This window comes from Phaethon aethereus (genome assembly GCF_964289735.1).
Source record: "Phaethon aethereus genome assembly, chromosome: 3".
In the NCBI taxonomy this organism is placed as follows: Eukaryota; Metazoa; Chordata; class Aves; order Phaethontiformes; family Phaethontidae; genus Phaethon; species Phaethon aethereus.
The window spans coordinates 95,164,890-95,218,122 of record NC_138576.1 but is presented as its reverse complement, the minus strand read 5'-3'; the positions used below and the strand labels follow the sequence as shown (position 1 = coordinate 95,218,122).

The 53,233-nt window shown below is 55.1% G+C and overlaps 2 protein-coding genes across 2 annotated transcripts; one reads left to right on the top strand and one right to left on the bottom strand.

Annotated features, from left to right (window-relative positions):
* Positions 1-18,579: 18,579 nt before the first annotated feature.
* DRC5 (dynein regulatory complex subunit 5) lies at positions 18,580-24,611 on the top strand (the record flags this gene model as incomplete). Its single annotated transcript, XM_081997484.1, has 4 exons — positions 18,580-18,760; positions 20,660-21,228; positions 22,033-22,482; positions 24,435-24,611. The coding sequence occupies 4 exons, from the start codon at positions 18,580-18,582 to the stop codon at positions 24,609-24,611; spliced, it is 1,377 nt and encodes a 458-aa protein (XP_081853610.1).
* Positions 24,612-37,314: 12,703 nt separating this feature from the next.
* Positions 37,315-45,770, bottom strand: TMEM151B (transmembrane protein 151B; the record flags this gene model as incomplete). The annotated part of the gene is made up of 2 exons (XM_081998157.1): positions 37,315-38,751; positions 45,678-45,770. The coding sequence occupies 2 exons, from the start codon at positions 45,768-45,770 to the stop codon at positions 37,315-37,317; spliced, it is 1,530 nt and encodes a 509-aa protein (XP_081854283.1).
* Between the last annotated feature and the right edge of the window lie 7,463 nt (positions 45,771-53,233).

The following is a 53,233-nucleotide window of genomic DNA, read 5'->3' as shown; positions in this document are numbered from 1 at the left end:
CCATCCCTGGAAGTGTTCAAAAAACGTGTGGATGTGGCACTTCAGGACATGGTTTAGGGGACATGGTGGTTTTGGATTAATGGTTGGACTTGATGATCTTAAAGGTCCTTTCCAACCTAGTGATTCTGTGATTCTGTGAAATAAGCCCCCACCCCGCAAGCAGGGGCACTAGGGGAAGGCTTAATGACCCTGTAGCTGATTCCAGGCCATTTGGGGGGGAACAAAAAGGTGTTGGTTACATGACAGCAGTTAAAGCTGGTGGAAGGTGGGCAATGGGGAAGGCCCACCCACAGCCTTACACTGCACGCACACCAGCCAGCCAGGATTATAGGGCTCCTAAAGCAAAGTTGGGGTGTCAGTGTAGCCATCCTATGTGGGGTCTGTGGGTGGTCTTGGGTGACCTCTGCAGCCAGGCTTTCCAGAAGGCAGCCCAGAGTGGCAGGCAGCTGCTGAGGACAAAGTCCCACAGCTCATCAAGCAGCTCTGGAGGTGGTGGCAGCACATCTTTGAGCAGGGGCCACTCAACCACCTGCTCAGCCCTCCTCAGCTTCTCCATGCCCATGGCTACCTGCAGGGTCAGCTGAAAGACCTGCTCAGGCTGGGTGGGATTGCTCTGCAACAGCCATGCACCATGTGGCAAGGGCCAATCCTATACCATCTCCACACCAGCTTGGTATCCACGTTCTTCAACTTCTGCACCTCCACCTGGAACTGCAGCCTCTTCTCTGCACCTCCAGCAGCCCAGCTCCCCCTGCACCCAGGGGTGCTGCATCTCTCACACCACCTTCCTCTAAATGTTAAAAACCACCAGGAGAGCGAGCAGGGCTGCAGCCTGCTGCGCTGGCCTTGGCTCTTCTCCTGCCTCAGCCAGGGCAGTTGTGGGGGAACCTTGCAGCTTGGAGCCCATTTTCTTTCTCCTCCTTGGCTGCTCTTGGCCTTTCTGGGCATGAAATTCAGTATTTTCTTTCTTTTTCTGAGCCTGGGAGGGTTTAAGTGGATCATCAGTGAGGTCGCAACATAACCAAGTCATGATATTACTATATCTCATAAGCTCAGTAGTACCAAACCTGCTCTGTAACTGAAAGAGAAAAAGGATCTTGTACCGAAGAGTAGTTTTGTGGAGGCTTTTGTGATGCCCATATCGCCCCAGGCTGGCAAAGTGGGTTGCTGCAGTAGAAATGCTGGTTTTTGAACCGTGGCCATGCCAGGCCATTGCTGGTGCTAGGAGACAGGATTTCCTGCTGTCGTTCTGGCAAGCCCCCAGTGCACAGACTTACGTCCTGTCCTCCCCTTTACCTGCCACGGAAGGACAACTCATTCATGTCCCGTGCTGCAGCTGCCGTAGCTGCCATGTTTCTGCCTGGAACACCCTGCGTTTCAGTGGTGGGTCAAGTGATGCTCAGCTGGGAGGGCTTGGGGGAATGAAACATGAGTTTTAAATGTAGTTCTCTGGCCAGAATAGCAGCCTTACAGTCATCAGGGATCCAAGGTGTGAGCAGTACTCCAGGCACACATTTGCAACTCCAAACATGCGCACACAGAAGGGACGGCAGGAAGCGTGAAACTAATTAAAGAAATGATGTTTTTTTTTGTTGTGAACAGGTGCTGTCAGGTTGGCAACACCGCCATAAGTCCAGATGGACCCCAAGGTCCCTTAAGGGCACGTGCAATGCAAGGGTTTGCCAGTCCCAATCCCAAGCAACTACCTGACTTTGGCAAAAGGGGAGCAGAAGGTACACACTTGTCTCTTCTCTCCCGCTTTGCTTCAGGAGCTTCACTCTCGATCGCCTGGGCTGCAGAGTGGGAGGCTGGCATGCAGCGCCTGCAAGAAGCCCAGCTCTCCTTAGCACCCCTGCCACTCCCAGCCCTGGGGCTGGCTGCCGTAGGGACCCGAGGCTCTGCACCCCAGGTCCCATGGGACTCTCTGCAGGAAGGTGCTTGGGATCATAGCAATGGTAGCGGAGCTGAGGCACACAGAGGATGCCGAACACCTGCTGAGCCACAGGCTCAAAAGCCATGGGCCTTGATCCCTCGTGGCTGAGGCTGAGCATCTCACGAAGACACTGAACATGACACAGCATGTCCAAGCCGAGCTCTGCAGGGAGGAAGAGCAGCTCAGGGGCTGGTGCAGGGAATCGGAGCACAACTCCTCCCCTGCTGGGACACCTCATCCCTGCCACTGGTGCCTGCAGCAGCTGGCCAGTGGGCCACAAGGAGCAGCTGGGCTCTCCCCAGCACCCATTGGCCACCACTACCCTTCCCCTTGCCCCAGGGATAGCGGCAGGAACCGCTCTTGCAGCGAGTGTGGCACTGAGCCCCCTCCGGGTCCGCAGGCTGAGGCGCACCCCCGGGGAGCAGCCCACCAGCAGGTAGAAGCAGCAGATCCCCCGCACGCGCGGGGACACCCTCGCGCACCAGCACGTGCCTCCCGAGCACCCGCCGTAAGGATTCACACCCGCACGTACACAGATCTCCTTTCACACGATCTCAGGTGTGATTTCCCTCATGTCGCCTGGAAACACGGGATCAGGCTCCCCAGAGAGGTGGTAGATGCCCCACCCCTGGAAACATTCACGGTCAGGTGGGACGGGGCTCTGAGCAACCCGATCTAGTTGAAGATGTCCCTGCTCACTTCAGGGGGGTTGGGCTAGATGGCCTTTAAAGGTCCCTTCCAACCCAAACTGTTCTCTGATTCTATGTGCATAGTGATAGTGTGCACCAAGCTAGTCGTGTCACACGTGTACACACATGTAACTCAGAAACCCATGCTCTCGCCATCGCGAGCGGGCTCCCCGCTCCCGCAGCAGCTGGGTGCCCGCGCCGAGCAGCACCCACGCACGGGCAGCTGCTGCACAGCACGCACGAGGCTGCAGTGGTGAACCCACGAACCCAGAACACTCGTGGCAAGGCAGGACACCCCGTCCCTCGGGAGCAGCTCAGAGCCACCTTGAGCTGGTGCTGCCATTCCTCCTCTGCATCCCAGCTGCCTGGGGAAGGGGGGATGGCTGTGTTCGGCCATTAAGGCGTTCGGCTGAGGGACAGGCAGCGTGTAGGGCATGCAGGTAGGGCAGGAGCAGCCCCTGAGCCTGGCGATGAGGGGCAGGGGGTCTCTAGGCCCCCAGCTCCCAGGGAGCGTTGCTGGGGAAAGAGCCGGCCTTACACCGCAGCAGGGCGCCGTCCGCAGCAGCACGCTGAGAGCCCACGGAGGCAGGAGAGGCATTTCACGGGGAATCCCGGCAGCTCACCTTTGCCGCCTGCCTTTCACGACCAGCCGGTTCCCTGCGTGAGAGTGCTGGTGCCTTGAAGTCAGCTCCTCAGCTTGGATGGCAGCTGGCATTTCCCCACCGCTTGCTGATGGAAGCAATTTCCTCAGCTGCAACCCCAGCTCCACTCTCCTCCAGAAAGCGCTGGGAAAACCCACGGGACTGGGAAAAGGACTCTGCTTCCCCTCCGTCCTCCCCACTACCAGTGCCACCACCATCCCAACCTCCATCAGGAGCACCCTGCTACCAAGCCCAGCCTCCTGACTGGGGCACAGCCCGCTGGAGGGAAATTGAGGGATGAATTTTGGTTGATTTATGTTGTAGAGTCATAGAATCATAGAACAGTCTGGGTTGGAAGGGGCCTTTAAAGGTCAGCTAGTCCAACCTGCAATGAACAGGGACATCTTCAACTAGATCAGGTTGCTCAGAGCCCTGTCCAACCTGACCTTGACCCATTGACCCATCGACCCATCGACCTTAACTTATTCTGGGTCTTATTCTACCAGAGGGTAGCTGATGGGGTCCCCGGAAGTCGACACAGAGGGTGTTGCAGTGAGGCTGTTGTGGTGTTACCTGGTCTGCATCCCAATCCACTCGCTATCCAGGAGCGCCACGCACTGCTGCATCAGCCACGCACTGCAGAGCTGCTCGCCCTGATGTCACGCAACCAGAGCAGGGCTCCCAGTGGGAAGACGAGCAAAGCTACAGCCATGACCAGCCCCAGGCACTGGGATGCTGCTGCTCACCACATATAATAAGTCTCCTGAGACTGGCGAGGGGATACAAGGAGACCCTGTCCTGTAGGGTCTGCTGTGGGGGAGACTGGAAGGAGCTCTGTCTCGCCCAGTACTGCACCCAGTGCCTCTGTGTTGCTCTTGCAAGCTGGGGGACTTCAGAGTAAGTTGTGGAGTCCTACCACCCACAATCATTAAAGACTCCTTGTGGGGGCTGTCAACCTCGAAGGCCTGCTGTAATTCCAGTCTAAAACCCTTCCTACATTTTCAGCTGGCTGTGGGATCCCTATCCCAGAGCTATTGCCATCAGATAGTCTGGTCTTTCCCGGACACTGCAGCAGGCGCCTGCTGCGAAAGCCCCTGAGGCTACGCAGACACTGGGTTACTATTCCAGTCCCTGACCAAGATCTCTGCATCTCCTAGACCTCGCCCAGCTTCATTTCACGCACTTCCCTCTTGTTTTGCATCTGAGGTTGCCTGGGCTTGAGCTCCAGGAACAGGAAGATAAATCTGAGCCTACATAGACCTTCTTTTCACATGGTGAGGAATTATTTACACTCGGGTTGGGATTTGCTGCTCTACTAATTTTGTTGTCTCCTCGTTTGCCTGTTGGCCCACATTTCAGACAGCATTCCCTCCCTCTCCCTTCCTTCCCTTGCTGTCCCCACTTGCGGGTGCCTTTCCTCCCTCCTCCTCCTCCTCCACCCAGCTGGCCCAGTTAGGCAGGTGCAAGAAAAAGCAAGGAAGATAATCCATCAACTCAAATATCTCCGAGTTTTACAGAGAAAGGGGGAAAGAGGTGCAAAACTAAATGACCTTTAAAACAAGCAAGCTCTCAGGTTCCCTCCCCCACCCAGAAGCAGCTCCTCTGTTCCGCTGTAACCTTCTCCTCCCTGTCCCAGCATTTATTTATAAGCACCATCAATAATTAAGAACCTGCCTGCCTGCCTGCTTGCCTCGGCTGCTTGACAGAACTCTGTTGACAGAGACATCTTTTCCTGGCTCAGCCTGGCTGCGTTGCTCACTTGGCCTTTTAATTTTCTTCCCTTGCCTTGTTACAAACACAGGAATCACCCACCTGGAATGGACCGGAGGTCCAGAGACCCAGGAGAGCTCCCTGCAGTGGACTGGTCTCCCCGAGAGAGACCCGAGAGCCACCAGCTCTCACAGCCCTGGGCTGGGATGTCTGGGGTGTCCCTTCTATGGGCACCGCCACTCCCTGCCAGAGTCAGGACCTGGGAGAAGTGACCCCCTTGTCCACATCCAAGGGCCGGGGAGCTCCCAGGCCGGTGGCTCCTTGCTGATAAAACCCCAACCGAGGGCTCTGTGGCTGGAGCCCCCAGATCCAGGGCAGCGGCATCGCCCTGGACACCCAGCCAAGGAGGTGGAAGGAGAGACCCACCAAGACTGCAGCCAGAAAGCACGGCCAAGCGGGATGAGTTGGTCCTACCAGGCAGAGCTGGAGGCTTTAGAGGGGTATGGCCCGGCTTAGAAATCTGTGATGGAAGGCTTTACACTGGCCTTGAGGAAGCACCGCAGGTCATAACCCAGGGTCAGGCCGGACACAGAGGCCAGGCTTGGCACATGGCTGGCACTTCAGAAGTCCTTGGGAACACCCCGGGTTGCTCCTCGTGGGTTCAAAGGCACCCTGCAGGCACCAGGCAAGCTCTGGCCCTTGAACAAACCCTCAAGCGTGCGGTTTCCAGGCTGCCCGGCTCAGCAGCTGCGAGCAGAGCCCGCAGCGTGCCAGGGCTGAGCCCAGGTCCCTTTGCCGGTGCCATCCACACGCGGCAACGAGGCGCAAGGGGGAAGCCCTGTGGTTCTCCCTGAGCTGGCCTGCGATGCTGCTGAGCGTGGTAGAGACGGGCAGACAAGCAAGGGCAGAGACCTGCAACCGGCGGCGTTCGGCAGCGTGCGCCCGGCTTCCCCGGCACGCAGCGTGGCGCCGCGGGCTCCCCTGCTCCATCAGCCGAAGGGAACGTGAGGGGGGCCAGGGCTCTGCCGTGGCTCCCCAACACCGCTGCAGGGCTGGGGAGCGCCTGGGTGCCGGGCGCAGCAGCAGTGGGATGCGGATCTGTCACAGAGCGTGGCTCTGGAGGGACGATGATGGCAGTTGGCAGCTCCCCAGCCCTGCCAGTGCCGGTGCCGGGCTCCGCTGGGGTGGGAAGAGGGCACCAAAGGACAGTGTCAACTCAGCAGCCCTTGGCGCGCAAGCTCCCAGGCTGTCCTATCCCATCAGCATCCGACTCCTGCCACGGTGACCGCCCCAGCACTGTTCTTGCTGCAACGGGCCCCCCCTTCTGCTCCCCCAAGTTGCCCCCCAGCAGACTCTGCAACTGCTGATGCACGACGTACAGAGCTGCTGTGGGGGGACACCAAGGGTCTGAGTGATGGAAAAGGCTCCTTCTTCCCCAGGTACCCCCACATCCCCAGCCCATGCAGCCCAGCTGTCCCAGGGGTGCTCACGCCCCTCCCCACTGGTTTCCCTCTTCTGTTGGTCAGGCTCTGAGGAATGTCCCCAGCCTTCAAGGGGAGGGGTGGTCCCCTGCAAGGGATATTGGGTGTCCCTCTGCAAAGGGTATCACAGCCAAGCTGGCCTTGAAGGTAAATAAGGCAAGCTGGGACAATGCCCTCATTTCAAATATAAAGCTCCTGGACCTCTGAGCTGCTTTCTGGTGGCCACATGAAGGAAAGATGCTGCACTGCCTGCCCTGGGCTTTTCAAGATCTCCCTGTGCACTGTCTGTGCTGTAGGACCTGACCCCCCTCTGCGTCCCTCTAGAGCACTTACCCCTGTCAAAAGCACCTTGGGTTTATCAAACCACAGCACAACAGGGGGAGGTGGAAATTAGGGCAGGGAAGGGAATGACACAGAGTCACAAGCTGAAATGCAAAGCATGGACCATCCCGGGGAAAAAAGAGACCACGTGAAGCCAACGGAGTATCTCCATGCAAGTGCTGGAAAACAGCTGCCCACTAACTCTCATCCCCAGCCTGGGAAGGGAAAAGCTTCACACCTGCTCTGAATGTCGTGACGGCTGCCATAAGCCCAGACAGGAATAGAAGTCACTAACTAAATGCCTTCCCTCCTCCAAGTGAAAATGCAGCCTCCTCTCCTTGCCTCGCCTCACCTCGCCTCCCTTGCAGCACCCCAGCAGCCACGGTGCCAGCGCAGCAGCGTGCACCCCGTCCCAGCTTGGCTCGCTGCTGGCTTTGTCGAGCGAGGTGACGCCGTCCGCCTTGGAGAGCCCTGCAGCTGGCGGCCAAACGCGCAGGGCAGGGAGGGACGTGGCCCTCGGCGAGGACACAACAGCACCCCATTTCACAGGAACAGAGGTGTAGAGGAGGAGGGCTATCAAAAGTGTTCAGTGACCACCTTTATTATATTACCTCCTTCATGGCCTGACCTGCTGCAGCTATCCCTGTTTCTGCGCATGTCTCCTCCTAGACCCGACTAAGGGAGACGTCTTCCCCATCCCCTCCAAGGAGACGAGTGGCAGCGAGGAGATGCGTGCTCCAGCGACAGGAGCCATGGGGATTGCTGTGACACAGTAGTGACAGTGCAGACCCCGGAGCTCCGGCAGTGCTAATGGAGATGCCCGTCTCTGGGTATCAGGAAGAGCCAGCAGAAAGTGTCAGTGTCCCTTCAGGAAAGGAGGGATTGCTCAAGGGACCACCCAGTTCTGAGCCGAAAGCAGCAGGCGTTGCGCTAACGCAGCCATCTGAAGTGTTTCTACTTTCGGCTGGCAATATCCGAGCAAATCCCCCCCAAGTCCCATTTGCTGCCTAAGTACAGCCCCATGCTCCCAGCAGGGCTCACAAATAGGACGTTTCTGCTGCCCACAGCCTCCGAGGCACGCTTTCTGGCAGGACGGTTGCTCTGCTTTTCCCTTACTCCTCCTCATTTCAAAAAGGGGAGCCGGGGGGGGGTGTCCTGCTCAAGAGAAGCTTGCGAAACCTTCAGACCTTCAGACCCGTAACTACCTTTGCAGGTGGTGACCCAGCAATGGTGAGCAAGCCCAGCTGAACAAGGAATTTTCCAAGAAGGAAGGAAGCAGGAGCGAGGGAGCACGGAGGAAGCAGCGGCTGTGGTCCCGTCCTAGGCATTGCTTGTTAACTACAGCGTAGCCTGGGAGCTGGGCACCGGGCAGAGCTTCAGAGCAGGTCCTCTCTTCCCTGGCACCCCTTGGTCTGGGGTTCTGCCAGGTTCTCCCACGTCAATCCCACCGCAACTGGGGACGAAGACCAGGGAAGCTGGCGCAAACATGGCAGCCTGAAATCTGGCAGTGCTGGTTCTCCATCTCTTTTCTGTAGATGGAAGGGTGGAAAGGAAGGGAGGGGAGCCTGGCACAGCTCCTGCCCGAGCCCAGTGTGCCATCTGGCATTTGGATGCAACGCGAGGGGCTGAGTGGGAGTCGGCAGAGGGACCTGAGTCTCCTGGCCTGACGTTGGAGGGATCACAGAGAGGCGGAAGGAGAAAGGGCTCCAGCAGCAAGGAGAGAGGCGTTTGCAAACGGGAGCCAGTAGGTCCCCAGGCACAGATCCTGCCCACAGGAAGGTTTTCATGATTCAGTCAAGAAAACATATGGTCTGGGGAAAAAAAAATTAAAACTAAGACGAGGCAAATAAACTGTCTTGCCCGGAGAACTTCAGCTTGGCAGGATGAGGCAGTGTGTCCGCCCTTTTCCTCTCACCCTGCTACTAGGCAGCAAGGGTCGCTGAAGGAAAGGGGGTCCCGCTGTGGAAAGTGTTATCAGCTGCTGAGCTGAACCAAGCAGGGATAAATCCAAGTTTGGGGCGAGCAGCAAGGATTTGTTGAGGGACCGTGCCTGTCCAGATGGGCAGGACAGCACAGAGGTGGGGGTAGCGAAGGGCAGCCTTACCAAGCATCTTGGGCTAACACTGGGGCAGAGGGTGTCCTGCCCCAGAGCCAGAGCCTGGGATGTATAGGAAAGATTTAATAGCTATCCACTTTTTCCTCCATCTTCTTGGGACGTGATTCCTGGGAGGCACAGACTTAGTGGATGACGAAAACCTCCCACACTATTTTTGCATCTGCACTAAAGTAACCTGGATGAAAGAAACCTTCCTGCTTCAGAGTTCAGGCCAGAGGTGAAGTGGCATAAGAAGGAAAAAAACATCCCCCGTTGGGGAGGTTGTATCCTGACTGACCCCCACGGCAGCTGGGCTGTGCCCCACGGGAGATGGGGGACAAGTCCCGGCATACCCTGGGACTGGCTTGCACCCACAGCGGGGGAAGGTTGCCCCTTTTCACAGACCTTGGTGCGATGCATGGTGGCGGGGATGCCAACCACAACAACAGCCCGGACCCCCTGGTTATTTCTTCCCCTGTTTTCTTTCTTTAATGAACCTCAAAGAGAGAGCATGCAACCCACCTGCACCCTCAGGCTTTGGTGGGATCCTTTATCCCACCCCCCACCGCAGGGCTCCTGCGTGCCCTCGGAAAGGCCAGGGCGAGAGGAGCTCCCACAGCCCTCTGGGCTCTGCCGCCCGCCCTGAGCCCGGCAGCCACGGGCGAGGCCCGCGGGGTGTCCCGGGGAGACGAACCTCCGCTCCGGCTGCCCAGCCCTGCTCCCCGCAGAGCTGGCGAGGGCAGCAGATGGGCCGGTCTCTCCGTGCCAGCGCAGGCAAAGGGGCTTGGAAGGTAGGAGGTGGAACTAAATCCAGTCTAATTAAGGGTAATTACCATTCATCCCGGGAAGCGGTAGGAGACAGAGCCCACATTCTCCCCGTCTATTAATAGCTGTCAGCAGCTGCGCCGCTCCTGCTGGCACCCAGGGAGAGCGGAAAGCTTTGGGAGGAGCAGCGGCACGGAGAGCATCCTGCTCCCCCGTCCTTCAGCGCTGGCTGTGCAGGCGGCTTTTTCCTCCTTCCAGGATGCCATTTCTTTTGCCGCTTCCCCCAGGACTCCAGGAGATGCCGGCTGCTTTTAAGCAGTGTTTTCCAGCAAGAGCTGCAGGGAGCCAGCCAGAGGAGGGCCTGGAGACAGGGCTTTGGAGCCAGTCCCTGCTCCTCAGCATCCTCAGTTTGCTGAGTCCCCCACCCCAGTTCTGGCAATTTTCTGTGCTCCTCGATCTGCGCAAGAGGACTCCCCCAGCGCCAAGGACAAACCTTGCTGGCTCCTGCCCTAGTGAATCCCTTTGGTGTCAGGCAGACATCAAACACCAACTGCCCCCTCTCAAACCTGACCTCCAGCTGCGCCCGTGGTTCTTCCCCCGGGCGAGATGAACCGCATCTGACAGTTGGGGGCTGCCTCGCTGAAGGCATCAGCTAGAGAAGCCGCCCCACATGGCGTGAAGGACTCAAAATGATATCCTGAACAAACATGGTGACTTCTGGCCGTCACAGTGGGGTATGAGGACAAAGGGGGCTGCAGGAGATGCACTAGCAGAGCTGACCGGGTGGACACGTGCTCAGAGGGCTTTTTTTTCCCCCTTCCACTCCTGCTACCTCCAGCTGCCACTGCGAACAGTCTGCCGCTTGCCATGAGCAAAAACCTCACCAGATGTGTTTGTGCAGTCCCCGAGGAGACAGCTGGTGCTGGTGCCACCCCACCAGGGAGAAACCAAGAAGCAGAGTAAAGGAGAGGAGAGCTGCTCGGCTGCAGGGTGTCTTGGTGGCCGGACAAAGCACGCTGTAGGAGGGAAAGGCGCCTTTCTGTGCCTGGGCACTGTCCTCTCCTGCTCTGGCACTCGGCAATACCTGGCAACAGTCCCTGTCCCGGCAACAGCCAGCACAGTTCCACCATTGGTGGTGGCCGTCAGCAATCCTTGCGCTCAGACCCGCTGGGGCGAGTGTCCACTTCGGTCCCCTTCTCTCAGCTGCTCACCTTGAAGTGGAAGATGCCTAGATTGAGAGGGGCCGCGACCAGTGTCTTCTCTGAGGGGAGCAAGGCTCTGCTTCTTGCTGGAGCCTGTTGCCAAAAGAAACCAGGACAGCCGCAGAGAAGGGAAACGTAAGAGTGGAGGTTCGGCTCAAAAGAGGGAGCTCCCCAGGTCAGCTACGGACGGGTAACTTGGTCTTTTAACTGCTGCAGGTCCCTGCATGGCTGCATACAGGCCACCAGTCTCTCCCCCCCGGGCAGTCTTCAGCAAGCGCAGCCCGCGGTGCTATGAAAGACCATTTGGGAATGGAGCAGAGGTATGGAGCTCTCTGACAAAGCCTGAGCTTCTGGTGCCACAGCTCTAGAAATCACACCCAGTTGTGAGCTTTAAGACATGGGCAGTTAAAGCAAGGATTTTCTCTTCTCTCTGCTTCCCAGGATGACATGGTGCTGCCTTCATCCCCACACAGCTCGTCTCCCAGCAAGTCCTTACAAATGCCCTCAAAGAGGCAAAGAAATCAGAGTGAGAAGCCAGGTAGGGTAATATGTTTCTAGTCCATCATGCCTGGGACGCTAAAAAAGGTTGTCACCCTACAGCCATAGCTCTGTCTCCAGAACAGCATCCGAATCTTTGCATTGGCAGCAGAAGATGCCCTGTGGGATAGCTTCCTCCCACACAAGGCACTGCAGGACCTGGCTCTTCTCCTATTTATCTGTTGTGATACGAAGTTCTCCTACTGTTACACTGTCCTCAAACTCCGGGCAAAGACAGCAGAGCTGATAATGCACAACACCACCGTAGGCGCTGCCGGGGGGACACCTGAGACCTGGCAGCTGGAGGGGTACAGAGGGCAGCTGGCATTTGCTGGTAGGATGATGCTCTAATCATGAAGACCAGGAAGCAGTGCCTTCCCCCATCCCCTCCCGCAGGTGTGAACAGGGGGAATGGATATGGGAATGGATATGTGGATATGGGTGTTTTACCCTCCACACAGTCAGCTACTCCATGGCATTTGAGGAGCAACTGCCACTGCACAGCCCACTGCAAACACATGCTAATGTCTACACGTATGGAAATAAATGCCAAGTTAGGTAAAGAGTTAGCACAGCTGTTTTTCAGCTACCACTACTTGTTTTCAGCATAATGGTTCAACACCTGATTGCATACAGTTCAACAACTGGCTGCAATACTTGGGCAATATTGTCTCTGGGAATCAATGACTCTGGGCAGACACAGCTGGACTCCATTGGACCATGAAGTATTCAAAACATGACATTTGCATTATATTAGCTGTGGGGTGAGCTAAAGACTTCAGTGTTGATGGCTTGTTGAGGGGGGCTACTTCTGTGGATCTGGTTTGGCTATCTCCTTTGCTATTCAGGAGTCAAACTGAATATATGCATGGAGATCAGTGCAGGAGAAAATATTTCTAGTTTTATATTGCTCTCATTGCTGCTTTTCAAGATCTTGAAAGCCCTGAAGATGTGTCCCCAGGAATAACATAGTGTGAGGCCAGTGTTTGTGAAGGGCTTTGCAAGGCTTCTGTCACCCCTGTCATCTTAAACACCAGCTTGACTCACAAGTGGTGTCACTGTCTTCTCGGGACTTGAGTGACAGAATCAGGCTACACCTAGAAAAGAAGTACATTGCTGCCAAAGTCTAACTCCCCAGCTTCGAAACTCACAAAGGCGGCCTCAAAATCTTGATCCTTTTTTTAATCTATGCCTCTTTGCATTTATCGTTTTGTGGTGAGCTTTTCAGGTAATCTTGGATCATGTTTGTAACATCCTCTTCACAACCAGGAGATATATTTTAAACGAAAGTCAGCGCAGCTTCCCAAAAATGCCAGCTATCATGGGATTTGTAGGACTATCAGGAGAGCTGGCACTGGCATTATGTATGCTCCCACAGGCACAGGCTGGCTACATTCGTCACGTGCCTGCTACTGAGCGCATCAGCGTTTTGAAGGAGCGAAAGCAAGCGACATGTCAGTCTGAAAATCTACTGGCAAACACCAAAATGCTTAGCTCTGAGAAATGAGAAAGAGGAGATGTATGTTTTCATCCCTTTGTTTACTCTCTATATTCCGCAGCATTACATGTGCAGTCGCTGCCTTGCCTAGGATTCAGGTCTTTCCCCTGCCCTATGAGCGAGTTCTCACTGGCAGAATGGAAAAGGAACAGACCGAAGAGGAGAGAGGGGGGCACGCAGCGGATGGACCAAGATCTTGCTGTCAGTGGAGTTCTCAGATTTGATCTCCTCCCCCTCAGACCTGCCCATGGTCTATCATTCAGGGGTAGCAGCCCCAAAATGTGAGGTCTTGAGGTAAGCCAATTTCAGGTACAGGCAACATATCTTTAGCACGGAAGTTGTTGCGAATACTGATCATAGAATCATAGAATCATTAAGGTTGGAAAAGACCTTTAAGATCATCAAGTCCAACCATCAACCCAACACCACCATGTCTGCTAAACCATGTCCCAAAGAGCCACATCTACATGTTTTTTGAACACCTCCAGTGATGGTGACTCCACCACCTCCCTGGGCAGCCTGTTCCAATGCTTGACCATCAGCTTAAGGCTCAGGAGCCTTAACATACAAATACGCAACAGAACAGGTATCTTGAGCACAGCAAAGCATTCACTGTGTGAACACTCCTACTAATCACTCATGGAGCACCGCTTGCCCTGTTCTTTCCGTGCTGCCATGAATGCCACCACAGCTGCTGCCGCAGGAGTGTACAGGACCTCGGCAAATGTCCCCCCCCAGCACCCCTGGAGCAGCTCCCTGGGCCGGAGCAGGGTGTGAGGGACCCCGTGGTGAGCACACACACTTCTTCCATGCTGGGAAAGAGGGCTTCCACCAAGCATCGCGGGCCTCCAGCACTGGGTTTTAGCAGCGTCTGGGGGGTGGGTGGACGTGGGGGAGGGTCGCTCCCAAATCCCACCCTCTGCCGTCCTGCTGTTTCTTGCCACCCCGCGCAGTCCCGGCAGCAGCCAGTGCGTGTGACCGCCGGCCGCGGAGCGCAGCATCCTGCGCGGGCTCTGCTCGGGAATCCCGGCTCCGCTCGGGCCCACCCACGACTCCCCCTGCCACGCGACGTGGGACCAGCTCCCCCACGAGCCCACCCCCACACAGCCCACTCGGGCTGTCACGCGCGCCCGGGCCGGGAGGGGCTGCCCACTCCCCGTTTTTGTAGCCGCAGAAGCCCCCGCCCCGCCCGCCCCGGCAACGGCCGCGTCCCCAGCGACCGGTGGCGGCGGCGGCGGCGGCGGCGGGTGAGGGCGGCCGGACCGGGGGGAGGTAGCCGGGCTTCTCGTACACGCCTTGCCCTGCCCCTCTGTGGGCAGGGACAGCCGGCAGAGCCGGGGGCCGCGGGGGGACCCCCGCGTTTCACGCCCGGGCTGCGCCCGCGCAGGGTCGCGCCACTGGCGGTGCGGGGAGCGGGGCTGCTGGGGCGGGCGGAGGGCTGGGGCCTTGAGCAGCCCCCAGATGTTCCCCTTGCCAGCTGTGCGGTCCTTTAGGACCCACGCTTTCGTGATTCTGACACCTCTGTTGGGCAGCGACCCTTACCTGGGCAGGGCTCTGGCCTGTTGACAGATACCCAGGACCCGCGTTGGCCCTTCGCACCGGCAGGATTACAGCAATGACATTAACCGTGCTCCCAAACGGCTGGCTGGCCTCATTCTGCCCGATCTCCCATTACAGACAATTTCCATTATAACTGAAGCTAAATAGATTCCTCATTTGGCACGCCTTTTTTTTTTTAGCTTACTTAAAGCCCATTGCAGAGATTCAGCCTCTTGGTGAGCCTGCAACCCGCTGTCCTAATGCGCGCTTAGCATCGGCCTTTGGAAGTGCCAGGGAGCGTCACAAGTCCCCGCAGGTGGTAGTGGGACCAGCAGCGTTAGCCAGAACTCAGGATCGCTTGCTGACGTCCCTGCTAGCCTGCCTGGAGTAGAAGTAATAGCCCAGAGGCCAGCACACCTGCAGTTCAGCTGACATTTTCTACAGTGAGGTGAGAGCTGCCTTGATTTCTGCGTAGACTAAGCTTCAGCGCGAACGCAATCTCAGCTGGGGCATAACCATCCTCGGGAAGAATTTCTCCTGCATTTACAAACTCTCCAGTAAACACGGTGTGTACAGTCACTCCATTTCTTGGATCATCTTACTGCTGGTAGGGAGGCATCAGCCAAAGGTCACCAGTTTCCATGCAGCTCTTCTTTTTTGGTCTCTCTGGGCTTTGGTGGGAATCAAAAGAACAGAAAACTTCTATGTTGGAGCAGATGTCCTATTTCCAGATCAAAACATGTGCAGCTGAAGAAGGTTCGTTAGGCATGCTAGGTAGCAGCAGAAGTTGGCTGTGTGAGCGGATTTCTGAAAGATCAGCTTCTTCCTGGGAAGGGAAGTGTGACTGCTTTCATTTAGAAATGTGGGTATCATTTACCTTTCAGGCTAATCTGGGTGTTAATGACATAAACTGGGAATTTACTACATGACCCCATTCACTGGTGTCTCATTTAATAAAGCCTTTTTAATGTAGGTGACTGACGTGTAGAGCGGATGGGAAGGCGCATGTTGTCAAGGCTGTTGACTGGGCTTATGGATAGTGAATTAGAACACTTCAGTATTTAAACAAATGCTTAGCAAACCCGGCTATGGGAACATGGCTTGACGTGTTAGCTCTGGCTGGGTGAGACTCCTGCAGCCAAGGCGGAGGGCAGGCAGCGGTGAGAGGGGCCCTCTCCCCGGCGGGCTGCACCCCGCTGGGGTGCGTTTCCCGTGCTGGGGGTGGTGGGAATGGATGCAGCGCGAGCCGTGACTCAGCGTCAGACTCAGCCCCCCCGCCCCGGCACCGCAGGCGTGGGGTTGATTCAGACGGGCTTGGCTGTCGCACGCCGGCAACCTTGCTCTTGCTGGATTCACGCCGAATGCCGAGTGGGGATGGTGGAGTCAGCTGAGCTGATGTGGCGCGGAGCTCAGGTCAGGGAAAAGCTCCTCAGCAGCCGGGACACAGGCACCCCGAGCTGTCCGCCTCTCCTTTGGGGCCTCCCCGCGTCGGGGCTGGTCCACAGCTGGGTAGCACACACCGGCTGTCCTCCCGCTGTGGGCGAGCTTCGCTGGGCGAGCTCCATCCAATGTGCAGAGGGGCTGCACCGTTTCTAGAGCTGGGTTTTGGCCCTGTCTGAGGGCAGCTGTGTCTCCCACTCGGTCTCCAGGAGCTCCTTTGGCATTCCTGCATGCGCCATGGCTTACGTACCCTCTAAAAATCAACCTGCCATCGGTAAACTGGCAATCAGATCATCTGCTGGAACGCATACATGAAATAATCCTAGGCCACAGATGCTGCACTGGCTTTCCCCAACAGCTGGCCTTTAACGATAGCTTCCAAAAGGTCAGGAAAGCCATCAGAAGCTCCAATTAGCTGCGGCTGGCCTGGGGGACAGAGTGACACAGATGCGTTTTGAATGGGATGAAGGACTGAGCGAGGAGAAAACATTTTTCCCAGTCACTTCTCCTCTGTTAATGCCACCTCACTGCCATCCAGCTGTGCTTTGTCCTTCTGCTGAAGTCCATCGGGCACCAAGAGCTGGGGTTTCAGCTGGGTCAGTGTGCTGTGGAGAATCAGGATTCTTCTCTTCCCCCCTCAGTGGCGGCCCGCCATCACAGCACTTTCCTTTGGGGGCAGGGAGCTTCGCAGAGGAAGGACTCCCAGTTCTCACACCTGCCCATCACCCATTCCTTCTCCTTCCACAACCACCCTTCTTCAGACCAGGCTCCCTTTTTCTACAGCCTCTGCCTTTGCCATCCGTACACCGATGCCTCCCAGGAAATACAGCTTCCCTGCCCTTGGTGCCCTTCCTCCTCCTGCTTTGTGCCGGAGGGTGCCCTGCCAGTGCCACCTCCACCCTTTCCTGACTCTCGTTCTGAAACGGCTACTCTCTTCTCGGACCTGCTACAAGCGCATTTGAAGAAGCCTTTGCTGACACATTTGCTGCAGTGCAACATGAATCATTTTGCTCCTCTCCTCTAGTTCTCGGCATTTCGCAGATCTCCTCGCTTTCCCCTTTTTGCCGGTTCCTTTGCAGGCCCTTCCTCAGGTGTCTTTTGGAGGGGGAAGGAGCAGAGGGAGGAAAGCTGGCAAAGCCAGCTACAAAGCTTTCAGGGAGAGAGAGGGGCTTGTGCAGGCTGAGACAGCAGAAACTGGGATGGCAGAGGAGAAGGAAGCAGGCTGGTGCAGGGGAAGGACGTAAGATGTTCGATGTGGGAGGCACCGCCTGGCTCACGCCCTTCACGAAGGTGGGGAGCAGTTTGGGATCAAAGCGCTGTTCTGCTGAGGGATGCTGTGGCACAAGATACTGCACGGCCGTTGGCTTCTGTGCAGGATGTTATCACAGGTTCCTTTTGCCTCTAAGGTGGTGCAAGGCCACCTTTGCCCTGAGGCATCCTCTTGGTCTTGCAGGAAGCTGTCCTCACCTCTGACATTGCCGTCCATCCATCTGCCTCACACTTCTTTTAGGTCTCCTGCAGTCTCTAACGGCCCAGCTGTGCACTGCAGCCCTGTTATGTGCAGCTAGCCCCACTAAGCATCAGCATGGGTCTGTATGCCCTGGGAGACACTCAGCAAGCCTGGGTGCACCTGGTTGAATTCAAGGGCTCAAGAGGAGGACTTCATAGTGTCTCCTCCGCCTCTTTCAGACTGGTGGGACTGGGAAGGGAATCATTAGGACTTCCAGGCAATAACCGTACACGTGGAATCCTGGCAGCTGAGAGCACTGGTCCTGAGGTTGGGGTAGGAAACAGCAAACGGGAAACTTCAGTTTGGGAAAGCTCTGCAGAGCTAATAGGACTGGGCATCCTGCCTTCTGCTCTAGGCTGGCTCTTTTAGCTCATATCTGCTTAAGGCTCCGTGTGGTCTGAACAGGTCTGACCCATCTCATCAGTTAATGGATGTTTGGAAGGAGTTCAGCTGGAGAGTAATTGGGAAAAGCAGAAAAAAAGAATACACTTACAGTGTATTCATCTGGAAAGCATCTGTCTTTAAAGAGTCATAAGAACAGGCATACTGGATCAAACCAGCAGACAGTCTGACCCACTACCCCATCTCCGACAGCGGCTAGAAGCAGGTGCCTGGAGAATCTCCCTGCATCCAGCTATGTTCAACTCACACTGAGCCAGATGTGGTTTCCGTGCATTGAATAATTTTCAAGGGGTTTCTTTTCCATGGACTTGTCCTGGAACCTGCACAGACTCTCAGCATCCAAAACATCCCATGGCAAGGAACCCCCAGCTCAACTGCAGGTGGTGCGAAGAACCATCATTTTCCTTGGCTTTAAACCCAGCTCCTGCCAGCTTCACCTGTTTTTTTTCTTTTATTGGAAAAGACAGTAAACAATCAATCCCTGTCCATCCTCTTCAACAGCACTCTGAATTAACACCACGTTATTTTCTGCACAGCACACGTGGCACCTAGTGACCTCTTTGTACGGGACAGCGTATAAAGGCTCGGCTGAGTAATAGCTGTTTTGCTGCAGTGCTTCCAGTCCGAGCAGGGGAGGCAGGCGAAGGGCAGGGGCCAAGTGCATTACAGGAGAGCAGTGCGAGCAGAGCATTCTTATCACCGGCCTCTGTCTAAAGCTGCCTTTTTCTTTTGCAGGCAGCCCAGCTGGAAAATGGTGACTCCTGCTCTCAAGCAATTTTCCTCTTGCTTCTCCTGAAGAAGTGGGTTGTGAGCAGGATGCAGCAGCCAGGGGCTGGTGACAGGAGAACAGCCGTTCCCTCGCCGTATCTACCCTGGACCAGCCTCGCTGCTGGCTCGTACCATACGCACCGCATCATTGAGGATCCTGAGTGGTCCCTCGCCACCGTCCCCCACCTCACCGAGCTCTGCCTCCAGCACATCGTTCACAATTTCGGAAGTGAGTGGGAGTGCGTTTCCCCCAGGAGACACGGAGAGGAGAGGGTCAGCAAGGCAGGTAGATGCATCTGAGCGGCAGTGTGGTACCAGCCCTGTCAAAGGAACAGATAGGGAGAAATATCCCCCCAGGCAGCTAGTTAACCAAACTGTTTAGTTGCTTAGTACGTACTTGTACACTCCAGGGATGGCTGTAGTCCTCTGGGCTGCTATCGAGGATGTGTCTCTGCCCTAACCTTGTCATGCCATTTCTTCTTCCTTCCGTGCTCTGCTGGGCTGACTTACCTCAACCGTGGCCGGGGCTGTGGAGTCGCTGTTTCCTTCTCTCGGTTCATGTATGCATCACTCGAGGATGGAGCCCCGTTGTGCCGAGTGCTGTACAAAGAGATGGAGAATTGCTCCCTGCTCAGAGGAGCTACCATCTCAGAACACGTACTGTTCTCACAGTCTCTGGCCTTCCCTCCCCACGGCTTTTGGTGGTGATGTGACAAGTTATATCCTCAGGCGGGGAGTGTGCTTTTGAAGCAGGTGTACTGATGAAGCATAGCGAAACAGCAAAAGCTTGTCTCACCTGGGAACTGACTGGGAGAGGGGAAAGAAAGGGCCTGTCTTTTTGGCTGACTCAGTGGCGTGGCAGCAAAGACTAAAGACAGGTCTAAGACTGTGTCCACATGGGGACTATAAAGACAGTACAGAGGAGCTCAGTGCTGCCTTACACCAGGAGCTGATGGTACTTGGGGGTCTGAGCTGGGAGACCCTCACAGTCCTATCAGCCTGATCAGTCAGTCCAATGCCAATGGACCTACATTGCGTGCTGCACATAAAAGGAGTGTCCTCGGTGTCTTGGGGACCCTGATGCCATCACTTGAGCTGTGCATCTTGCCCACTACTGTGGCCCGAGTGAGCGGGAGTGAAGCTAGCCCAGTTCTGCCCATACATGTCCCACCTCTGCTTGTGTTGTAGGGCTTTGCAGAGGCAGTCACTGCAGTGCCAGCTGTAAGGCACTGGAGCAGAGACTCCAGGACGAGGCTGTGGTAAAACGCTGGGTGTCCTTAGGAAGGAAATGCCACAGAGACAGAGGAAATATAAAGTTAACCCCACTTTGTGTCTGAAAATTTGATTTTCCATGCGCAGATAGGCCTCTCCACTGACGATTTCTGTTACTGTACACCACCGTGTACGTATCACCAAGCATTCATGGTGTGAATACACATGGCTTTTCTCTGGCATTTCTTACCACAAAGGATTTCCACCAGAGAGAATCCAGCTGAGACTTGGGGCGAGCATCAGGAAGCAGACTGTGGGGAGAAAGCTTGTGGGAAAAGACAACCTTTATTTAAACAAGGTGGACCTTGTTTAGGCTGAGAGTGTGTCTTAGGAATGGGAACCAATTTGGAGTAAGAAAGACAGACACATGAGTTAAGATAAAAAGGCACAAGGACTGGCATGAAGAGCACACAGACAGTTGTTCTCAAATACTGTCCTTCAATATGCTTAGAAACCACAGGGAGAAAGTTCAGCAAATGACAAGCCAAGCTCTCCCATCGCTGTAAGTCTGAATTAGCTCTCTTGGGAGCAGAAGTCCTGCTCTGAATATAAACTGCATTCAATCTAAATTTAAACTGGGAGCTAAGTTTCTGATGCAGTTCCCAGATATTACGGGAGAAAACCCAATTACACTGATGTTTTATTGTAAAAGTTAGAAATTCTACACCAAAATGTAGGAGATGAGCCCTACACATTTTCTGCCAGCTTAGTGCCCTGCACCAGCCGCTGGCAACCGAGGGCCAGCATCAGCAGAGGGGAGGGCATGGGCACACAGCTGGGGGCCCAGGCAGAGCCATAGTGCCAGCCGTGGTTCCTACAGCCCAGACCAACCTTTCCTCCTCTTCACCCCCTCCAGAGAATCCTATTTTGGACCGCCTTCTGCCTGAGCACCAGAGGAAGGTGCTGGACAGGCTCTCCACTGGCCTTCCGCTTGCTGTTACTGCCAACCTAATAAGCGACGAGGACTACTGGAAGAGATGCTGCACTGAGCGCTGGCAAGTGTGTGACATCTCCAACTATGGAGACAGCTGGAAACGGATGTTCTTCGAACGTCACCTGGAGAACATCCTGAAATGTTTCATCCCTAACACCACAGACCCCAACCAGGTCCTAGAGCTCATCCCGCTCTGCAAAGACTATGTGCGGAAACTGGAGGTTGATCAATTCCTGCCACCGGTGAAGATGGACCAAAAGGAGGAGAGGGATGACCTCTCTGACACAGGGAGTGATTTTGGTCCCAGTGGGGTCTCTGTGCATCACTACGACCTGGGAGTCCTTATTACTGCTCTCCCTCACCTTGAAGAGCTTCATCTCACTTACGGCGTAAAGGACTGCGGCATGAACTTCGAGTGGAACCTCTTTAACTTCACCTACCAGGACTGCAACAACCTGGCTGCCGCTGTGAAGATGTGCCACAACTTGAAAGTAACATGGCCCAAATGGAACCTTTCTTCCTCAGCTAGATCTTGAAATTGCCTGGGGGTAGAAACCCAGGCACTTGGTGGTTATGCTCAGTAAATATATATCAACATGCCCCAGAGCAGCCGAGACCCCCAAGAAGAGCATGGGGAAATATTCGCATTTGCCTTAGAGTGATGCGGCTTTTTCTTTATGGGTGCTAACACAATCCTCAGTTCTGTGCCAACTGCAGTACAGATACTCAGTCCCTCCAAAACGTCATCAGGCATTGCTAGCCTGAGCACAGCCAGAGGGAGCTGGCTGAATGCTTTCCCCACAGATTGGCATGCTTTGGGTAATAGTCATCTGCTCAGCTTCCAGAAGAGAAATTACCTCTCTTGTGGCTATTGAGGTGCCCTGGCCATGCAGGGCATTGCCCTCCGCAGAGAGCACTGTGGTTACCACCAGTGCACATGCTCATTAAGTGTTTGACTGTGATCTGGGGCGAGTTCTGCTGCTAACTCTCTGGAGATGTTTGGGCAGCTTCGTCTCACTTTAATTTAGCCCCCCGTATCAGAGATCCTGTGGAGTCAGAGGAGAGGAACAGGGGTTTCCAGGAGATGAACCATTCCTCCCTAGAAGAGGCATGGGACATCAGTGGCACGTCTTGCCTGCTGGAAGTATCTGCCCGCTATAAAAGCAACCAATTGAGTCTACTGGCTAAAGGTGTCTCCTGTCTGGTGGGCCATGGGTTTAACTCTCTTGAGGTCTTGTACAAAGCTCAATCCAAAGCACTGGCAGTTTTAGTGTCCCTGTCCTTTATCCCCACAGGTTTTCAAGCTGACGCGCAGCAAAGTGGACGATGACAAGACCAGGCTGCTGGTCCATAACTTGCTGGATCACCCCTGCTTGGTGGAGCTGAACTTGTCCCACAATCTCATCAGGGACAAGGGGGCACGAGCTGTTGGCAAGTTGATCAACCGCAGCAGATTAGAAATCCTCGATCTGTGTAACAACCAGATATGTCACCTGGGGGCTCAGGCTCTTGCTCAAGCCCTGGCTGAGAACTCCACCCTGACCTCCCTGAATCTGCGCCTCAACTGCGTGGAGGATGAAGGCGGGGAGGCGATCGGCCGTGCCCTGCTGACCAACACTACCCTGAAGTCCATCCATCTGGGAAGTAATAACCTGTCAGAGACAACCGCTACGCTTTTCTCCCAGGTCCTGGCTCAGAACACCGCCCTGACGAGTATCAACTTCTCGTGCAACCCCCTGGGGCTGGTAAGAGAAACCCCTTCTCCCTGCAGTTTGCGAGCCTGCGTGGTGGTCGTGCAAAGCGGATGCGGAGTCTGCCCTGCCTCAAAGCCGCGGGGGTGAATGCATCCCTCGCTTCGCAATCTTGCTGCGAGAACAATCAGTTGCAAGTAGTGAAGAGGCTCCCAGCAGACGGCAGGAAGGAGAAGGACATCTTCCATGCACGCACACGCAGTTATCTATCTACCTCACTCGATACATCTAGCTCTATTCACAGGGCTGAACCTGGCTTCCAGGCTTTGGGCTTTTAGGTAGAGGGATTTTCCCCTGAGGAAACTGAAAACCAGGGAGTATGTCTGGGAAAAATCACAGCCGCTTCACACACGTGGGAGTAGATAATAACGATAGGCGGCATGAGACGAGGGCCTTGTGCATATCCTCTGTGCTTGGGATCTGCTGTGCCATCTGTCACTCAGCAGCACACAGATAGTGTCACCCTTCCCAGAATCTCTCCTTTCCCGTCACACGCTCAGTGTTAGAAAATTGTCTTTGCTGTTGAGCTCCTTTAACTCACACTGCAGCTCTGGAGGGGTGCGGTAGGTCAAAAGTGTCACGTCTGGGTGCTTATAAGTGGCTCCTAAACCGCAGGCTCACATTTTCTAGACAGAGGAGCATCCACAGATCTTACTGCATCCCTAAGAGCTGCAGTATGCAACATGCCCACAAAACAGACCGCTTTTCTTCTGCTGATTAAAAAGAGCTTTAGCAATCTGAAACTAGACAGCCAAATGAAATCATGCTGGCTTTTAAACTTTCTGCACAGCCTCAATTTTTCTCACTGTCACAATAAAGAGACAGCAAGACCAGCTGTCCCCGCTGGCAGGAATATTGACATCAATGTTTGACAACGGTTTTAAAAGGATTTGATGGCAGAAAACCTTTTGTGAGTTCTGAGTTTTATGACCCTGGACGTGGAAAACCATTTGAGTTTAATGATACAAGGAGGCAAAGGATGGAAAGGATAGAAGGATTTTTGCTTAGTAAATAATAATTTCTGTGCTTAGCATCTTCCTTCTGATGAGCTCTCCTGGTACCCATTTGTGAAGCTCCACAGCAGCCCAGCAAGTGGGCTGGTGGTATTATCTTTGGGGGAGATGGGCACCTTTGCTAGAGATGCATCGAATTCTGACCTCTGTACCCCATTAAAAAGAGACTCCTTCCCAGTCCTTTTTGCTCTGTCCTTTTCGGCAAAAGGTCTAAGAGGCAGGGTGCTGGCATGAGGAGACCGCCTGGATGGAGGAGTTGGGGGCAGGAGGTATACTTGATACCTAAAACAGAATAGCTGTGGAGGAAAAAAGAAGTCAAATTGTCACATCCCTAAAGACGGTGCTTCAGGTAAGGGAGGGAAATGCCCCAAAGTGAGTTGCCTCCCTAGTGCTATCCATATCGCATTTTCTGTCCCAGGCAGGCTGGACTTCAGTTGCCTGAGGTGTTCCCCCGAGGGAAAGCCAGCCCAGCCTGGGAAATGGCATCCAGGCAGGAGACTGCCAGCTCCGGGGCTCTTGCCACTGCCGAGATGAGGAGCAGCACACCTAATCACACCACCATTTGTCCCCAGCCAGCAGTGAGCTGGGGCCCGGGGGCAGGGGAGAGCAGAGACTCCTCTCAGGTTATCATCGCCAGCCGTGCTGCTAACCAGCCTGAGCTTGAGGACTCCTGACACAATACCCGGAGGGAGTCATTAGCATGTGTCATATCACTGAGTGCTGCATAAGGTTACACTCTTTCCCTGTGTACTTCTCCTGTGAGCAACATTTCGGGCTTGGGTGAAGGCCTTTGTCACTTTTGGCACCACCTCACGGGCTCCCCACCACCAGCAGCAGGGAAGTGCAGGAGAAGTTGCCCTGGGGAGGAGGAAAGGGCAATACACTTCACTTTTGGATCTCCTCCTCTAATCCCCCCTTCTCGCCCATTTGCAGGATGGTGGGAAGCAACTGCTTGAGGGGCTGGTGGATAACAAGGCTTTGACCGAGTTCGACCTCCGCCTGGCAGAGGTGGGCCAGGAGACCGAGTACCGCATTCACCAAATTGTGTGGGCCAACCGGGAAGCAGCAAGGCTGGGGTCTCTGCAACACCCCCACGCCAACCCCCTCTGAAGAAAACGCTCCAGAGAGCAATGAGCTTTGCAGGTGCAGTGTTGGAGATGATACTTTACCTGAGGTTTGTTTTTATTCATATTTCTGAAAAACGCTTAATTTGCAGTCTCCACCGCAGTCTTCCCCAGATCTCCATCATCCAACCTATGACTTCACACGAGACAAGCATTAGCCCTCATGGGACTGTAGCAGCATTGTAGAAGCAATTTGCCTCTGGAGCGCTCTCTCTCTCACTGTACCTGAGACTAACTCTTACATGCTCCAGCAGCAAGCTTAGTCCAGGCAACTGGATGTTGTTCCACCTGTAAAACAGCTGAGGTGAAGTCTCCACCATCTAAATGGTCCAGACCTAACCTTCAGGGCAAAAAGGTTTTTTAGGCTTTTTTTCCTGAGGAGGACGTAAGATGCATAGAAGACAGAGGGAATGCTGTTTCTAGTTCCTCAGCAGCTTTTTCTGGCTATTGCTCTGCTCAAGGATTTATTGGTTTTTACAGCAAAAACATAGGAGTCTCAGATATGGGTGGTGAAAAGCAAAAAAAAAAATTCAATAAATTATAGGTCTCTCCACCAGCTTCCTGCTTTGGGTTGCTATGCCGCCGATCAGTGCTAGCCAACTTTGCAAACGGGCAAATTCATTACAACCAGATGCTCTTCTGTGCAAATCAGTCAAAAAAATCGGTGTTTCACGTAACTTCAAGCTAGACGGGTTCCTGCAAGACTGCTGGGCCACACATCCCACAGGGTTGAAAATGGAGCAGCTTCCTTGGGCCTGGAGGAAAACGGAGCAGCTTCCTGGCTGTGGCCACCTGAGGGTAGGACAGGGCACGTACCTGATTGCCCTTGGTCCTTTGACCACCCCACTCAGGAGAGGTCAGCAGGGAATTAAGCGAGCGGGCTGACTTCCATCCCCTCCTGCCCTCTGAGCAACGCAGGGGCTTCACATGTCTCCCAGCCCTGCCCAGCACCAGCGCTCACAGACCCACCGCTGGCAGCCACCTCAGTGAATCATCCGAAACTTTTATTACACCGATTTGGTTTACAATCTTTGTACTTTGATATTTCCAACAAAAAAGGCAACATTGTGATATACTGTTTGTACATATATAGAGAGACAGACAGAGCTAGATCATATTGACAGAGTTGAAAAGTAAAAACTGTTTCCCAGTGCTCACAAAAAAATTTGTTTCCCACGTACTCGTTTCTGCCTTGTTCTGCCTGATGGATACAGAGGCCCGTGGCACCGCCGGCCGCCAGCCCCCAGCCAACAGGACTGTCACCGTGGTGGCTGTGTGAGGGGTGCCAAAAGGGCTTGGCCCCAAGCCCCCGCAGGTCTGTGTAGCTCCCTTTCCAACAATTCACAGATGCCCCAGGGGCTCCGTCCACCATGAAATCTAAACAGTGGTAGCAGCTGTGAAACCTCCCCACCCAGACATCTCTCACTACTTGTTTCCCATCCTCGAGACCGAGGTATTGAATAGATTTATTTCTTTTTATTTGCATTTACAAAATATTTCCACTGAATGACACACCTGAATGAGATGAGAACTTGTGTTCAGAAACAGCAGAAAAGACGCAGATCAGCATCAGGCTGATGAAGGAACAGCTCCAGCAGCGAGGGTGGGGTGGGGGCTTAATGGGGGTGGCCTGGTCCTGGGCAAGCCTGCCTGTAGCTCCAAGTACAGGGCTGCATCTGGTCGGCCAGCTGGGCAATGAAAGCTCGTGCTGGGAGGGCAGCGATGAGAGCCCTCAGACATGCTAGCAGACGAATGGGGAGGAACTGGCCGCCAGAGCCAGTGAGGAACAGGGATGGAAACAAAAGGGCTTGGGAAAACATATCATCTGCAGAACAACTGTTCACAGCATCACAGAATCGTTAAGGTTGGAAAAGACCTTTAAGATCATCAACCCAACACCACCCTGCCATGTCCTGAAGTGCCACGTCTACACATTTTTTGAACACCTCCAGTGATGGTGACTCCACCACCTCCCTGGGCAGCCTGTTCCAATGTTTGACCACTCTCTCAGCAAAGAAATTTTCCCTAATATCTAGTCTAAACCTCCCCTGGCGCAACTTGAAGCCATTTCCTCTTGTTCTGTCGCTAGTTACTTGGAAGAAGAGAGATTCGTTGACCTGTTGCTTTCCAGGTTAATTCCAGCTCCTCTTCCGGCAAATGGCTGAGACTGTTACCACCACCTGAGCACCCTCCAAACCCACTCCGGGGCTGCCACACGCAGGAATGCCCGGACAGGTAGCTGCTGCCTGGAGAACCCTTTGCCTTCTCTCCCATCAATCTCTTGGCCAAACAGCAAAGCCCAAACCAAGCAGCCTGCACCACTCACCTACACCCAAGACCAGCAGTCTGCTGCCAGTTTGCAAGGGTTGAAACCATCTCAAATGCCATATATGTTAGTAAAAATGAAAGCCCTGACAGCAACAGCAGATTGTCTGAGTGCAAACACTCCCGTCGCTGGTGGGACACGTGCGACCTTCAGGTCCGATTACCGTGGTGTGGGATTGCCTTGCAGAGCAGTCACCAGCAGGTCACTCTCTGCTGGAAGGGCATGTGCCAGCGCAGGGCCCGTACGGACCCCTTAGCTCTCCCGTGAGATCCATCCCCAAGGAGTACTGTGGGGCTTTGAGGAGGTGGGTCAGCTGTGGGCCTCTGTCTGGAGGAGGAAACAACCTCTGGTGCCTTGCTTGGGAGCTGGTGTCCCCTCCTGCCGCCGGCCATCCACTGAAGCAGCGTGAGCAGGACTCGGTGGCACTCAGCAGCAGAGGGACACCAGCCAAGCTGGGAGCATCGCCCCACCCGTGGGTCTGTGCCAGAGCGATAGCAGGGAGAGAGGGGTCGGCTGGGTAGTAAAGGAGGGGGAATGACATGAGGGCTTTCACTTTGACTACACCAGCGGGCACCCCATCGGGCCGGAGCAGGGCCGGCCAGCTGGCTCCCTCCCACAGCAGATGGTGAGCCCCGCTTCTGCTGCCTTGAGCACCGCGCGCGCGGCGACTTCTGCTCACAGCAACCCAGGCATCGATTTGCAAGGTGTCACGCTAGCTTATGTCGTAAACAGGACAGCAGGTTGAGCACCGACTGGGGGTGGAGGAGCAGGCTGCCACAGGGATGGTCAGGGGCTGTGCGTGGAAATGGTTGTGCCGGCGGGGCTGGGTTTGTCCACGCTGAGCTTCTGTCCCTGCCTGCCAGGTACCTACTGGCCCTCTGCACAGCCAGCCAAGGTGCTGGTGGCTGGGGTTCAAGTTGGGGGGTAAATGGGGGGGCCTGTGCACTGCCCTTGGGACAGCATAGTAGAGCCGTGTCTCCAAACGGGGTGAGGGCTTGCGCTGGGGCAGCCTTGGAGTATTTCCAGGTCGCCTCTTATAGGGGCAAACTACGACACTGAACTGGGGAGTAAATGGCACGTTTGTAAAACACGGCACCGAGCCCTACTGGCCTGAAACACACACGCGCAGGCCACGGCCCTGCACCCCAGACGACTGACAGAAGCTCTCCTGATCGCTGGGGACCCACCGCTTTACCATCCCAGCACCTACGCCACCCCTGCCCTGCGAGCAGCAGCCTCCCTCCAGACTCCCTCACCAGCTGTGCCCAGCCAGGGCCCATGCACGCCCATGCTGACAGGGCACTTTTTGCTAACCTAGACCCTCTCCCGCTTCTTCCTTCGGTCACAGTGAAGAGCGACGAAGCCTGAGCTCATGCGGCTCGGAAGCTGGGGAGCAGCGCAGAGCCAAGCCCTGCATCGGCTTCCCTAGGGAGAGGACAGCTCAGAAATGAAGCAGTTCCTTCTCCCTACAGGCTGTGCCTGAAATAGCCGAGCCTGTCAGATCCCCAGCCCCGGCCGTGACGGATTAGCCTCTCCAAGGCACAAGGCAATTTATTCATTAGTGACATTTACACCTTGTGGCCGCATTAGCCGTTGCGGTTTGGTGACGCGCGCTCGAGCTGGCAGCGCTGGGCTTGGAGGCAACATCGCTGCTCTGACGACCCAGCGAGGCTTGGCCTGGGCACCTCAGCTTGGAAATACCTCCTGCCCAGCCTGCTTTGTCGCCAGGCTTCTCCATCAAATGCCCCGCTGCCTCTATTTCCCTCCCACCCTCCCGGCCTCGCAGCACCGCTGCTCCAGCGCAGCAGCCTCCCACCTTGCCTTCCCTCCCGTCTCCCGCAAAAACCTCCTGCAAAGCCTCTCTCGTACAGCCCCTCCTCTCCACACGTCTTGCTGAGCATTTACACGCTATTCTGCCTTCCACAGCTAGCTCCTCCATCACCTGTGCCTTGTTCAGCCCACAGCAAAGCTGCCCTCGGTCCCAGCGGTGAAGCACAGAGCCCATGTTTGGAGGCTCCCGCAGCAGACAGGCTGCTTCCACCATGCCGCCGTCCCCTGGTCCCACACCATCGCGAGAGCCAGCTGCCTCTCCTCCCCAGCGACAGCCCTGCGGCACGGGAGATCAGGAGCACCAAAACGTCAGGGGCTTCTGTTTTCTAACTTCGGTCCGTCGAACTTACCCTGTCTACAAAGGCTCAGAGAAGTGCCGTGAAATTCTCTGGGAAAGCATAAATTGACGCAAAAGCAAGGCCAGGACATGCTGCAGCGCTCCGCAGGCTGTGCTGTCTGTCCCACAAGCAAGCACGAGGCAGGCCAGGGCGGCGAGCGCCGCCGGAAGGCCGTGCGCAGGCAAGCCGGCGGGTTATGGGGAGGTCTGGCCACCAGCACGCCTGAGGTCATCACGCGTCCGCTGGCACTTCACGGCTGGCCCGCGGCGCCTAGCAGGGAGAGGGTCGAAACGACGTGAATGCACGGCCTCGGAGGAGTGCCGGGGAGGGGGGTGGTTTGGCTGTCTCGGAGGAATGACAGTTCGCACATCAGGTTCGGGGAGGGTGAGAAATGCTGGAGAGTGCTGGCCAGAGAGCAGACCCAGCAGCTCTCCAGTTTCAGGCAGCCAGCAAGGGATTAGCTTGTTCTCAAACACAGCTTGCTCCACGCTTTTATCCCTGCTCCCTGCAGCAAATGTGACACTCCACGCCACCTCCTCACAAACACTGGGTCAGGAGTTTCCTCTCACGAGGAACGAGCAATGCTCTGTCACCTTGCAAAGCCCGCGCCGTGAGGGCGGATGGGCCACACCAGAGCAAAGCCACAAACCCGCTGACCCTCGGCAGGGCCGCGGGTCCTGGCCATGCACACGAGCAGGCAGAAGCACGCCCGGCCACGCACACAGGCTTGGGTGGGTGGCCAGGTCACGCCTCCGGGGCAGAGGAAGACTCTAAACTCCAGCCTCCGTCCCTGATCAGCCTACCCCATGGCAAAGCCACAGGGCCACCATCCCAGTCTTCCTTGAGCATTTTTTTCCACCAGCACTGCGTATTCCTAACAACAGGCCTGGCCAAAGTGGCATGTTTAAACCCAGCTCAAAATCAAAAATTAATTTTTTTAAGCAAGGAACAGCAACCCGAAACACTCCTCACAACTGTTACGGGCTTTTAGTCTCATTTGAGCTTGAAAAAGCCGTTTCAGTTTGAAAAGCCAAAGTGAAATCCAGTTATTTTGGGGTCTAGTTGTCACCGCTTTATTCCCAGGCAGCTGAACGGTGCTGGGCACGCTGCTTCGTCAGACTCTCCGTTACTTTCCTTCCCCACTCTCGGCCCCGGGGGCCAGGCTCTCCCTGGCAGGGCACACCTAACAGAGCTCACCAGCTTCTGGCTGGGCCGAGCAGCAGGCGACGTCTGCCTTCGGGTGATCCCCTCTCTGCATCCGCTTCTGGAGACGCCTGTAGACTTGGGCTTGGGTTTTTCCAAACCTTTTCACCCTGACTAGTTTGTGGGCTGCCATCCAAAGTCCGAATTCATGGCACGGCAGCTGACGGTGCTGCTAATGGACATTGGGACCATGGGACTGATACAAAATACTAAGTCATCTCACCACATTCTAGCTAGGCTTTTTCTTTCACTAACGTGAGTAGCTAAGATTGCAGAAGCAGCTTGTGCTGATGGAGGGTGAAAAGAACCTCGTGTGTCTGTGTGTGAAGTTACTTTGCTCTACAAAGTCCGCTAAATTATAATCACAGTACGTGATCCACCCATTCCCGAAGTTCGAAGGACTGGAGAGGGTTCAGGATGGGCACCAATTTCTCACAAGCTTCATTTCCCCAAATGAATTTTACAAAAACCAAATGAACAAACAAAAAGCCCCAACAAAAACAGTCTTCCTCGGTAGGAGGGGAGGAATAAAACCCACTTAGCTTTCCAGCAGCCGCTGTGCTTACTCTCAGCACTGGACGGCCATGCCACACATTGTAATGGGCTCCTGAAAACTCGGCAGCTTCTGGAAGTGTTGCATAGGTGGATGATGTACCTGTTAGTAGAGCCTGGTTATGAGCTGCAGGAAGAGAGGCTTGCTGAACTCCACAAAGAAACTGTCCCTCCCCCAAGACAGACAGACGAAGTGAGAAGGGAAGGAGGAAGGGGAGGCCATGGGTCTTGCAGGTTCAGTTCAGTCCTTGGGACCTCTTTTACCTCGTGTGGAGAAAGGCTATGGTTCTGTGGGAGAAGGCTCCTCTCCCAGTGTGGTGGAGGTCAATTTGCTTGTTAGCTTGCTTTTGAGGGAGTTGACGAGATCACATCCACGGGCATAACATTCCCCTTGGCGGAGCAGCTGTGATGGAAGCAGTAGAGCAGAACAATTCAACCCGCTGCTTGCACAGACAGTAGATGTTCAACATTCATTCACGTTTGGCCAAGTCCCAACACAAACTCTATACATCAAAGCAACACTGTGACAGATCAATTTGCCTGGAGTCAAGGACAGACCACTCTGAGGAGTTGCTAAGCCAAGCTCACACTGGTATAGTACCACTGGCTTCAATAAAATTACACTAGGAGTGAACATAGCCCATTAATTTCTACGTGAAATGTGACTAAGCCCCTCTCCCCTTTTTCCAGAATGCCCACAGGGAAAAGAGCCCTAGGCAGGCTTAGCCCCAAGTCCCCACTGGGCTCCCGGGTCCTATGAACCAGCCTTTGGTGTCTGCGCATACCTTGCTCCGTGGAGACTCTAGGCCCACGTGCTTTGCGGGAGGCAGTATTACCAACTAGAGCTAACACTTAAACCAGGTCCCATTTCTGAGATATGATATCTGATGATCCAGACCACATTCAGGTTCTAACCACTGAATATGAATGAAACATAATTAGAAGCACATATCACAAATTGAGACTTGTAGCTCTTTGGTAACACAACTTCTTGGTGGTGTTGGTAGTATTTCGGACCCATGCCCTACAGCTACTGCAGCAGAGTAGGAGCATGTTGTAGCAAGGTCGTACCCTGCTAAAAGTAAGGCAGCACCCTAGTGATATCAGCAGTACTGAAGCCATGGTTGGAAAGGCTGCAGGGAGAGCTTAAAAGGTATTATTCTTCCCACAGGCTAATGAGCAATGATTTACTGGCATCACAGGCTACCTAACTTTCTTAAACTTCCACTTAATAAACCTCTTCCTTCAGTCCCCTCTCCATGGGCATCCATCAGAGTTACTAAACAGCTCTGCACCCTCTTGAGCATGAATGGAGAGACAACAAAGAGGGCAGGGACAGGCTGGGTCTCTAACATGTGCGTTTTATGGGGGTGTGCTTGTTTGAAATCAGAAAAACAGCAGCTTCCCCAGCACTAATCCTGAGCATTTGCCTCGTGTGTGACTCTGGAAGGCTTGGCGTTGACCACAAGATGAGATTCCCTCTCCTTGTCCCAACAAACACCACTACACTTGCTCAACCCAAAAGCCCTCTCTGCAGCCTCCCTCCTTGGTGTGGTCTGCATGACATGCAGTGGGCTCAAGAAGTACCCCCAGGCTGGCTGGTGCCACCGCCTGGTTCTGCATGAACACAGAGCTGGGCACTATTTGGGAAGCTTCCAGTGTGTGCTGAAAGATGGATAAACGGGTGGTGATGTGTCTTGAAGATCAGCTAATCCAGAGCTTCTCATATGCTCTTTCTCTCTCTTTTTCTCGTTCAGTAAGCTGGAGAGCTTTTAAGTACCCGGCAAGCATACTGTCAGCAATGGGAAACACCGAATAGCCCAAACTTATTGTCCAGCCTTGCAGCAGTGAGGACTAGCTCTCTTCTAGAGACGTATTAATGCCATGAAGCACCAGGAAGAGAAGCTGGCAGTGTTCCCGCTTCACTCGTCCCGGCATGAGAGGAAAGCCTGCTGACGAGTGCAATGCTGAGCCTGACTCGAGAGTCATGGAAAACTGCAATGGGTGAATGACGTATGGAAAAAAACAAAGCCGCCTGACTGCGGAGATCCTCTCGTTATTGCCCCCTCGTGCTGACAAGCACCCAGCTTTCGCCTTCCCAAGGGGTGATGCAGGCTGTCCTGCTTTCCTTGTGTTAGGGGCCAGCAGCTCTGTGTACTTCGCTCACTTTGAAGAGATCTTCTGCACCAGAGATGAGGACGCAGCCAGCCTGACAGACCGAGGCACTGCTTGCGCCTGTGGCCCTCTCCTCTCGCCCAGGCCAGGCTGAGGGCAGGAAGGATAGACTCGCGACATGGGGAAAACTTCTGCACCATCATGCAAGCCAGCGTTTGCTCAGTAAGATCCTGGGAAAGAGAAGACACTGGGATTGGTGAAGGGAAGGCTGCAGAGACCAGATAACGCCTGCTTGTGTCAGGAAGGCCGTGGGGAAAAGGAGCAGAGACAATTAAACCACCAGTCAATGGAGGAGAAGTAATGGGATTAAGATACAGCAGGGACAATTCAGGTTAGATATAAGGGAGCAGGCTATCATGAGAGGAGCAGACTGGGCCATCGACCGAGCTGCCAAAGGAATCGTTATCACCAACACAGACATGGCAGAGAGCAGACACAAGGCTGCAGGAAGGGCAGGCGCCTGCCTGCTGCTCAGACGGGAGCCGTGGCGGGTGGATGTCTGTGTGCCGGGGGAGATGGGACCACTCCACCACGCAGAGGCTGCACGCCAGAACAGGGACAGACCGTCTTGGGATGTCTGTGCTGATAACCTGAGCTGCGAAGAGAATTAAATCAGCCGCCCTTTGCCCAGGGCACTAGGGTCCTTCACCAACGCTTAAGAGAAAACCTATACACGCACATCCCTTCTGCTGGCTACGTCCCATGCTGAGGGTGGGAAGGGAGAGCCCAGCTGGCTGTCACGAACTTCCCTGCCTGGCTAGATGTGCTGCCCTGTATAGACATCGCAGGCAGGGAGAAGGAGAGGGAGCAGAACCCCAGTTTCAGTCTGTCCTCTTCACCTCTACCACTTCTCTGCCAAGCCACCAGGCAGCTCCTGTCCCTCCTGCCCAGTCCTGCTCCCCTCCCATGCCCAAGCATGCCATCCCCCTTTCCTGAGCTTAAGACAGGGCAGAAAGGTCTCCAGCCTAGCAAGAATGGAGTAGGCTGGACCAGGCTCCTTCAGCTCCACCCGGTGCAGGGAGGGCTAAGAATATGAGGAAGAGATCTGCAAGAAAACCTGGCATGCACCCACTGGTGAAAGAGGTCCCACTTCTCCTCAGGGTGCTGTGGGTCTGGCATGGCCACAGACCATGGCACTGGGACTAAGACTGGGACCAAGACTGGGACTTGGCTATGGCTGGTACTATGTGCATGGGGAAGGTGTTCAGCAGCAGGAAGACTCTGCATGGATCCTGCAGGCCAGAGCAGCAGCCATGCCTCAAAGACACGTATATCCACCTCGATAGAACAACTCCAGAATAAGATTTTGTGAATGAAAATGGGGCCAGAGGAACGAATTGAGGCAATCACATGAAGAGGACTAAAAGAGCTAGGGACAAGGTGCCTGGAAGTAGAACTCTGCTGCAGGTGCTAAAGGACGGGAGCACAGAGACGGTACTAAGTTGTCCCTATTCCAAGGACTGTCTTTGCCCCAGGGAACTAAAAGGCCTGCCAAACCTTTGATAAATCCATCTGTCCAAGGCACTTTGGAGGCTGGAGTGAGAAAGACAAGCCATCGTAGCCTAATTTAAGCAATGTGTAGGAGATTTCAAAGAGAACATATTGGGAAGGACAAACGGACCACTTTCCTCACTAATGACCCATTGCAGCTCCACTGACTGAAGATCTCCTGATTCACCAGGACATACAAGCACACACCATTATCTCCACAGAGCCACAAGGACCCTCAGCATTGGCCTTGACTCACATTAGGCCCTTGGAGAGAGAAGCACAAGTGCACAGCAAGCCAAACGTCATCACTAAGCAAGAAAATCCCAGGGCAGCCAAGGGGGCCGTAGCCGCTTTCACCCAGCCTGAATCCGTGCCAATAATGACGTGAACAAAATGCAGAGAAGGATGTGGTCACACCAGAGACCTTATGCTTCCCTGTTCTCAGAGGGACCCTCTTACTTAAGCCAACATCTAGGTCTGGAAGTCATAGTTAGGGCAGATTACAAGACAGAATCATAATGGAGTGGGATTTTAAGGGCTTTTCTGTTCAAACCGCCATTGTTTGGAGTCTAGCACTTGAGATCCAGGAGGACAAGGGCAAGAGACACTGACCAGGACATGGAAGGCACAAAAAGCAGAAGAACAGACCATGCTGGGGGCAAAGCCAAGCAGAGCCTTACAATTCCCACACGTGCTGACCACTCCAGGCTTGCCAGCAAGAGGTGATTTTCAAAAGAGGACTGATGAAGTGGAAGGGTGCTTTTGCAACCTCCCCAAGACCTGGGAGGAAGCAGTACAGCAGCATGACTAGAGAAACAGCTCTTTCATTAATAAGTTGGCAGGAGGAAGACCAGCTAAACTAAATAAAATGCCTTACTCTTTTTCTTTTATAACTTGCCCTTCTACAATGGATGCAGAGGCAGGCACCAAGCTTGAACGCCTAGGTGCTAATGGACTTGCTCTTGTCACCCAAGACCTGCTGTTCTCAGCCGTTGCTGGCCCCAGTGGATGAGGGAAGCATGGTAAGGCTGAGGAGCAGTGCCATCTGGAGAAATGGCTGGCTGATTTGGCATGCACTCCCCCGAAAAGCTGACTGCAAAGGAGAGAGCTTTTCTGAGAACAGGGACACGAGAGATCTGGGGATGTGTTGACGAAGAAGGAAAAGCTGGGTGCCTGCATGCTGCAGCCACTGATGCAGCTTCAGTGACATGAAGGCTCCTTGCTTAACATCACCGACATCCTTTCCAGCAGGACAGAAGGGGCAGCACAGAGCTCAGGGTGGGCCAGCCTGCCCGGACAAGAGCAAGGCAGAGGAACCCAGAGGCTAACAGGCTACACAGAAGCCACCTCACTTTTCACAGCCTGACACCTCTCTGCAAAAACCCTGGTAGTGCAAACCACTTGGTTTTAAGCAGGTTCCCCTCTAACGTATCCCCAGCCTCTGTTCTGCAGAGCATCCCTCACGGCAGATGCCTCCCTGCCTCCCAGCTGTGGGTCCTGCACCCACGGTGGGGCCCCACAGAAGGGGAATCCCTTTGCTCCTTACTTCTCCAGCCCAGGTTCACCACGCTCCAGCATGCTTTTGCATTCCTCCCTCCCAGACCCTCAGAGCTCTCTGCCAAAACCAGGCTGCCGGGAGCCTGCAGCTCAGAGTCTGCAACCAGAGCCCAGCTTGACCTCATGCAGAATTCACTCCTGCAGACATGCACCAACCTGCTGGTCTATTGTCAATAGGTGGACTGCAGCTGAACCTACCAGAGCCTTCCTCGATGCTTGTCTGAACCGATTAGGACACACTTCAAAGCCAGGAAGGGACCCCAGCCACTTGATGTGCCGCCTATTACCACGATGCCTGTCCCAGTGCCATCCTCTCCCCCTTCCCCAGCTCACCGGGGGCCTCCCATTTTCTCTTTCCAGCTGAGCCCTCCTCCAGCATCTGATCGGCAGCGCTGCAGATCTCCACTCCGTCTGGGTTTGCACATTCATCCCTTCCCCGGTGCTGCCTGCCTGCTGTAATCCCAAACCGAAAAGCCCTTTACCTAGGGGATGCCGACTCTCAGAGCTGGCGTGCCGAGCCTGGGATCCTCTGGAGGCGGTGCCATTCCCAGCAGTGAGAACAGAGTAACAGTCGAAGCATGGTCTAAAAAAAAAAGTGGGGAGTGTGGGGAACGGCCAGGGGGGAAGGGGAAGAGCTGGATTCATGGCTTTCAGCCTTTGCTCTAACCTGTCGCTCAGCTCCACGTGCCTGGATGCCTCAGACCTTTAGGCACAGGCAGTTACATCCTGGTCCCAAAAGGCCCGTTCCCCTCCGCCCCGTGAGGGGTCTCGCTCCAGCATGGGCAGTGGGGTGGGCAGAGGTGCAGCAGGGTGCATTCTGGTGGCTGCTGGTTCCTCGAAGCACAAGCCAGCCTGGAGCCAGGGCGGGGAGCCAAAACATCCCCCTCCCTGCATCAGGCCTGTCTTTTTATTCCCCCCTTTGGATCTTGATGCCATGAATTACGGTTTTGGGGTTCTTTTGGTTGGGTTTGGGGTTTTTTTGCATGTGGTGATCGGTCTAGAGTTCTGTGCCATGTCAGGGGGAGCATCAGCACTCACCCCTCCTGGAGGTCAGAGCCACGGCGCGGGGGACTTTTCGCCGGCTGCCGGAGCGAGATGCCGTATCTGCTCCATCCTGATGTCCTCCTGGGCAATCTCCCTCCCCTGCACTCCTCTCCCCAAATCCTGCGCTGGCTCAGGCCAGGCAATGGACAACGAGATCTCACCGCCCTCTGCTTTCACAGTGAGGTCTCCACGCAGGACCCATTGCGGTGGAGGTGACGGTGGTCATGGTTCAGGCAGCCTTCATTGCGGTGCACGATGAGGATGGGGAAGTAGAGGGCATCCTGGTAAGGAGGGGGGTCTTCCTCCTCCACAGTCACCTGGCTGGAGAGGCGTGTCTGCTCAGTGGGACAGCTCTGCTCATTCAGGCTCCCGCTCCGGCTCTGCCAGAGGCAGCTGCGTCGCGAGCCATAGAGGCGGCCCAGGGAGAAGCGGCTGCTGCTGAAGGGGATCCTGGGGCTGCCATTGCAGATGCTCAGGGCGCTGCGGGAGAAGATGGAGGAGCTACTTATAGTCCTGTGGCACCGCTCACAGTTCTGCCGGTAGCCCCCATATCGGCAAGCAGAATAGCTGGTGCAGCCAGAGAGTCCCACCAAGTCCATCAGGACGGCTTCCGAGTAGCTGGGCACCAGCTGCTGGTTGGATCGGATGTGCCACTCCAGCTCAGTGCTGTCCACCGTGTTGACGCGGGGCATCCTCCGGCAGAAGGAGCGTTCCTCGGCCGGCGTCACCGCCACGTAGTCGAACCCAAAGAGTTTCTCCACGTGGTAATGGACGTAGGAGGTGCGGTACTCATTTAGCACCCGCAGGGGCCAGGATAGGGTCAGCAGAGCCGCCACCCAGAAGACATAGTGGGATACGTACCAAGGCAGGTTGTCTGGGTCAGAAAAGGCCACCATGTATTCCTTGAAGTCCACGTTTTTGAGGTGCATCCCCTCCCTGGCCTCCATGTAGTCATCTAGGCCCTCGTTCTCTGTGAAGAAGCGGGCCCGCTGGGTCAGGTAGGAGTTCTCCGACTCCACGTTGGCAAAGCTGAAACATTTGGTGAAGCGGAGCCGCGTGGCCGGGTAGCTCTCCAAGTCAATGAGGTCCTTGGAGATGTCCTTAACTCCACAATTGGAATAATCAAACTCGGCCTCTGCCACATGGGTGTTGACCCGCTCATGATACACTTGGGTGGTGGTGTAGGCATCCCCATTGCGGTAGCGGGTAACCTGCCGGGTCCTGCGGACGTAGTGGTAGCTGATGGCCTTCCACCAGATGCAGGGGGTAGCCTGCTGCATCCTCTGTACGCGCTCATGCACGCTCTCCACATCTACTTTGTACTGCAGCTCGTTGCGGGTGTAGCAGTGCCAGCACTCCACCAGGTACACCACATAGAGCATCACCAGGAAGGCCAAGGGGATGTAGACGTAGCCGTTGGAACAGGGGCTGTCATGGTACATCATGGACTTGCCCTTGTAAGCGCTGTCAAAGGTCAGTCGCGTCACCTTGGTGACATGGCACCAGGTCATGGCTCCCATGCAGCCGTACATGAGGAGGGACAGCAGCAGGCATTTCCAGTGGGACTCGCGGCACAGGGACTTGCTGAGAGACTGCTTCACTGGCCGCTGCTGCTCCGGGCGACCAGGAGAAGGGGAGAGAAAACAAGAGAGGAGTCAGTAGGCTGCAGCGGCAGGGGAAGGGGAGCAGGCAGCAGGGTGCCACGGTGGCACCTGGAGCTCTGTGAACGGGGACAGAAGGGCAGATGCCATAGGGCTCCTAGCCTCAGCGGGCAGGCCAGGGGCCAGGATCTCCCCCAGGATGACAGTCCCGCAGTGTGGGACTCTGCCTCTCCTCGGGAGATGGCCAGAGCCCAGCCGGACATGGAGGAGAGGAGCAGAGGGCAACTCTGCTGGCCTGCACCCCGAGTTCAATGGGGAGTAACCCCCACCACTGCCACGTCCGGGGGAGGGGTACTGAAGCACAGGAAGATGGAGGCTGGAGGATCTCCCCCACATACCTCGGCTTCTGCACCCATCCCACCAGCGCCAGCAGCTCTAACCTAGTTCGTCCCACCTGAACACCTCATCACAGCTCATCCCACTACACCTCTCACCGCTCGCACATGAGTCTCTCCCCCTTTCCCAGTAACGACCGACAGCAATATCCAGGCGTCTCCTACCAGAGCAGCACAAGCAGCCTGGGGTGCCTGTAACGGCGGAGAAACGGACCTTCTGCAGCTGGAAAGGCCTCTGTTTGGTAATGGCGATTCCCACCACGCTTCGCAGCCCAAGGGGCTCTGAAGTGCTTCTCAAGTGCTTTATAAAGCGCACAAACGGGAAGGTACTTTTCCACAACTGAAACGCAGCCACGTCTGGTGGGAGAGAACGTGAATATGGAATAATGTCCGAAAAGGTGTTCAGGCTGGAAGAGACGAGAACCCCACTGCTCTGCAGCAGCAGCAGGGAGGGTGAGCGGCCGGTCATGGCTGCCAGCAAATGTCTGCTTGCACTGGGATTTGGGTGTCACAGCCCACACTTCTCCTGGAAAAACTGCTCTCAGGTCTTTCATGGTGAGGAAAGGGCAGGACTTCAGCAATAGGACTGAATAATCTCTTAAAAAAGAGATTGTACCAGTGCCTTCACCATAGGAATCGTGCAGGGTTCTACAAAGACCTGGGAAAAAAACCCACTTAAGGAAATCTCTGTCAGCCTCTGCAACACCCTGAAGTCTCAAGTATTGATCCAGCTTGGTCAGTGAGACCTGACAGTATCACACCCAGAGGTGTGAAAGACATGCAAAGAGGCTATTTGCTTTCTTAGACAAAACACTTCATCCAGCACAAATACCATCCAACCCAGCAATCTCCAAAGGTGTGACCTGAGAGAGGGGGGCAAGAGCCCCAGCCTTGTGCTGATGCCACTAAACTCACTAAGAGGCTTTCGGCTTTGCTTCCCTTCCCCAGCTGTGCACGCAGAACGGCTCCTGTGCTCACCTCCGCCGTTGTAGGGGCTAACACCAGCTGTAATGACACCACTCAGGGCAGTGAAGTCCAAGCCTGGCCCCATCCCTCCTCCATTCCTGAGCGCACTGGGACGGAGAGGTCTTTCATCCAGGGATCCCAAAGAGCTTAATGGGCTCACGCTGCTAGAAAGCAGGTGATCACTTTCACTCTTGCATGAAAAGGGAAATTAAAGCAAGAACCAGAGGTCATGATGTCACTGGCAGGTCTAGGGACAGATCTGGATCTCTTCTTTTCTCTAAGAAATCCCCCTTGCTCTCCCTGAAGCCCTCTCAGGCTTGGTCCCCTAGAGTCCCACATGCTAATCTTTCCTCCCTACACCTTGTCAAAGCCTGGTCCACCCCATGCCAGTGGGACTTCTGCCACTGCGATTAGCAGGGCTGGATCCAGGCCAGAGCTCCAGTGGAGGTTTCTCTCCCGGAGGCAGGGAGCTTCCCTTCCCACCCGCCCAGCAGCCAGCCTGCCACGACCGGAGAGGCGGCACAGCCAGAGGGGTGGCGAGGGGAACGATGGCACGTCCCATTGGGGGTCCTGAGCACCAGTAAGCGCTGAGCCCCCTTCTTTGGGGCAACTAGCTGAGACACAGAGCCCCGGGAAGGCAGGTCTGCAGGCAACAGCGAGGGGTGCGGGGCAGCTCTGCTCAGCAGCTCCGGCACGGACAGACCTGCGCCCCAGTCTTCCCAGTGTGACCCTCCACTGCGGCAGCCTCACGGTCACAAGGCAAGAAGGGAACCCCGGGTAAGAGACAAGGGAGCGAGGAGAAGAAGGGAGGGGCACCCAACAGGCAGAGTCGCCTGAGCTGTGCCCTCCCTGCTCAGGTCCGCGCTGCGGTGACAAGAGCCTGCCCAGATCCCTCTGCTTCGGCTCGGCTGCAGCACGGCTCTCCCGCACTGGACTGCCGTGCCACTGCCCAGGCGGCTGACGGTTTCCTCTCCCACAGCTGCCTTCTGCGGTGTGAACCCTCCCCGGCAGCAGCAGCCCTGGCTGTGAGGCTCTAAGGGGGCTGCTCAGCCGAAGGAGGAGCACGGAGGCTCTGAGCAGGAAATGCAAGGCACACGCTAACCCTGGGGTGTCTGTGGGGTGAGAGGGCTTGCACAGAAACAGTGCCTTGTCTGGGGCGGGGGGGGGATATCTGCAAACGGAGCGCAAGGAATAAAACAAAGCATCCAGCTCACTCATTTGACAAGCTGGGGAAGGGGCACCAGAGAGGCAGGTCTTTGGACAGGTCCGTCTCGGAAAAGCAAATTCCACCTCCCAGTTGCTGCGCGGCCCCTCACATCCCGTACTGCCTGTGTTGTTCTGCTCGGGAGAAGGGCGATGCTGGCTGTTGCCCTGCGGAGATGCAGGCAAGCCCCCTGCGGTTACCCACCCGGGGCAGGGCGGCAGGGAGTGCGATGCAGCCCAGGCTTGGTTCCAGGCACTGTGTTAGCAGGGCTCTAGTCCACGCATTAGTCTCCTCCTAGGACTACACAGCATTTAGATACTGCAGCGCTTTTACAGGGTCACGCTAACCCCTGCTGTAAACTGTTTACAACCCAGTTTTGTCTTAGGCTTTTGAGGTAAAACACAGACACATCGGCCGTGCTGGTGGGGTTTCCGAAAGCTGATCAAGTGTCAACGACAGGGGATACAACCACAGCAGAGACGGAGGAGGAGCCAGCTGCAGAGTCTAATCCCAGTAGGAACTGCAGCATCCCTGCTCCTCTCCTGGGCTGCAAGGGCTCACAGGAGCAAACAACCAGCTCAGTGGCTTCCCCCCACAGAAGCAGCTGAATAAGGTTGCCTCCTCAAGCTCTTAACCAGCCTTGGAGAAGTCCAGAGCAGCAAACAGGCAGATGAGAAAGCTGGGGAAAGGGAAATCCTTTCTGTCCCAGAACGGTGTCACTGGGAGGACAAGCAGGCTCTAATATAAATGTCATCATCATCTGCCTGCTGCAGTCTGATGGAACAAGGCGAAAGGCTTGCCCTACTTCACTGCAAACAGGGTTTCCCTCCATCACTGGGAGCCTCCTCCATTGCTCAGCACTAGAGAGCACTGGAGAGTGGTGACCAAATCTGCTATTGCAGGTGCACCTGAACATCTCTGCAGTGCTAGAGAGCAGAACTGGTCCAGCCATGGCTCCGCCAACCCCTTTGTGGGACCCCAGTCAACACTTTCTGCGTCAGTTCACTATGTAGAACACATGGGACAACCCTTACCAGGCCCCTGGGTGCTAACTGTAATGCACATTGGGAAGGGCAAGGGGTAGAGTGTTGCTACAGCCTCCCCTCCCTCATACATAGTGTTTGCCTCTGACATTGCCCTCGAGGCAAAGTGAGATGGAGCCCCACACCTACAGTTGCTGCTCTGGGATGGACAGGAAGGGATGGAGCAGATGACTTATGAGCAGCCGTTAAGCAAGTGGAGATGCCTGCAACACACAGGGCAGAGGCAGTAGAAGAGAGTACCCCATCACTTCTTGCATTCCTTGGAGATCTGGGGAATCCTCTTCTCAAGAAAGCCTCGAGGGGATAAACTTGCGCAGAGCCCCAGTGGCCAAGCACATGGGCCAAAATACCTTCATTGCCCCTACAGCCTTGACTGTGCAACTTTGAACACTAAACAACTCCAGAAATCCTTCAAGCTCTACAAAGCTCCTCTCTGAAACAGCCCAGGCCCTGGCCCCATCTACCATCCCTCCATTTAACAAGTGTTCTCCTGTCCTCACCTCCTGCACCTCTCACCCGCTTTTCTCCCTGCAGAGACCAGCCTGAAATCTCCAACTTACCCCCAGAATGCTAAGCCCTCACTTCAGAACATGCGCCAGGGTTCACAGGGTTAGATGCCCTAGAGACAGCCCTCTGCAGGGCTGCAAAAATTAATCCAAAGCAGGAGCCTGAAGGCCCAGGTAGCTCCTCAGTGCCAGGCTGTGGCAGCAGCTTGCAGGGACTCTGGTGGGACTCCTGAGCACCAGTTTCCATGGCTCTGCCCTGCTGATTTGCTGACATCATGCAACAATTTAATAAGCCCTGTCCTTTTCGACCTCAGATCCCCAGAACAAGGCATGTGGGGAGTATCCAGCCATTTCTAGGAACTGCCACCATCTTCCAAGACCCTGGACAGACATCAGCGACTCCTGGTCAGGATGGTCCCAGCAAATCCCCACATCACATCCCACATGCCTACTGCCCAGAGTCAGGAACTACCCGCCTAGAAGAAAGAGCTGGCTCAGCCCCAGGCTGGCAGCATTGCCAACTGCAGAGGAAAGGGGAAGGCTGAGCATCTAGGAGCCAGGGAACCCTGCCAGCAGTCAGCTTCTGCAACGGTACCAAGGTCTCCATTTTACACAGCAACTTGGAGAAGGACTGTTTCCCTCCATTGGATCCCACTTACAGCCAGCTCTGGCCAGTAGCTCCTGTTATGTCCCTTGCTGGGACAAGCTGAGCATCACCTGAAGTCCGAGGTACAGTGACCCAAAACATGTCAAGACGAGGCACCTTCAAACATGAGAGATTTCCCATTTTTCCAGTCCTCAGGCATCTCCTCTGGCTCCCTTCCAGCCCTGGTCAGTGGACCCTTACAGGTGGGATTCAGCTGCACTCCTGGGATGCTCAGTAATGCTTGTAGCAGCAGTTGGTCCTAATGGAAATGAGGGAATCACACTGCCAGTACTGCCTTACAAAGGCACTATAGGGGAGCAGGAATACCCTCCCCTCCCGATATTTCTGAAGCCAAGAGGATTGTTCATGAATCCAAGCTCCCCACTAAGGTCTCTGCTCATTGCATCAGATGAGACACCAGCAAGCATGGCACTGTCAGGAGAGGCTGCAGCTTCCCTCTCCTCCACCAGCTGCTTCATGGAAGTCTGTGATAGCTTCTGGCCGCGGGAAGCATGCCCTTAGCCTAAACAAGTGCAGGTCATGGACTGCAGCCCTTCTGCCTGCTCCCACGGGGTAAGATTAATACTGACATCCTAGCCACTGCGGAGCTATCAAAGCCCGGACACTCTTCTCGTAATCCCCGTGAGGCAGGGGACACTGTAGGCGAGGGAAACTCACCCGAGCACTGCCCCTGCTACGCTTCTTTCATCCAAGCCAGCTCTAGCTCCGGCACCATTCAAAAGCTACTTGTGCTCTCTTCAACGCAGCACCATCATGGCCAGGGCACTGGGGGCAAAAGACCACGTCCCAGTGTGGCACAAGCATGTCCTCACCCTAAAAAGGCACCTCACGGTTCAGCTTCACTGGTCAGGATCTGTTTGGAGAGCCTGGGCTCATGGCACCAAGGGCTGCTGAATGGAAGCAGGAACAGAGAAACAGCCGCAGAGCAGAGTATACGGTATTTGTACAGCTTCCCAGTCCTTGAACTCCAGCATTCCTCTCCTGCAATTATTTGTATCTAAATACAAGTCTGCATATATAGAATAACCATGCACAGGCATGCATGTACTTCCTAAACCAAGGAGGCAGAAAATACCAGGATTATGCAGCACTTGCTAACCGCAGCTACTCAGCAGCAGAGGACGAGTGATGCACCAGCTTCTGAGCAACCCCCTAAGCTGCCCTTTGAGCTGTGGCCTCACCGGTGAGGACAATCCACCACATCAGGAGAACGCTGTCCTTCCTACGCTGCCTAGCTGCCCTCCACGGGCCAGCAGCCCCACAGCATAAAGTGGGTCTTGCTAGTCAGTGCGATTGCTTTCTCTCCTTTTGGGAAGCCCAAGCTGCAAGCGGGATCTGTGGGGGCAGACAAAGGGGCTCGCACACCTGCCTCCCTGTGCTGCTCCCTATGCAGGGAGCACCCTGCTCCTGACCCTTTTTGGCATCTGCTGCCTGGACACTAGAGAAGTCATGAGCTGTGGGGGGGATTGCAGCATACCTGGGGGCAAGGCAGTGCTGGTACCTGGCCTGCCCGAGCCTGCACCTCCTGGTCTCCCCAGCCTACATCCAGCTGACAGCCACCCTCAGCGACAACCCCAGAATTCAGCACATCCCCAAGCCCTGTCCCCTGCTGCCCACCGCGTCCTCCCTCGCAGTGACCCGGGCAGCTGTGCTGCCTCCCGGTCCCCCAGGCCAGAGCGCAGGACGGGGTGTGGGGGGAGTCTCCGTATCCATTCCTCCCAGGCATAACAACCTCTTCCCGCTGCAGTAAGCCCAAGGCAGGGCCCCTCGCTTCTCTTTCGTGATATTCTCCCTTCCTCCTGCACCCCCGCCAGCCCCGGCCCTGGCCCCGTCTCCGGGCGGCGCTGGCTGCCGCGCCCCTCCCAGCCCCGGGGGCACGGCGACGAGCCCCAGGCGACGGCCGAGCGACAGAGGCAGGCAGCTCGCCGCCGGCGGGGACACCTCGCCCCGTCCCGTCCCCCGCCGCCGCCGCCGGCCCTCGCCGCAGCCCCGGGGCCGGAGGAGGGGAGAGGGGCTCCCGGCGCGGGGCTCCGTACCTGTGCGGGCAAATCCCGGCCCGCGGCGGGGCGGTCAGCGAGCGCGCCATGCAAAGCGGGCGGGGAGGGAGGGTTGGTTGGGGGCAGCCCCGGGCGGGGGGGCGGCCGCTCTCCTCACCTCCTCTCGGGCCCCCTCCGCCTCCTCCTCCGGAGGCACCGGCGTGCTGCTGCCTCCCTCGCTGGCGGCGGCCGCCGAGGCCGGGGGGGACATGGCGGCGGGGGCGCCCGGCTGGCGGTGCCTGCGGGCTGGGCAGCCGCATTATCCCGCCCGCCGCCGGGCGCTGCCTCGCCGGTGGCCGGGCGGGCGGCGGGGCGGCGGCATGGCCCCCAGCCGCGGCACGGCGGCAGCGCTCGCCGCCCGCCGGGCCCCGGCCCCCGGCCCCGCTGCAGCGCAGCGCCGCTCCCGCGCCCGGCGCGGCGGAGGGCGGGCAAAACCGCGGTGGGAGGGCCGCGGCGGAGGCGGGGGGGACGGGATGGGGACGGGGACGGGGTGGGATGGGGTGGGACGGGATGGGACGGGGTGGGGGCGCGGCGGGATCCGCGCCCGCCCCGAGCGGGGCGATGGGTGACCTTGAAGCGCCGGGGGCAGGCGGGCAGGGAGCCCGGTACGGCCGCCCCTCGGAAGCCTCACCGGGAGCGGTGCTCCCGTCCGGTCACTGCCGGGGAGGGGTCCTCCTCTCAGCCCCACCGAGGGGGCGTCAGGCTGGCCGGGGCAGCCGGGAGGGCTTCGGCCCCTGCCGGGCTGCCCGGTGGGGAGGCGAGCAGTGGGTTTTCCTCCCCTCGGGACGAAGTGGGAGAGCTCTGAGGACCAGGAGCGCTTTGTGTGAGCTCCAGCTATGTTCTTCTCATCTGTGGGCAGCCCCGGCTGGTCTGGGGGGGGTAAGGTTGACCATCAGCACCTATGCCCACGCTCAGGGGAAAACCTTAAGTCGGGCAATGTCTGCTCTACTGTGATCTCCACCAGGGCCAGGGATGCTCAGGTGGCTATCACAGAGCTGACTACAGTGTATTTCACCCATAGACCTGCTTGGCTGCAGGGACGAGTGGGAAAGTCTCTTCAGACCCTCCGTCTAAACCCACAGTAGCATCCTCAGGGGACACACACACAGAGCTCAGGAAGGATTCAGACTCATCTAGGTCCAGATATTGCAGGTAGAGCCCAGCTTCCTTGACAGTCTTGGGAAAGCATGTGTCCCGGCAGGTACTTCCCCAGATCCGAACTGGGGAAAAGCATAAGAACTGCAGAATTTGCTGGAAATTGCTTCACTTTTTCCGAGCTCTGAGGCTCAGCCTTGGGGTTGGGATGAGGGGTTTGCTCTTGCCTGCTCTGTTGCCTGGGATGGGGAAGGAACAGTCCGTAGGCCCGGTGGCCTCACTCAAGGAGACACATCCGAGGGGGACTGCCAACCATTGCTTCCTATGGGAGTAGGTGTGGCAGCCTGGGGTGCTGCTGAAGGAGCTCATCTTCAAAAGAGGCTGGGGATGCATTTCCTCTCGCCTTTCCCCTGTTTCCATGGGAACAGCAGCAAGCAGGAGCAGCCTGCTCTGAATTTCTCTGCCTACCGCTCAGGCACCCCCTGCCCAACCCTCTAAGCAGACTTGGGCTCCCGAGGCCTTCAGACCCATCCCCACGTCATGGGTCCCATGCCTCCAAGGAGAGCTCACCTGTGTGCGTGTGCACCATGGCAGAGCAAGGCAAAGAGGCACCAGCCCAGAGCTGCCGGGATTTCTGCAGCAGCACTCTGTGCTACTGCATGCTCGTTCATAGGTGCAAACAATTTGCATACATACATGCATTTCTGCTTTTTATAGTGGTAGGGACTCCTGGTGGAAGTGACCTCAGCTAGACGAAAAGGGTGATCACCCTCCAGGAATAGCTCTTGTTTTCTCTCAGAGATGGGGAAAAAAAGAGCAAAGCAGAGAGTGGAGGGGAAAAAAAAAGGTGATATGAGTTCATGTCTTTGCATTTAATAGCCCATAGTGGCTTTTTCTCCAGGGAATTTCTCCATTCACTTTTGAATTCGTGTTAACTTTGGACTTGCAGATGCTGTGTGCGTTCTGTGGCAAGGAGTTCCACAGCACACTCTCAGACTCAAGGAGCAGTTTCCTTCAGTGTGCCCACTTTGGGCTTGTTATCTGCTAGGACTAACCCTTGGGAACCAGGCTGCTGCCACCCGTGTGGAGCCACCCACACAGAGCCCTGCAATTTATCTTCTACCAGTGGACTCAGTAACTACTGGTGAGCCACAAGTAGGCTTTTTGGTGTCAAGCATCTTTGGTAGTGGTCCTGGCAGCATGTTTTTCTGTGTCTTGGAGGCAACACTACAAAGCACATCACCAGCTATGCTATTTTTGAGCTGAGGTGTCACAAAGAAGTCCTGTGTCTTGCTCTGTCTGAAATGAAGTTGTACAAGTTCTCAGCCATTTTCTGTGGAAAACAGGCACGTGGCAGGTTTTGACCCTCAAGTAGGAACCTGAGGGCATGGCTGATAATGTGTTACAAAGAGCACAGGAACCCCCAGAGAATGGGAGAAATGAGGCTATAGGATGCAGTTTGGAAACTGAAGCAAAGTGGCCAACGTTCAAGATTGTGTTCCATGTCACCATCACAGGGAGAACCCAGGAGTCCTAGTTATAACACACTGCTCTAAACACTCAACTCCTCTTTCCCTTGAGGACAAAAGACAAAAACATCTTTGCTTTAATGTATGAGAATCCCCCCCCGTTATTCCTGTAGGTTTCGGGATGCTGTACTGTTAGACCATGTTAGAGAGCGGGACATTTCTGGTACGGGGGCACTTCTCATGTGACAAAATGGTTGGAAGAAGCAGGGAGGCTTTTAAGAAGACATGGCAACTGAAGTAGAGGTGGTGCCTTTACTGGGATATCAATAGGTTTGTTCTCCAGGCACCCTCTATCTGCCACCCTGCAGAGACATTCGTATCTGTTCCAAGCAGATGTAAAGCACTAGGTCATATTAGTGATATTCTCCATTCATTTTCCATCATGTGTCAAGCCAGAGAATGTCTCACCCTTCTGTCTCGTAGTTACAGAAAACAGCCTTTCATCTCCTGGGTAAGTATGTTTTTAGCTATTCCCGTGCAGTAAATTTGCATTTAATTTCTGGAAAAATTTTGATGTAGGCTGCATTTTAAACCAGGTAACCATAAATACCTATCCTTGGGCCAGTATTTGTAGCCCAAATATATGAAACTGGATTTTGCAGGAAATTTCTGTAGCATCATGTACACACACATATATATAGCATTGAGTTTAGCTTTATTTTGTCCAATAGGCCAAGTGTCTTGTTTTGAAGCAATCAATGACTCCTAGCAATCTGCTGCTTTTTGTCTTTTAAGGAGATGCATAGCAGAGAATCCCCTCGTGTTAGGATGCAGGATTTTCTGAGCTCGGAAACTAATGCTTATTACATTTAGAAATTTCAAGGCTATTTTATGCTGGCTGCCTGAGCCTTCCAGAATGCGTCGCTCCAACTAAATTACTCCTTATTAATGCAACAAGGGGAGTGTGGGTGAAGGAACGTGCCTCTTGCTCCAATGAAACATCCCTTTGCCACTGCTTGTTGGCGGTGTTGACTGTGCGGGTGCCATTTACCTCTGCAGTTATTGCCTTCAAGGAATCTGTGCCGTTAGTTATGTTTTCCTTGGCTACACTCAGGCTTCGTGTCTGCTGGGAGGAGATCCAGGTGTGCCCTTTTTTATTGCGGGAAAGAGAAACCCATAGGGGTCACGAATTTGTGAACGGAGAACCAGTTTCTGTTCAGCATCACTAGACAAGAGTCCGCATCTCCATGGGCAAGATGCCAACAGTCCACAAACGTGCAGAGTACTTCACCTCTTGAAGTAGGTGTGTTTGTAGCTCCTGCTCTGGAGTGTATTTCACAGATGGGAATTGCTGCAGTTGGAAACTCTTTGATCCTTCCCTTACCAACAGGCTGCCTGTGTGCAGTTTGCTTATTTTCCATCCAGCCCCATGAGAGCCTGTTTCTTCATCAGCACAATTATTTGTGAGGCTCCACAGAGGTTTCTGGCTCGGGTTAAATAGCTTTCTTCTCTGAAGCAGCCCAGCGGGATACCCAGTGCCCTCCCTCACATCCCCCCTAGAAATGAGAAGCAGATTCGGAGCTGCCCCGATGCTGTTTGACAGTCCTCAGGACATCTTCTTTGATAGAACTCCAGAGCAGCGGCGACCGCCCCAAGTGCCTGCAAACTGAGCCAAATTGTCCCCTGGCAAATGTTTTGATCTTCCTGAGTTTTCCGGCCCATTGCCCCCAGAAGGGAATAAGCCACGGAAACTAATGTCTCAGAGAATTTAGCCTACCCCCAGTTACGGTCCTGGGAGTCACCTGCCTAAAAGCAGAAAATACGTTTCTGCTGCAATTTGCCTTCCCCGCGCTGAGCGGTTGGAGCTGACACAGCCTGGTCTGGGGCAGCATCCCCTTGTCACCCGACCCTCCCCACGGACTAGGGCAGGCGGGGGAGAGCCCCTGGGGAAGGGGTTAAAAGCCCACTGCAGAACTGTTCTCCTGCCTGTCTGCATTACTTAGGGGCCATCCCACGGGCCAGGGCTGGCGGCGAGGACAATGTCCTGGGGAATGGCTGCGATCCCACCTTCAGTACGCCAGGAGCAGCTGTTACCTGGGCAACATGGACTAATCCATCACTTACTCATGGTACCTGGGCTTCTCCGTCCCAGGGGATGGCCACCTGCCCTCTGCATGCCCTGTGCTCCCGCTCAGCGCCTGAATATTTCAAGCAGCTTGCTCGCTCCCCTGCCTGAGGCAGCCGTCCTCCTCACCCCTCTCTCCCAACCCCTGCCTGGGCTCCTTGCTTGCTCACAGGAGTGTGGCCCCACCAGGCCCCTTCCCAAATGACTCTGATGCAAGCATGGAGAGACACAAGCTCTAATTCAGCCTGGCAGCTGGGAGGTTTAACTCTCCTGAGAGCAGAGCTGAGCTTGCATGAGCAATACCTCCGGCAGCACTGCGCTGCTTGCTGGGGGCCAGCGGAGTCACCACTCCGACCACCGTTAGGAGGCAAGGACTGGGCTAGCGAGGGGTTGCAGGGCTGCAGTCAGGAGCTGGGGTGAAGCGCGGAGCAACTCGAGCCGAAGCAACTCAAAAATGGAAGTTAACCAATCCTCCTTTCTAACAGCCGTCAGGACCAGTGTGGCGATGCGGAAGCCCGGGATGCAGCGTTGGCCGCATCCATCCTGTGCTCTCTGGCAAGGTGAGGTGAGGTTGGGTGAGTTGAGGTTTTTGTTCTGTCTTGGATAGTCCCTGCCAGATAAACTGTGCTTAGAGAGTCATAAATAAATGATAGCCCGGTGACGGAGCACAGCCTTCCACAGCCGTTCTGTGAGGAGGGAGGAGCGCTCTTCAATAAAGCAGTGTAGCCAGACAGAGGTTATCCCTCTGGAAGTGAATCTGTCTCTCCACTAGCTATAAAGGGAAAACCAGGTGACGAGATTTCTCACCTAGGGCACAGTTTCACCATCTATTTAAGCATGGTTTTATTATCAGTTCTTCAAGACCATCTGCCATCCCCTCCCCGTTTGTAACCACATCTGCCATCTCCTTTGGGAGAGCTCTGAGCACACACAGCTGCACACACACACACACACAGAAAGAAATACATACCGAGGCCTTATCGGCCACGCATTTGCCCAGATGCGAGCAGAGAACATTGCAGTCACGGAGCTGACAGGAGTTACACAAGGAGGATCTAATTTAGAATGAAATTTTGTTAAAATATCTGGGGGTTTTGTTCATTTGCTTTGTAAGCTCAAGGATTTTAAGTGCACCTCTGCATCGATCACATTCTGCTTGTGGAAGTGAATGCTGTGGCTGAGAGTGGGGTGAGTTAGGTGTGATCCCCAGTCCAAAAAATTAACTTGCCCGCCACCTACCACAGGTAGACAAACCTGATCTGCCCCAGGTTGTGTCACCGTATTGGCACAATGGGTCCCGTGATGTTACGGGAGTGCGCAGCAAAAGGACAAGAGGCATCCAACACACTCTGCAAGGAGGAAAACTCTGACGGGAAATAATCCCTTACTGCAAAAGCAAGCAGGTGCCCAGACCAGCATCCTTGGAGAAATTCAAAGTGACCCTGTGATTTCAGCCAGATTTACCCCAGGAGGGTAGCCAGCATTTTCTGGGCTGATTACCCCAAAAAAAGGGTACCTGCTTTACACTGGTCTGTTAGAAAGCTCACCCTCGCTTCTGAGCATTGAATCTTTAAAAGACACGTTCCTTCTTTACCTCTGTTAGGCCAGAAAGCGAAATGACCCAGTTTGGTGCACCACGGCGCTGATTTGCTGTCAGACATATGGAACAGCAGTCGGAGAAGAGAGCCCGTTGTCTTTCCTGTGGCTTTCCTCACTCTCCTGGGACCTCTGCTCCCAGCCAAGAGCCCGGCGCACGTGGCTTCTGGGCTGAGCTCCCTGAGCTGGCGGTCCAGGCGGAGGTCTGGGTTGCTGCTTGGGGCACCTAGAGACATCTCTGGTGTGGAAAATGCGGTGGGAGCTTCCTCATGGGGATGTAGCACCTTTCGGATGGGCTCAGCACTTTGGATGTGGGGGATGGGGTAAAAGGCTGCATCCCCAGGGTACGGGGCAGCCCGATGCTTGCGTGGGACTAAAACTGTGCCGTGGACAGTCTGCATGGGGGGAACGTAGCGCCAGCCACCTTGTCTGGTGTGAATTAGTGTGGCAATACCTGCTTAAAACAATTTTAGGTAACCTATATTGCTTAAACATGGCAGAGCACCACAGCTGGGAATTAAAGTACCATTATTTTTCCTCAGACCAGACACAGACTGGGCATAAACTCCCTTTCTCCGTCTCTCTCAGCCGCATCTCACTGATCTCTACCAGTTAACAGCTCAAGGAACAGTGAAGAAGATGCTGGTGCCAGGCCAGGCTACAATGGAGGTGGGCAGAGCTGGGGTGCAAGAAGTCGGGTGCAGAGACCTGGGTTTAACTGAGGAAATCAGAGGTCTGGACTTGGGGACAGGAGGTTATCGGGGACAGTACCGAGGGTCACAGGTCACCCGAGGAGTCCTTCCCATGCCCAGACGCTGCCCCGATGCTCCTGGCAGCGCAGTATGGTGGGAGAACCTTTCTGAGCCGGGTTTCTTGCCGGAGAGGTTGAGTAGCGCTGGGTGCCTTCGAGCGGCGTGTGCTGACACTGACCTCTAGTGGGAATAGATCCCTTTCTCTTTTATTTTTTCCCTGCAATTTTAACCATTTTAAGTGACACATCTTAAAGGGGACTGTAGAGAGCCCCGAACTAGAGTTTCATTTTTTAAATCCTCAAAAGCAAATCAGATCATCAAGATTGGCCTCATATTATATTTAAATGCTTTTACTCCCCCTACCACTACCTGCCAATACTTTATATATATTACATATGTGCATGTGCAGATGTATTATGTATTATGTATATCTCTCTGTATTTAAAGCCTCTGAAAATAATGAAAGTCCAAAACCCCTGTGGCCAGGCAGAAAAGCTCTCTGTTAGGAAGACAGCATGAAACGGAGCCCAAGCATTGCTGAATGAGTGACAGAAGGCAAATAATGAGGCAGAGTGGCCAAGTTCATCTTTCAGACTTTCCTGTCAAATTGTCCAAAGGGTTAATGGAAGCACATCCA